At 37.2% G+C, this 71,648-nt stretch overlaps 6 protein-coding genes and 1 long non-coding RNA gene across 8 annotated transcripts; 3 read left to right on the forward strand and 4 right to left on the reverse strand.

The window, feature by feature from the left end:
• The first annotated feature begins 2,424 nt into the window (after window positions 1-2,424).
• LOC133525133 (uncharacterized) lies at window positions 2,425-6,112 on the forward strand. The gene is made up of 2 exons (XM_061861392.1): window positions 2,425-2,866; window positions 3,927-6,112. The coding sequence occupies exons 1-2, from the start codon at window positions 2,565-2,567 to the stop codon at window positions 4,807-4,809; spliced, it is 1,185 nt and encodes a 394-aa protein (XP_061717376.1). The 5' UTR covers window positions 2,425-2,564; the 3' UTR covers window positions 4,810-6,112.
• Window positions 6,113-8,739: 2,627 nt separating this feature from the next.
• On the reverse strand, window positions 8,740-9,854 carry LOC133525139 (uncharacterized). The gene is made up of 3 exons (XR_009800519.1): window positions 9,506-9,854; window positions 9,363-9,422; window positions 8,740-9,265 (listed from the first exon to the last, which is right to left on the reverse strand). It is a non-coding gene; the product is annotated as an uncharacterized LOC133525139 (long non-coding RNA).
• Window positions 9,855-19,890: 10,036 nt separating this feature from the next.
• On the forward strand, window positions 19,891-23,959 carry LOC133525134 (uncharacterized). The gene is made up of 3 exons (XM_061861393.1): window positions 19,891-21,222; window positions 21,324-21,636; window positions 22,758-23,959. The coding sequence occupies exons 1-3, from the start codon at window positions 21,083-21,085 to the stop codon at window positions 23,388-23,390; spliced, it is 1,086 nt and encodes a 361-aa protein (XP_061717377.1). The 5' UTR covers window positions 19,891-21,082; the 3' UTR covers window positions 23,391-23,959.
• LOC133525135 (uncharacterized) lies at window positions 21,514-25,979 on the reverse strand. The gene is made up of 2 exons (XM_061861394.1): window positions 23,958-25,979; window positions 21,514-22,564 (listed from the first exon to the last, which is right to left on the reverse strand). Exons 1-2 carry the CDS (start codon window positions 24,114-24,116, stop codon window positions 21,668-21,670), a joined length of 1,056 nt encoding a protein of 351 aa, XP_061717378.1. The 5' UTR covers window positions 24,117-25,979; the 3' UTR covers window positions 21,514-21,667.
• Window positions 25,980-26,021: 42 nt separating this feature from the next.
• Window positions 26,022-30,201, reverse strand: LOC133525136 (uncharacterized). Of its 2 annotated transcripts, XM_061861395.1 has the most exons (5): window positions 29,474-30,201; window positions 29,211-29,264; window positions 27,932-28,987; window positions 27,255-27,860; window positions 26,022-26,603 (listed from the first exon to the last, which is right to left on the reverse strand). In XM_061861395.1, exons 3-4 carry the CDS (start codon window positions 28,580-28,582, stop codon window positions 27,756-27,758), a joined length of 756 nt encoding a protein of 251 aa, XP_061717379.1. In that variant the 5' UTR covers window positions 28,583-28,987; window positions 29,211-29,264; window positions 29,474-30,201; the 3' UTR covers window positions 26,022-26,603; window positions 27,255-27,755. The 2 variants fall into 2 exon arrangements, with proteins under 2 accessions (XP_061717379.1, XP_061717380.1); XM_061861396.1 differs by lacking the exons at window positions 29,211-29,264; window positions 29,474-30,201 and having other exon boundaries at window positions 27,932-29,200.
• A 778-nt stretch (window positions 30,202-30,979) lies between these two features.
• LOC133525138 (NF-kappa-B inhibitor cactus-like) lies at window positions 30,980-34,476 on the forward strand. The gene has a single exon (XM_061861397.1). The coding sequence runs from the start codon at window positions 31,774-31,776 to the stop codon at window positions 32,299-32,301; it is 528 nt and encodes a 175-aa protein (XP_061717381.1). The 5' UTR covers window positions 30,980-31,773; the 3' UTR covers window positions 32,302-34,476.
• A 1,999-nt stretch (window positions 34,477-36,475) lies between these two features.
• Window positions 36,476-56,557, reverse strand: LOC133525224 (uncharacterized). The gene is made up of 7 exons (XM_061861513.1): window positions 55,873-56,557; window positions 53,207-55,767; window positions 47,338-47,717; window positions 38,356-38,601; window positions 37,423-37,629; window positions 36,837-37,017; window positions 36,476-36,495 (listed from the first exon to the last, which is right to left on the reverse strand). The coding sequence occupies exons 1-7, from the start codon at window positions 56,043-56,045 to the stop codon at window positions 36,476-36,478; spliced, it is 3,768 nt and encodes a 1,255-aa protein (XP_061717497.1). The 5' UTR covers window positions 56,046-56,557.
• Between the last annotated feature and the right edge of the window lie 15,091 nt (window positions 56,558-71,648).

Below are 71,648 nucleotides of genomic sequence, written 5' to 3' on the forward strand. Positions count from 1 at the left end.
CTTTTATGTCCCATGCAAATTCTATACTAATTATTACTAGAATAAGATTTAGTAAAACCTAAAGCAGGTATTATAATCCAAGGTTGTAACCCAAAATGAAAGCCAGCTTAAATATAATTTAACTGGATCATCACGACCCTTAATTTTTACACCTTTATATTCCAATAGACGGAACTGTTTCAAAAGTTCACGAGAGGTAATCCCTTTGCCAAATGAGTTAACAGAAATGTAGTGAAGCATTGCAAAAATTATATTGTCTAGCATAGCCGAGTACTGAAGTGGAAGACAGGCTAAAGGGTGTCCCGGAAGTAAAGAGACAGCTTTCAAGGTCTTACTGGCTGAAAATTTTATTAAAACAAAAGTAAAGTTTTGTTGTAATTGCTTCTATGGTTTCATTGTAATTGCTTCTATGGTTTCATTGTCTGTCATTTCAAGCGGGAATTTCGGTATTGCTTATTCGTTTTTTCAAATTTAAGCATCGGAATATGAAGCACTTGCTAATAGGGTTTTTCACAATTGCCTTTATTTTACGAGTCTCATATTAAAAAAGATATATTCAAACACTTTCTTCAAGGAAGAGCTAGACAAACTAGTATATATAGAATAAAAAGACATTATGAAGAAACGGTTGAGATTAGTTTTAAGAAGGTTCTGGGAAGAAATAGGACAATCACGCTACCTCGAATCATTAACCGAGCTAAATCGATTTTTAATAAGACTCCGTTAACGTCCGTCAGAGTGGCAGCGGATAAATTAAAAGTATCAAAGCTGTCTGTCGCCAGAATGAAAAAGGAACGATCTAGGTTTCAAAACAGATATGAACCAAATTACTTCCAGACATATAAAGGACCAAGAGAAACGTGCAAAGAGACAGACGAAAAGTTTATATAAGTTAACTGGAAAAAGTACTCGGCGTTTATTGACGTTTGTTGAACCAATATTCCGGCGAACCCCAATGATGTTCATGAAGGCAATATTTCCATACAAATATTCATTAATTTCCATTCAGTCATATAGATGTGACATAGAACCAGAAAATTGTATCAAAAGTCAATTTTTTGACAAAACTTTTTGTATGGCCAAAGGCGTGGCTGCAAAATCGTGAAAAGCGGTAAGGTGACGGGCCGCGAATAAGTTAAGAAAAAAATATTTTGAAGAGGTTGTGGGCGCAAAAGCGATATCAATCTAATAATTTAATTAATTTTCTTGCAACTTACAACCAAAATTATAACTTTTATCGTTTACCTGATATTACATTTTATGGAAATAAATTTGTCTCTTTACTTCTGGGACATCCCATATTTGGCAATATGTAGCAGCTAACGATCCGAAATTTCGTCTAAACCTGATTTTATGGATGTGTCACTAACATGAGGTGATTCTTGTTCTGATCTAAAATCTCCCTATTTGTTGAGTTACGTACTGTATTATTTGTTCAAGAATATTATTAGCTGTGTTCATATTCAAGTCACTATAACGTATAACCAAGTAGCTAAAATATTCTAAAGAAAGTTATCTAAAGTTTCTCTGTAACTGGCGTTTATTGTCCTAAACTGTTCTAGTTCGGGGCTACTCAATGTATTAAAGGGCGAAATGATGTCAGTGTCATGGTTGACATTACTTGGGTTTAAGTGTTTTCAAAAACTTTCAACATTGTCCTTTAGCAGTATCCAACTGCCTGACACAATTAGAAGGACGCCACATCGTGTCAATTTGTAGTCATATTCTTATTACTCCTTCAAAGCTTTTATAAAAGTGGCCACTTGGCTGAATTTTTTATCGGATGGGAGTTGAACTTCGTAAAAATATTACTAGATAAATAACCACAACTGTTCACACTGTCCCAGATGTATCATGTCACATTGACACCGGAGTTAGGTCAACTCGAGTGGCACCTAACCAGTCTCCAGTAAAAGTTGCACGGTTGTGGAGTTATTACCGAATTGAATAATTTTGAGAATCTTCCCCTTTGTTTTAACATTTTTAGCACCAGCGCTGATTTGGAAAGTTCTTATCAATAGTTTTTTTGTGTGTGTCAAATCATGAATAGTTAATTTAGAAGTGCGAAGGGCTACTTTTGTCAGGAACTTATGTAAACAAAAACATTAATTACAACTTTTACCATCTCCCCAAACCAACAAATAACGTCAATACTGGTTGACACTATTCTCCTTTAGAGCGTATTGGTTTCGCGTAAACTTTGTCCTTTAAACATCTCCAATAAGAAATTTTTTGTGGGTTTAGATCTGGAGAACGCGGTGGCCATAAAATTGGTTCCAATCGCCCAATCCATTTCTCGGGGAATGTGTCGCTTTCGTCGCCGAGGTGCTTACGGGCTGAAACACATAACCGCGTTGCGGCGTCGCGCCGCTAAAATTGGCAGTAACGTCAACGCTGATTTTAGTGGCGCGGTGCCGCGGCGGCGCATATTTCACCGCGTTGCGGCACCGCAACGCTAAAATCGGCAGTTTGCGTTGTGGCGTCGCGAAAAAGAGCGTTTTATTATCTGGTAGGGTAACCAGTTCCTCGTGGGTTTTGATTGTGGATAGACGTGTCTGTCTGCCATGGAGCGTCGTAAGAAACTTATTGCTTATTTGTTATTAAGAAGACATTACTCTGTTTTAAATAAACGACAACGAAGATACTGGATACATCCATTTAACAAGGCTATAAATCCCGATGGCGAGTACTTTTGTCGAAAATACGAAGCATTAAAGATAGACGAAAAAAAGTTTTTCGCCTACTTTAGAATGAGTGTATCATCATTTGAAGAGCTATTAAGCGGGTTATCAGAATATATACAGAATAAAAATATTAAAGGAAGAAAACCTGTTACTGCTTTGGAAATGCTGGGCTTGACAGTAAGGTAAAGTAAAACAAATAAGTTTTTTATTTTTTTTAATGATATTTATGGTACTAGGAATCAAATGAAGGATTTTGCATTATACTTACTTAACAACTTATACTTAGAATACTTAATTGGTCTTTCAAAAATACAATGATTAATTTAAGAAAAATCAAACTCATCGTCTTGTGTACCATAGGATTGTGTACCTGACGTTTCGTCCAGGGTAAATGGTGAATTTATTGGACGTTGTTGGTTTGATGGCTCGGAATGTATCTGTGAGGATGTGGCAGTCCTCGTTGCAGGATTCGAACCTCCAGAAGTAGAAGTGTGGTAGCCACTCTGAAAAGTGTTATCATCTCTCCGAGTTAAATATCCTTGATTATAGCCCTGATGCTGATAACCTTGAGAATAGCCGTGAGGTGTATATTGCTGAATTGAAGGCCGAAGAATGTCCGTTAGTATTTGAAGCACCCGACTTTGGAATATCAATGTTTGATGTTCATTCAATGTTTGAAGAGATGGTAAAATCCCTTTGAAAAAATGCAAATGTCTATTCTCCGGTGTTTTTAATATTTCAAAAATATTTTCTTCAAAGTCACCCCTCTCATTTGCCTTTCGTTTTCGTGATTGACTTTGGTAACGAGGCAATGCTGTTATTTCATTTTGGGTGTCACTATCTCCTTCCACTACATTTATACTGGAATCAGTTGCATTTTGTGAAACCTTTTTCAAAAACTGTAATTGTTTATATAAGTGATATTCTTTAAATTTTGCAGCTCCAGCTCCAGACCGATTGGCATTTTTAACTTTCTTTTGATATTTACTAAAATTATCCTGTAAGGCCTTCCACTTCTTAACTAGTTCGTTACCTGAAACAGAAAGCATCACAAATGAAAAATAGTAATGAAGATTAATAAACATAAATAATAGTTTAAAAAACAAAAAAAAAAGAAGCTTTTTTACCAAATAAATAAGTAGCTTTAAAAATGATGTAGGTAGGTACGCAAACTTTCACAGGTGAAACTGTTGTTGAAACTGAATAACTTTTACATGCCTACTAATTATTATTTCTATTCAGATTTCTAGCAACCGGCAGTGACTTCAAAATCATGCATAAAAATTACTACCGAGGAGCAAGTACAATATCGAAAATTGTGAGGACTGTTTGTCGCGCCATATGGAAACATCTATCCAGTCAAAATATACCTCCTATAACGAAACAGCTTCTAGAAGATGTCGCTATTGAGTTTGACAAGAAAGTGAATTTTCCTAACTGCATAGGAGCTCTCGATGGTAAACATGTCCGTATTTGGTGTCCTGCGCGCAGTGGATCACTATTTTACAATTACAAGGGCTATAATTCAATAGTTTTATTAGCTCTTGTCGATTCAAGATATAGATTCATTTTTGTCGATATAGGAGCATATGGGAAGGAATGTGACTCCACCGTTTTCCAGAACTCGAAACTTTATGATTTGATTATGACACATAAACTACCTATTCCAGCACCAAAGCCCTTACCAGGTAATCAAAATGCAACTCCATTTGTTTTTGTGGCAGATGAAGCATTCGCAATCTCGAATAACGTCATGCGCCCTTACTCAGGGAAGCATTTGTCGGTACAACAAAGAATATTCAATTATCGGTTGAGTCGTGCCCGAAGATATGTGGAGTGCGCTTTCGGCATCCTAGCCAATAAATGGCGCATATTACACCGAGCTATGAATATGCAATATGAATTTGCTACAGACATTATTAAGGCATGTTGTGTACTACACAACTTTGTTTTGAATCGAGATGGAGTACAAGCGGCTGATGAGATTATCATTAATGATTCTGATGTTCAAATGTTACATTCGCCGACAACTAATGAAAGTAGTATGAGCCCACATTTAATAAGAAATACATATTGTAATTACTTTTCTAGTGATGTGGGTACCCTTAGTTGGCAGACATTTTAAATTGCTTCTGGGTTGACGCGTGTTGTTTGTAAGAGTGACAGAAACAAACTGAATCATTGTCAACAAGTATAACGTCTAACGCTGGAATATGCGACGCGGCGCGGCGCCGCGCCGCTAATAAATAAAAAATAAAAATAAAAATAAAAATTGTTTATTTCAGACATGTGTCCATATAAGTATTAGTAAAACTTAAAAAATAAAAATAAAAATAAACTTAAAAAGACTAGGTTAGTTAATTTACATAAGTACTAAGTATAATGAGAACAAAAATTCGTGAAATAATTCCATTGGCAGAAGCAAGCAGTGAAAATAATTTATTCACTACTTGGTTCTACCAATGACCACATCAACCCAGTACTTTGTTAGCGGGCAGTCCAGGCGCTCCGCCAACACCCTCAGCATACAGTTGCTGCTGCCACGCACTCGCTTGAGCATCGAGGCAATTCTTTTCCGCCTTATGGCGAAAAAGTCATCCGCCCGTGCCTCGGCAAACATGCCTGATGCACTGCAGTGCTTTGGCAGCCTCAGCAGCATCCTGAGGATGTTGTTGTACTGCACCCTTAATGTGTTATAGGACCTCTGAGTAAAGCTTACCCACAGGCTGCACGTGTAAAAAGTTTGACAATATGCTTTAAAAAGTGTCAACTTGACTTGATTGTTACAACGTGCAAACCTGCGGGCAAGCATATTGCCCCTCACTGCCAACGCCCTTCTTTCCCTCTCCAGATCGCAATCGTCATTCAGTTCCTCAGTTAGCATGTGGCCCAAATACTTAAACTGTTTTGCTATTTTAAGAGGCTCGCCCCCCAGCATGATCTTTGGCAGGGTGTTTGGGTTATATTTTTTCGCCTTAAATATAAGTACCTCACTTTTACTCGCATTATATTTAAGACCATGCTGTAGAGCGTAGCCTTCACATACTCTGAGTAATATTCGGATGGAGTCGACCGACGGTCCCAACAGGACCATGTCGTCTGCATAACTTATGTTATTGAAACAGATATCACCTATATGACAGCCGACATGTGTCCTGCTGAGCCGTTCGATCAGCTCATTCACATATAGGCTAAATAGGCCGGGGGATGACAGCCCCCCCTGCCTTACACCACAATTCAGCCTATACATATCTGAGTCAACCCCTGCCCATCTGACGCGATTGACCTGGCTGTTGTACCAATATTTTAATAAAGCCACGCACTCCCTAGGAAGATTGGTTTTTTGCAGCTTGTCCCATAGTATATCGTACACAACCAGGTCAAACGCTTTGGACAAGTCCAGAAAACACGCATAAATTGGGGTGTTCCTGTCCCTGCTGATTCTAGCGTTGCGGTGCCGCAACGCGGTGAAATATGCGCCGCCGTGCGGCACCGCGCCACTAAAATCAGCGTTGACGTTACTGCCAATTTTAGCGGCGCGACGCCGCAACGCGGTTATGTGTTTCAGCCCTACGGGCTAGCCGAGCGTATACAGGGCGTCCCAAACTTATGGGACATGAAGGGGAAGTACCTTAAATATCGCAGATAGTGTATTTTGCTGAAAGAAGACTTTATGTTATTTTTAAAAGTTAGTAATTCTGCATTCATAGATTTTCTAAAAATTACTTGCTTCGTCTGGGAATCGAACCGACTTAAATATCAAAAAAAAAAACACCCTTCTTTAATGATGCCAATCGAAAGAATAGCTAAAAAATAATAACTCTGCTTAAGTTACATTGTATTTTAAAAGAAAGGAACAACGTAAAATTAATCATTTTAATCAAATTAAAAACATACATGAAACTGCCGTAGCCAATTAAGTGGGTATTTTTTTGAAAATTAATTAATTAAATGCTTGAAATGTGATCCCTCTTGTCTTACGCAAATCGCCAATCTTTTAATGAGTCCGCTGCCTGTTGATTTTCTTATCATTTTATGGTGAACACTCGATGTGATATGGCACAATTCTGTTTGCAACTCGCCCACGTTCTCGTATAGCTTTTTGTATAGCATATCTTTCAAGTATACCCAAAAGAAGCAATCTAATGGTGTAAGGTCCGGGGATCTGGCCGGCCATCTAATCGATCCATTTGTACCAATCCATGTAGGAAAACATTCATTTAGAAAATTGTTCACAAGCCTTTTCGAAACTTTACGAGACGGTATTTGTCCATCAGGATATTTTACGCTATACCACCGCAAACTTCTAGAGGTATCTTCATCGTTCGAAAAATATGCTTCCATTAGATCAAAACTTATTTGATATGCCATGTTCGCAATAAATTAACACAATAACACTTGTGTAAGTGAATTAAGACCAAACAGATCAATATCCGAAAAACAAACGCTCGCACGGACTGTTCCATTTTCAAATTTAACAACAACATTATTTTTGTTTTAAATTTGCCTTCTGTCTAGCTTACAGAGGACGTATTGAAATACTAAGTTTTATCATTTTATCTACACGTGCACTTATAATAAGGAAAACTATGCCAGTATTTTATGAAGTGGGTACTTATTTACGAATAATCAGTGCTATCTTTGGAATGATAATATCGCTACTTTTCGAACGTCGTCCACGGCAATAAATAACTTTCTTGAAATTTGACTCAAATCATTTTACGTTGTTCCTTTGTTTTAAAATACAATGTTACTTAAGCAGAGTTATTTTTTTTAGCTATTCTTTCGATTGGTATCATAAAAGTAGGGTGTTTTTTTTTTGAGATTTAAGTCGGTTCTATTCCCAGACGAAGCAAGTAATTTTTAGAAAATCTATGAATGCAAAATTACTAACTTTTAAAAATATATAAAGTCTTCTTTCAGCAAAATACACTATGTACGATATTTAAGGTACTTCCCCTTCATGTCCCACAAGTTTGGGACGCCCTGTATAGTGTGCCGTGCAACCATCATGTTGAAACCACATCCTTCGTCTCAGTGCCAACCGCTTCCAATAAACAAGGCAGGTCTTGTTGCAAAAATTCTAAATAACTTCTACCATTTTTAAGAATAGAAAGCAAATCGACCGGTTCCACCATTTGTTCTTTAAGAACTCTACAAATTAATTTTGAATTGGTATTGGGACCCATCTTGTCGTTCTTGATGTGGGGTTTCTGTGGATGTTATGTAAATTGAGATATCCATCCCTTTTGCAAGCCGATTGAACTCACGTTCACAATACTTTGTTTTTAGACTTGTACTCAGGCAAGATAAATAACTGTCTATTTTCGTAGGCGGCGTGAGTAGTGGTGTTACTTTGGGGGTATTAATAAACCCTTTGCAAATTGTAACTTTATCCACAGTCATCTTCTATGGGTTTTATAAATTTACCGTATTCTAGATTAAACTCAAAATCTCTACCTTGTACCATTCCAAATGCTTTATACGTGCCAAATGCGAGCTTCTCTATCTTTGTGAATGGTAATATTCGTCTACCAAATCGATGGCCCACTTCCAGCTTGTCAACAGCCGCTTGATACATCTTCGGCTTAACGTGATCACTAATTCGGTCGACGTATTGTTGTCGAGTGAGCTTGTTAAGTTGACAGAGAACTTGCTTGAGGTGCTTGTACAGTTAGTCTATCCAGGCTTGTATTTAGGCAAGATAATTGCGGTATGTCAATTTTCAAAGGCGGCGTGAATAGTGGTATTGCTTTGGGGGTAGTGTAACGTGCTTCTAAGGCAGTTGCATTGTAAATCCGACTAAGGCTCGGTGAGTGGCCACCACGCCATGTTTTCCATTAAAACTTAACCGTCTGTCCTTTCTGCCTAAAAAGACTTATAAAGAAATTAAATAATTGAAAAGGTAAATACCAAGAATTAAAATATTTAAGTAAACAAAAGTTCGGGCGTCTGGCAGAAAGCACAGAAAACAGTTTAAAGACCAGATAGCTAAAAGGAAAGAACAAAATAGAATTTTAATCTTAGAGCGGGCTAGGAGAAAAGGGAAACAAACTTATTGCCTTTAGACATCATATATATTGTTCTAAGCGTTCAGATACAGAATTTTTTATAAGTAAACCAAAGTCATAGTTCCACAGAAGGTGGAGGTTAATTACTAAATCTAGTTAAGTTATCTTACAAGTTTGAGACACTGCATAGGATATATCTAAAAAGGGAGGTTCACCGACCTGCGAGGGTACACATTTACCAAGGTGTTGAATGAGACCTTCGTCCGTGGGCGCACAGCGAGGTAACTTTAACGCGCCATTCAGATGTTGTGGACCCCACAGCGCATGTGCACGACGCTCAGAGGCGGGTGGTAGCCAGCGTGACTTTAGCTACTCGAAGTAGGTGGACCACATGGGGTCAGATTTAATGGAAAGTCGCTTTTGGAGGCAATTCTACACGCCCACCATTGAAGTTTTCTTGCTTTTGGATGTGGAGGTCCACATGGAGTAAAAAGCAAGCGGAAAAAATGGAAAGAAAGGAATAAAATAAAAGGAAAAGAAAGAAAAAGGAAAGGCTAACACGCCCCGTATCTGGAAAAAAACAATGGAACGAGTCAGAGAAAATCAAACCAGAGAATTTCGGTTATGCCACTCGATTCGAATGACGAAACTAATAATGAAAACTTACGTTAGCCTTCCATGGTATTAGGAATACGCCGGGAAGGCGTTGGACGCCGCTAGTTCACATCTAAAACAAAGCGACGGCAAAATGAATATCAGGAAAACCCTTGTTTATCGAAAAAATTGAAAAATAATTGAAAATCTTCATACCTGTGACTGCTCCAGAGACTCCGGGAACGAACAGTTAAAAGGATTCACTCAAAAGGACTCAAAATATCTTGATTCACGTGGATAAAAAAGATGAGAGGTTCTTTAGTCAGATGACAAGAGGGAAGTCATCCGAGCGGAATGACAATCGATCCACAGACGAAATCTAAAGGTGACCAGAGACAAAAAAGGAATAATTCCGTTCGATACTGACAAAAACGCTATGATATAATTTCGAATTAAACAATCTGAAAAATATATTATTAAATATATCACCAAATATTGTTTGATTAATTTTCCTAAACAATAAAGCTATACTTTAGAAATTCTATACGATTAATGTTCATATAGCAAAAGTGAGGATGTTTAAGACACTCCTAAAAACGACGAAACAAAAATTACTAAGGTTATGAAATATGAACTAGCTCGAACAAACTAGCTGTCAAACAGCAAAATTGACAAGAGTAAGGTTATGTAGATTTTTTATATACGATAAGTTCTGAATTAGGAAGGAAATCTAAACGAATGAAGCTTAAATTAGGACAATAATTTATTTATTATATGGCTTCGGTAGTTGTAATGTAGCCAACAGCAGTCTATGCTGTGATGTTTTGCCCTCTCCCAGTATGACTTTACAGTCCCTGTTAGTGTAGTTCTTCATTAATGACCCTGTCTAGATAATGTAGTCTATTTGTGTACTGTATTTAGCGGTTTTATATGTAATAATATGTTCTTCCTTTTTCCGAAAAAACGTGTTAATAATTTCGAACTTGTATTTTACAGCAGAATTTAAGATTTCCAGTCCTTCCTGGTTTCGTGTGCCATATCCGTAGCGTCCGTGCACCTCTGGGTACGCCTCCTTGCTTGCACCGACGTGCCCATTCAAGTCTGTACCTATGTGGATGAGTTCCTCGCATGGTATGCTTTGCAGCAATTCGTCAAAGTCCTCCCAGAAACTTCTTTTTCGAGTGTAGAACATCCTACTTGCGGCGCATATGCTGAGATGATGTTCAGGACCGACTGGTTATCAAGTGATATTTTGACTGAGATTAACCTATCGCTCTTCCTCTCAATATGCATCATTCTGTTTAAAGACCTTGTCCAGTACGATTGCTACTCCATTACGTTTTGTGTCTACTCCGTGGTACGAGTAGATGAGTTGATACCCATGGCCAATGTCACGGGATTTAGACCCTTTCCATCTCGTCTCCTGAATACAGCAGATGTTTATATTTCTATGGTAAAGTATGTCACTGAGTTCTGCACTGCGTCCAGTCATGGATCCGAGGTTCCATGTGCCTAGTCGTAGCTTATTAGTACTTTTAGTTTGCAAATGTTTGTTCTTGTCAGAATCGTCGCTTTGGGGGAACGCCCTAGCATTGGACTCGCATTTTCTCAGGTTCCTTCGATTCGTATTTGCATCCAGGCTCTTTTCGTCGCTTACGGGGGACGCCCTAGCCGTTACGCCTAGCCTATACTATACATCTCTATTGTATTGTAGTAATTATTTATTTTAAGATTATTATAATGTAATGTTTACCCAGGTATTGGCTGTTGTATTTATAAATGTTGTTATGTATTTTTCATGTCACTATATGATGTTACTATAAATGTTGTATTGACTTGTAAAAGAGCCCTTGAGGCCTACTTGCAGATTTTTTTTTTTAATTTTGTTATCGTTTTTTCATTTCGTTTTGCTGTCATATTGCACAAGGAGAAAAAGTTTTGACTGTGGTTTTACGGCCGGTTGTCACCTGACGCCAAGGCCTTCGTCTTCTCTTCTTAAGACGTGGGTGCCGCCGTGGACTCATTTTAGTAGAGTACATCCGCCGCCTTCCCTACTGGGTACTCCAGCCCAAGTACGCAGCATAACTGCAGCCTCTGCTCCGAATATGTCAGAGAAGCCCACAGCCAGGGTTTGATAACGAGTTTCCTTCTCCGGCCTGTTCGGTCCGCGGGAGGTATTTTATTTCCCTCCTGCCCATCGGGTATTGTATACCCTCCGAGCATCCCCCTATCCGCCACCTAGGGACGCGTCATCTAGGGTAAAAGGCTCCCCCGAGGAGACTAAAGGTAAGTTATACCTTTCAAATTGTTATGAAAGACAAATAGCTTTGTCGCTATCATATTTGTTTGACATTTCTGCCAAAAATTTGGCAGTTCATCCTGCTTCTATTGAGCAGACCGGTATGAACTTGGTTTTGGTTCCAGTCATAATAACCAATAAAATAATAATTTAAATTAGCTCTTAAGAACAAAAGAATCTGTCTCTGGCAATTAAGCTTTCAGTAAATCTAATGAAAAATACTGCAAACATGGAAAGTACATCCAGGTGGATGTGCATCAAAACATTCAATGTATTAGAGGAAAATATTTACAGATTGAACTTTTATTGAATGATTATAATATTGATATTTTATGTATTACTGAACATATCGATCGACACATCGATCATTCCTATCACCCAATGGCCTTCGATCTGCCGTCCACGATTATATTTTCTTTTTCTAAACTTAGTTTCGTCTATTTGCACCACTTTATTAGGGCCCCCTATCTTTCCTTCGACCCTTTGGTTTCGCAGTTAGTGGACGGCAATAGCTTCCCTGCAGTAATTAAACCAGTCGGCTACTGTCCTGCTTGATATCACCGGATTCAAATGCTAGCTCCGTTCTCGTCTGGTGGTATGATAGTCCCTCACTGAATGTATACATTATTTGAAATATGAGTGTGAGGGACAACCTAGCATCTGCAAACCATGTCCCACTAGCACGGGACACCGTTTTAGTCCGGCATCTGAATTTGCCGAGTCCTTCGTAAACGTCATTGGTTTCCGATGATAACAGCAGGTCTTTCCGTCGGGATCAGGCCCCTCTCCTCAGCAAATTGAACACACTGATCATGAGTGCCTAATTTCGAAAAGATCCTGCGCCAATTCAACATAGATCTGAAACAATTTAAAAAATGATTAAAATGAGATTGCAACTTCTAGGGGGGGGGGGGGGTATTGATTTCAAAATATACATCATTTCCATTTACTTCAAAATGTAATACCATATATCGGTCGGGGGTGTTACTAGACTAGATAAAATTAGAAACGAACATGTAAGAGGTAGTTTCAAGGCCCCAATATATTTTAAGGACCTTGTCCAGTACGATTGCTACTCCATTACGTTTTGTATCTACTCCGTGGTACGAGTAGATGAGTTGATACCCATGGCCAATGTCACAGGATTTAGACCCTTTCCATCTCGTCTTCTGAATATAGCAATGTTTATATTCCTATGGTAAAGTATGTCACTGACACTGAGTTCTGCACTGCGTCCAGTCATGGATCCGAGGTTCCATGTGCTTAGTCGTAGCTTATTAGTTAGGGTGGTCCACGTTTGTATGAAAAAAATTCAAACTTGACTTAAGGTTCGGGCCACTCCCTAATTTTGTTACACGTATTGACAATATCATGTGTGCAAAATTTCAGAAAGATATTATACTAACGGGAACAGGGTGCTCATCGCACATGAAGTATTGAAATAATTTACAAAACTTGTAATTTTTTGAGCAACTAGGAAAATGTTAATAATAGAAGAATACACAACTTTGTATAATTACATTTATTAAAATAAACACTACAAAAGTACAAATACGACAAAATAAGCATTACAAAGTACAACAGTTAGTTATTCGTATTTTTAATAGCATCTATTAGTGACGTTTTCTTCGGTTCCGTTGATACAATCTTCCGGTTGTGTTCCACTATATGAAAAATGATTTGCTTTTCCTCTTCATTCTTGGTAAGAAGCTTATTATATTCTTCAAATAATTTGACACCTCTTTCAGCAGTATCGTTTACAACACGTAAGTTGTGAATTTTCTGTTTGCCTTGCACATAGTCAGAAGTTTTGTGCCAAATTTCTATTGGCAAATGCAGAAAAGATTCCTTAATGTCCAGCATAGAGAGTGTTTTCAGTGTTCTTTTCGATGCAAAGGCTCCAAGAGAAGTTAGAGAGGTTTCGCTCCTTAAAATAGCAGTGTTTCCTTTTACCAAGCGAGGACCAGCTTCATTTTTCATGCCTTCTACTATTGCTGCTTTTTCGACAGAAGTCACTTTGTCGGAGAATAAAGCAAAGCCTACTAGTTCGTCGAATAAATACCACAAATGGCGTTCCAGGACCACTCTTGCAGCTTTTGCGATATCTAAATCGACTGATTCATAGGCTATGAGGTTTTTCCACAACTGTAGATCGTTGCCTGCTGCTTCGGCAGCCAGAGGGGCTTCAACCCATGCAGCAGTATAAATTAGTGCACCGAACTTGACAAACCGAAAAACTGCCTTTTCTTTTCTTTTGGTCAGCTTAAGCACTTTCTGATCTCTAAACAAGAAAATCTTGTAGGTATAATTTCGCCATCCAAAGTGCATGCTGTATCGGCCCGGGGGATCGCCAATGTATGTTATTGGGTACTTTATTAAGAACGATCATGGTGATTTCCATAAGTTCGAAGTAGTCGTCTCGAGCAGGTCTTTCTTTAGCTAGCGAATTCGCGAGAACTTTAAGGGTACTTTTAGCTAATGGTTCTAGATCTGAATCTGTATCAAGCCCTTTGTAACATTCCCGAGTGTAATTCTGCCAAACATCTCTAAACCTTTTAAACAAAGGAATCTCTGGAGAACTTGATGGGTTGAAACACAAAGTAAATACTTTCGCTAGTATAATTTCCAGAACGTGATGACGACAAGCAAGCCATATTAACTCTCGGCCAATACCTGCCTCTAAGAGAGCACATGCTCCTTTTCGGACTCCAGTATTAGCCGCAGTTGTGTCGAAAGTCATAGCTTGAACTTGGTCGCTGAGATTCCAGTTGTCTAGCAAAGTCAAGACTGCGTTGGCTGTGCTTTCACCGGATTCTGTGGTTAGTTTAGGTACTCCTAGCAATTTTTCAGTATCATTGCCGGACACAAGCACCGGAAGACGGTCTACTTTTTTGTTTTCCATGATGTCAGGTAGAATCTTGCCATCCCAATGAACTACAAGAGGATAATTTGGCGTAAAAGACTCTTTTATGTACCCACTAAATTCGGTTCTGGCTTTCTTTCTTGCGCGTCTAATAGTGCTTCGGGAAATAGATAGTGTAGCAGGATTTTGACCGAATGCGGCAGCAAGAGGGATCATTAGCCGCATCGCTTCGCGATCGGTTATTTTATTGCGATCTAAAGCGCTGGTAACGTGTGTTGTGAAAATCCCGCTCAACGTTGACGAATGGTCCACAGGTATTTTATTACTAGACAACCTATACTGCACTTCATCAGAATCAAGCTCGTCATTTGAGTCGTCAGAAGAGCTAGAGATAGGCTGAGGCTGACTCTGGGCTTTCGAAGTGGAGGCAAAACTTTCTATAGACATTTGTTTTAGCAACTCGGCACGTCTCTTACGCTCCCCAGCACGTTCAATTTTAGCTGATAACTCTTTGTCTAATGACGTCATTGCCATTTTGCGTTCACTGCGTTGATCAGCCAGAAAATTCCTGTCTTCTTCGATTTTTATTTGGTTTATGGCATCAACGATTGCAATATCAAAAACCTTATCCAGTTCGTTGATAAACAAGTTTTCTCGGTCCGTTTGTGATTGAGAATGAGAAGATCTAGACTTGTTTTTATTCAAAAGAAGCCATTTCTTATGAATTAATTCGAGTTTCTCAACGCAGTGTTTATGATGTTTAGTTGGAATTCCGGACTTTTGCCAAACCTCAATCAATTCTTTTAAAACTAAATGAGCAGAGCGTCGTACGTTTTTCTCATGTTTTAGGAATTGGTGAAAACGCCGGAGTACTTGTCGCAAGGTCGGAAGCTGATTAAGCTGAGTAATTGGTTCCAATTCTCGAAAACCAATTAAAAAAAAATCGTTTTTATGTCGGGAAGAAGAAGCCATTTTCAAGCAATGTGTATACACTTGAACTCAATTTTTTAACACATATACGGTCTTAAGACACCTCTAGGACCCGGAGGACCCCTTTTATTTAACTTTATAATATTAAAATTCACTCTAACACGTTCACATCACCAAAAAGCTTAAAATTTACACTTCGTGAGCACCCTCTTAAACTCAATCTACGAAGTTTTAATTTCTCATAAGTAATATTATTGCCATAGGTCACAAAATAAAAACATGGCCCATTCAAAAATCGCAAAATGAATTTTTTAGACCACCCTATTATTAGTACTTTTAGTTTGCAAATGTTTGTTCTTGTCAGAATCGTCGCTTTGGGGGAACGCCCTAGCATTGAACTCGCATTTTCTCAGGTTTCTTCGATTCGCATTTGCATCCAGGCTCTTTTCGTCGCTTACGGGGGACGCCCTAGCCTAAACTATACATCTCTATTGTATTGTAGTAATTATTTATTTTAAGATTATTATAATGTAATGTTTACCCAGGTATTGGCTGTTGTATTTATAAATGTTGTTATGTATTTTTCATGTCACTATGTGATGTTACTATAAATGTTGTATTGACTTGTAAAAGAGCCCTTGAAGCCTACTTGCAGAATAAATTTTTGAATTTTGAATTTTGTTATCGTTTTTTCATGTCGTTTTGCTGTCATATTGCACAAGGAGAAAAAGTTTTGACTGTGGTTTTACGGCCGGTTGTCACCTGACGCCAAGGCCTTCGTCTTCTCTTCTTAAGACGTGGGTGCCGCCGTGGACTCATTTTAGTAGAGTACATCCGCCGCCTTCCCTACTGGGTACTCCAGCCCAAGTACGCAGCATAACTGCAGCCTCTGCTCCGAATATGTCAGAGAATCCCACAGCCAGGGTTTGATAACGAGTTTCCTTCTCCGGCCTGTTCGGTCCGCGGGAGGTATTTTATTTCCCTCCTGCCCATCGGGTATTGTATACCCTCCGAGCATCCCCCTATCCGCCACCTAGGGACGCGTCCTCTAGGGTGAAAGGCTCCCCCGAGGAGACTAAAGGTAAGTTATACCTTTCAAATTGTTATGAAAGACAAATAGCTTTGTCGCTATCATATTTGTTTGACATTTCTGCCAAAAATTTGGCACTTCATCCTGCTTCTATTGAGCAGACCGGTATGAACTTGGTTTTGGTTCCAGTCATAACCAATAATTATTAAAATTAGCTCTTAAGACAAAATAATCTGTCTCTGGCAATTTAGCTTTCAATAAATCTAATGAAAAATACTGCAAACATGGAAAGTAGATCCACCTGGTGCATCAAAACATTCAATGTATTAGAGGAAAAGATTTACTCTGGGAGAGAGGAGAGAACCGAGGTATTGTGCCCGGTATTCTGCCAAACCTGGGCATTCAAGAATGACGTGGGCGGCTGTCTCCAGTTTGGAGATATATAAGATATATAAGAAGACAATCATATAACGGCTGACATCATCACAACCCACGGAGAGATTGAAACGGAAGAAAATGAGAAAATATCAGAGGTAGGGGAGGGAAGGGACGAAATATTAGAGATAGTAGTTGCCTTAGTCCGATTGTCAAGGGAAAGAGCGGAAGAGAAATATCTGTTGAGATCATTTAGAAAAATAGTATCATTACTAAAACCATTAGCGGCTTTTCCCAGGCCAAGTGATTTGACAAACTTCCAGACATCGGCCATAGACGAGGAGGACACATTGTCATGAAAATACCGTCGCTTCGCTGTACGCACCGCCTGGTTGCAACGATTTCGGTCTGTCTTAAAAAGATTCCAGTTCTCGTCAGTACGAGAACGTTTAAAAAGACTAAAAGCTCGGTTCCTCTTCCTCATAGCCAGACGAACACAGTCGGTGATCCAAGGGGCCGGCGGACGCTTGACTCGTACAGAGTGGACGGGTGCATGCTTATCAAAAGCAAGAAGGACAAGAATGGAAGCGTTAAACAAAGAAAAATTGGCATCAGTTGATGAAGCAGAGAGCACAGGTGACCAGTCAAGGGACGCGGCGTCTTTTAAAAGAGCAGCAGGGTCAACCTTAACAAAGCTTCGAATGTTTATCAATACAGGTTTACATTTAGGCGGCTTGATTTTATATGATGCGAATATGAGGTCATTGTGAGAAAAACCAGGTGCTAAGAGCTGACCCTGTATTGCAATAAGAGAAGGAGACGAAGTAAGAATTACATCCAGCCCTGGCTGGATCACCTGTGGCACACCTGTGTCGGTAGAGGCAATATGATGGGTAGGAGCAAGGGGTAGCAGAAAAAAACTAACTGAATGAAGAATTGATTCAAATGTACGAGATTGTAATGTATCTTTGCAAAGGTCAGTGTTGAAATCACTCATGATCACCTGATGCGTGTAATCTGCGCTCAGGGATTCGAGAATGTGCTCCAGATCGGAAAAATAATCGATGGTGGGGGGACAGTAAACTACGCCCAAAACGGCTTTAACCTCTTTGACATTTACCTCAAGAAATATCCATTCCGCTGTGCCAGAGTAGAGCGAACGAGTTATAGATAGAATTTTGTACGGTATGAAACTTCTGAGATAAATGGCAACACCTTCATGCGAACGCGGGGAAATATCAACAATGGGGGAATGTAGTTCCCAGAAGCAGAGACGCATAGAACGGTTGTGGTTAGTTGCCGCTTTCTGCAGAGCTAGCAAGACCGAGTTGTTTCTTACCTTTTAAAGCTATAATTCTGCTTGTTTGTTTGGGCACAGTCGTCAAACCAGTTTCATCGACGTTAAAGATTCTGGTAGCATTGTAGATTTAAGTATAATTGTAACTAACAAAATATGGATTGTGTCGTCCGAAATACTTGATTTTTATTTTTATTTATTTTTTTATTGTGGTACAAGATCCTCTAGCAAGTCAAAAAAATTATTTCCATTGACCATGCTCAATCCCATTGCCCTTGCTACAGATGTGGGCTCAGCCGCACGCAACGATAAATTCGAATGTTGTCTCATAAATGTAGCTAATCAAACCTTTTTTCCCAATCCTCCTTTTAATTACTGCCACCTTTGGAATGGACGTCTGCAGATGTTTAAACATCAAGCAGGGCGATAGTTCTGAATAAAAATATACTATCTTTGCCAGTTACCTTCAAAAAGACTGTGAAGGTTTCCAACCGGATTTACGTGATCGTTACGGTGCAGTTTAATATTTATTTATACTGATCGCACCGCCACACGCTGTAGCCGTTTTTATTACCCACTGCTTGTGGTACCGATGCCCTCGGCCAATAGCACCTTTCCTCTTTTACTGTTTATCAACATCCCGTCGTCTTCGTCGTCCATTTTTACCAAATCGCCACTCGGACGCTTGCCTGAATCAGCAATTTCTTATTAATTTTCGGCTAGAGAAAACGATTCACGAATTACTCTAACCAATTTCGAAATTTTATTCAACTATTTTTATTGAACCATAAAATCAAGTCTCAATGTGACATTCTATTTTCATTACAATTTAGTAATTTTTGCAGAGGTTAGAATAAAATAGACTGAATGACAACTGCTACATTCTTACTATGTGATGGGGATAAGGGGTTAGGATTTTTGGAGGCTCAGGCGCTGGTGCTGGAGCGTCTTCGATAGTTCCGTTGTTAGTTTCCACGTACAACTGGTCCGCTGCCCCATAGATCACGTCAGAGATGGAGGATAGAGGTTTGGGAGTGGTAAACCGTCCTACTGGCGATGTCGGGAACACCGGCGTTTGGCGACAGGACTTACAATCGCGACGTGGGGAGACCGAGCCTGTCGGAGACCGCTCGGCTGATACCGCCGGAGTGACTTGTAAAGTGATCGGGCGCTCCAGGCTGGGTGAAGCCGGCAATTCCGTTTCGGGCTCCGGAACCAGCTCCGGGGTTAGGATTTTTGGAGGCCCAGGCGCTAGTGCTGAAGTGTCTTCGATATTTCCGTTGTTAGTTTCCAGTTACAACATCGTGGTTTAATAACACCGTAATGGTTATTCCTGTGGTGTTTTACCGGTTTGTGCTACAATTTGACCAGACTTAACAACAAACTGAAACCTGGTTTCATCTAAGTTCCAGATACGGTTTGGTTTATTTAAAATACCCAGCTTTGTATACAAATGCTCCGACGTTTTATACAAATGCTAATTATTTATTTGCCATAGTACAGTGGGTATGAAGATGGTGTCGTAAAATTGGCAGTACAGTGTACTCTACTCACAATAGGGAGTATTACTGCAATGTTCTGCCGCCAGAGTGCAGCACTAGCATCTATCGTAAACCTTAGAGTAACTTATACATACTGTAGTTTTCACAGATAATAAAATATGACATTGATGCATCAAGGCTGCTGTATATTGTATAAACATGCAGCTGTACTTTGGTTTTCTGCCGCCAACCGGCAGATACAAATAAATGACAGTCTCGAATTACCCCTTAGGTCGCGTGGTCCGATCGATTAGTCCGATCAATCGGAATACGAAGTTTTTTTTTCCTGTTGGCTCGATTGATCGGACTATAAAGACTTAGAAAATCCTGTCAGTCCTACTATCGGTGTAATGGGATTTTAAAAGTTCGTCTAGTTCGATCGATCGAACCACGAGGACGTTTTTTTTCCTGTTGCATCGACTGATCGGACGTAACCGTAGACTTACTATTTCGTGGTAGTAAAATTCCGCGTCGAAAAGCTAGCCATACACGGACGGTTTTGCCCGTCGGATCAGCCCGCCAGATGTACCGCCAGCGGGCACATCCGTGCGTGTGTGTCGAGAAATATAGATACGGATCTGCCCGCCGGGCACCCGTCCGCAGGCAAATCCGTCGGTGTGTGGTGAGATATAGCCACGGATGTGCCCGATCCGACGGGCAAAACCGTTCGTGTATGGCTAATTAAAGTGAGAAAACACTTTTGAGATGTTGGTAGATTACAAAAGTAACCATGAAAGTACCGGTCGGACAAACAGGAAAAATAAAAATTGTGTGATCGGATTAAGAGGATTTTTCAAGGTCTCGTGGTTCGATCGATCGAACTAGACGAACTTTTAAAATCCCATTACACCGATAGTAGGACTGACAGGATTTTCTAAGTCTTTATAGTCCGATCAATCGAGCCAACAGGAAAAAAAAACTTCGTATTCCGATTGATCGGACTAGTCGATCGGACCACGCGACCTAAGGGCGAATTACGTGTGTTTCACTCGCCGTCCTTCTAAAGTATTTCCCAGTATATACCCAGTATTTTTTTTTTCATTGACAAATAATACATTATATTATTTCGTTATTGTAGATGCTCACTCGAAATGGATCGAAGCGTTTCGCGTCCCGGGCACCTCCGCCAAATCCAGAGATGTGACTTATTTGAAATACTTGTATTTAAAATGCAAATACAAAATGCAAAATACCTATTTTGTATTTAAATACCTTTTAAAGAAAACTATTTTGTATTTTATTTCAAATACTTTTTGGGACCTATTTTCAAAATACAAAATACTTTTTATTAGGTAAAGTCAGTAGGAGTTAAGGTGGGTTCCCACGACCCGTGTTATTACAGGCCAGGCCGGATCGCGCCACGTCTGTGGATGCCTGTGCGGCTGATTGCGTCTCGCGCCGAGCCATTCCAACGGCGCGAGTCGGCCTGTACCCGCCTGTCGTTAACGCCAGTCCAACATGTGTGATGATACGGAGCGTATGGCTGCGTGTGCAGCCGCTGTGGTTTTATTCAGTGGTCAACTTTTGATAAACCAAGCAAAAAGAAAGCAGAAGAAACGACGCTGGTGGGTGTCGTCATTCAACAAGAGCCGATCAAGGTTGGGAATTTTAACTAACTCAACCCGATTATGTATATTCTATAATCTCCTTATTACTTATATTATAGCAGTAGAATCATATTTTCTTTTATTACTTACAGATATAATGCAACTGATATGCTGAGTGATTTTGTACGGGAACCTAGCAAAACATTTGAAAATTTCTGCAGAATGTCTCAAGATGATTTCACATTCCTTCTAAATAAGATTGGTCCTCATATCTCAAAGATTGATACGAACATGAGACAGTGTATACCGACTCAAGCCCGATTTGCTATTGCACTCAGATTTCTGGCTACTGGAGATAGTTACAAAAGCCTCTCATACTTATTTAAGGTTTCAATACAAACAGTCTCAAGATGCGTTGACGACGTCTGCAAAGCCATAATGCAAGAATTAAGGGAAGAAATAAAAGTAAGTTGTTACGTTCTTAATAATATTTATTTCAAGAAAAATCTACATTTTGAGACTCATAAAAATCTTTTAGTGATATATTATCTGAAGTCTGATTGGTACTTGGCGATTTTTGTGGATTAGGTATGGTTTGAGTGTATGGTGCTTGTGAGGGAGTATGTGGATTGGGACTCTGGTAGGCCGGAGACTGCGATGCTGACGATGGTTGGGAATGGAATGGAGGTGGAAAACTTGGCGAACCCTGTGGAGACTGGATACTTAGCGATTGTTGTGGATTAGGAATGGTTTGAATGTATGGTGCTTGTGAGGGAATATGTGGATTGGGGCTCTGGTAGACCGGAGACTGCGATGCAGACGATGGTTGGGAATGAAATGGAGGTGGAAAACTTGGCGAACCCTGTGGAGACTGGATACTTAGCGATTGTTGTGGATTAGGAATGGTTTGAATGTATGGTGCTTGTGAGGGAGTATGTGGATTGCTCTGGTAGGCCGGCGAGTACGATGAAGACGATGGTGAATCCTGTGGCGAATGATAGGGGCTCAAGGGTCGCAGAGGTATGATGGCAGTCGCTCCAGAGTAATAACTTGGTTGATGAAATTGTTGTTCTTTTTCTCGTCGTTTCAGATTAAACACCAAATTGTCTATTTCTAACATGGCTACTTCTCGTGTGTCATCCTGTAGACCCCTCAATTTTTCTGCTAATAAATCACAATACAATGAAGATACATCTTTTCGTGACGTTTGGCCTAATTGTTTGAGATAAGTGTATGCTTCATCCATACGATTTTGAGTCTCATCTAGTTTCCTTTTTTTCTTTGGGATTATTTTTGGAGTTTTGAATGCAATGTCCTGTTCTTCACTACTTTCTAAATTTTGGATTGATTCGTCACGTTCATCCTTACTGTCATCTTCACTCTCATCTGTTATCTGAAAGTAATCGAGAACGAAATATGAGACTTTTTTTGTGGTACTTGTTGTCTAACTTTTTACCTTTTGCTATAGCTTTCTAATTAGTCACTTGAAATATAAACTGTCTGAAAGCGAATCCGGAAGATAAAAAATTAGACATATATTAGACGTATATGGCCTTATTTACAATAAACATATTATTTTGTTACAGCTGCCACGGTCATCACACGAATGGTTGGAGATTGCAGAAGAATTTAATGGCAAGTGGAACTTCCCTCATTGTATAGGGGCACTAGATGGAAAGCATTGCGTGATGCAAAGTCCTATTCACAGTGGATCAGAATATATCAACTATAAAGGAACATTCAGCATTGTACTTTTAGCTTTGGTTGACGCTGACTACAACTTTATTTTTGTGGATTGTGGTTGCCAGGGAAGAATAAGCGACGGTGGTGTGTACAGAAACACGGAGTTCTACAAAAAACTATGTCGTTCTGAACTGGATATACCACAGCCGGATTTTTTACCATCAAAAGAAGAAAAGATGCCCTACGTTTTCGTAGCTGATAGTGCATTTGCCCTAACTGTTAACATGATGAAGCCATATGCTGGGAATCATAACAAAGGAACAAAAGAAAGAGTCTTCAACTATCGCTTGTCAAGAGCTCGACGAATAGTCGAAAACGCTTTCGGAATCATGTCTTCTGTTTTCAGAGTACTAAGGAAACCTATTCTCTTACAACCCGACAAGGTAACGGACATAGTTATGACTTGTGTCTTATTACACAACTTTCTAAGGAGATCTAAAAAATCAAGGCAAATATACACACCAGTGGGCATCTGACACTGATCATGAAGGGGTTATTCAACCCGGCTCTTGGCGAAATGACCAAGAAGGAATGAGTTCCCTACTACCACTGAGATCTTTACCAAGAAGAGCTGCTGTTACTGCCAAGAGCGTAAGAGATAAATTTGCTGAATACTTTGTAACTAATGGCGCAGTTTCGTGGCAGAATAACTATTCATAGGTTAACCAAGGCATACGGGAATCGGCCTTTGTACAGTCAGCCACAGGTCAACCTACCCATTTCCGGTCGTCCTGTCATGTAAAAAAGGGTCACCTAGTTAATTACAAATACCTTGGAGAGTATGTACTCAGCTTATGTAAGCTAGCTCTTTGAATTAAAAAGTATCTGAGAACTATCTCAAGTAGTTAAATTTTCTTTCACATACTCTTTAATTAAAAGAGCTAGCTTACATAAGCTGAGTACATACTCTCCAAGGTATTTGTAGTTAACTAGGTGACCCTTTTTTATTCTTATAAAATATAAAGAATAAATACGTAATAAGTAATAAATTCATAATTATATAAGTGTAATGGGAAGATTAGACACAAATAAAAGTTACTCACCATTATTGTAGTTTTAGTCATTTTTGGTTTATATACGTCATCCAAAAATTTTGCCATTATGTCGTAGAATGGCCATTCCGGTTTATAAATATCATCGGTGCCACTACCCGTTTTCGTAGACTCCTTGATTTTAGCTTTCAGCTTTCTGTAGGTAGACATCAAATTTTCTTTTTTAACTCCTTGATAGGGATAGTTCCACTTTTTAAATTAGTTTTTATCCGTGACCACGCATCATGGACATCGTTCTTGTTTTTATGCTGTGGTGACGAGCTATTCCAAAGCGCTGGTTCATTTTCGTAGAGAGTTAAAAATTCGAATATTAGTTCGTTCGTCCACTCGATCATGTGTGCGTGTACGCGCACTCGCTGTCCCAGGTGAAATGAACCGACGCAGACGCGCCCCTACAGGTCGCGACAGGCACCGTCGCGCCGCGCCGCGCCGCGCCTTTGAACTTACCGACTCCCGGCGGATCGAACGGGTGACGACAGGCGACCACAGGCCACATCGGATGCGACCATTCCTACTATCTGTCGGCCTGTAAAGGCGCGGTCAGATCTGTGAAACAACGGGCCGTGGGAACCCGGCTTTACAATCTCTTCTGACGTTACAATCCTTGCAACTCTCTCATTCTTTTATGGCGAGCGGTCTGGCCTAGTGGGTAGTGGCCCTGCCTATGAAGCCGATGGTCCCGGGTTCAAATCCTGGTATGGGCATTTATTTGTGCGATGAACATGTTTTCTATGTTTTTTTTTAGTTTATTTATTCACTATGATTTTTTTGAAACAGGGTTTAACACAATAAGCCACTATTGAAAACCTCTAAACTGGAAACTGGAATTCAAGACCAAAAAATCTACGACAGATATGTCACTGTCAAATTTGTCAATGTCACTTTTGTCACTGTCAAATAAACTTTTCAGGTTTCGCAAACCTTTTTTAATATGATTCTTTGTATACTGACTACATACGATTCAATAGAATTTCAACCTTACTTACTCAAATTTAAGGTTTAAATGTGATCGCATTTTCGGGAAATGAGACTCTGCTTTAAATGGATCACCAAAACGCAACAATTTGGAATATATTCGATTTTTTTGGGAAAACCTTACAGTTACTTACGGCCTGGAAAAGGGTTAAATAAGTATTTTGTAAAAAAAAATTACAAATTTATTTTCAAGTCTCAACTAACATTGAGACAATTTTATTCTAAGGAACATAAACAGGATAAGGTTGCGTTGTTCTACCACAGTGCAGTGCTGAATATTTATTGTATTCTGTTTTTTAGTATTTCTTGTTATGGCTGCAACAGAATACATCATCTGTGAAAATTTCAACTGCCATGGTTTATGAGATACAGCCTAAAGACAGACAGATGGACAACTGAGTCTTGCCCTAAGCCAAAGCCCTGTTACATTTTACTTTTTTCAGCATGCTAACTAGCATCCTAATTATGATTCTAACTTTTCTCCATAATAAATAAACTTCCTAAGTGCGGTTACATTTGACTAAATTCAGTTTCCAACTCATTTAGGAAGCTAGTTAGGACAAATGTAACAGAGCCTTTAGTAATAGATTTTACCTATTGGGTACGGAACCCTAAAAACACCGCTCTAATTAGTCTAGCACTTACATACATACTTTACAATACGAGACAAAAAGTGCAAGACATACGAGACCTCATATTAAATCACAGGAAAGGAATTTGAAAAGGTTAAGTAAATGAAATATTTTTTCAACAATTTTTCTTTATTCCAACATTTCCAACTCCTCATCTCCATCACTAATGTCCGAATTACTATCAATCTCTGAATGTGATTCCGTTACATGAATAACAAATTTATCCACAACTCCAGTAATTAATCCGTCCAGTTTGCACATCTCATCTTCTACTTTTACGACATGGTCTATACAAGACTGCCACCTTTGTGGTGTCACTTCCCGGAGGCCTTCATTAAACAACTCTCTGACCTCTGCCATTTTAAAAGTCTTATTATTTCTGGCTACATGCCCCTTCACCTGAGCCCATACCAGCTCTATGGGATTCAGTTCGGAATGGTAAGGGGGCAATCTTAATATTGTTATATTGTGTGCAGCTGCCAATTCCTCCACTGCATATTTTACATGAGCAGGCTTTACCTTGGCAACAATTCCCATCAATTTTTCTTTCGTCAATTTCTCTTCATGAACAATGTTTTTTTTCTTCAGCCAATCTATAATTTCAGCTTTCTTCCATTTATTGATAGGCCCTGATTCTATTTTCCGGGAGTGATAAGGGGCATTGTCTATGACTAACACTGCATTTGTTTTTAATTTGGGCAGTATACCCCTAAGCCATTTTCTATTTTCCGGGAGTGATAAGGGGCATTGTCTATGACTAACACTGCATTTGTTTTTAATTTGGGCAGTATACCCCTAAGCCATTCTTCAAAGTGTTCAGAGTTCATTTCTTGGTGATAATCTTCTGTATTTTTTTTTGACTCAAACAGTAGGAGTCCTTCCAAGAAGCCGTCCTCACTGCCAATATGACTTATTATTAGTCTTCTACCCTTTCTGCTTGGTGCCCGTAGCCCTGTTGAAAGACCCTCCATGAATGCTTGTCGCGATGACTGGATCTGAGTATCTTGCCAAACCTTTGATTGCGTATGCCCTGAAATGACAACAATTAAGACTTTAAAAACATTATAATAAAAATTAATAATTAAGACACAGCAAGTAGATTTTTTTCAAATAACATCTATTTAAGTATGAGACTGCTATATTTTTACGCATTATTTGCTGTATCTTGTCAAAAACCCTAATTAACCTACTACTTTCTGTGAACATACATATGTATTTATTTGTAGTAGTATATACTATGTAATTTTTTTTCTTGTTCTTTTCACTAAACAACATTTTACAACTAATTTACAAAGAAAAATATTTACAATTCTAAAACTAATGTAATGAAAATATTTGAACTTAGTAGGCAGCATTGCAACCACCAGTCAGGTCATTAAAAATACAAAAACCAGCCAAGTGCCAGTCGGACTCGAACATGAAGGGTTCCGTAACATTATAAAAACAAGCAAAAAAATCACATTTGTTGTATGGGACCCCATTAAATATTTATGTTTTTCTGATTTTAGTATTTCTAGTTAAAGCGGCAACAGAAATACTTCATTTGAGAAAATTTCGACTGTCTAACTCCCACAGTTTATGAGACAGCCTGGTGACCGATGGACAGACAGCGGAGTATTGGTAATAGGGTCCGTTTTACCCTTTAGGTATGGAACCCTAAAAAATAAATATAATAACTCACCTTCGTTAACCCAGGTCTCATCTTGATAATATATGGGTCTTTCTTCCAGCCGATACTGCTTTATCTTCTGCAAGTAACGTTATAGAAGGTTCTTGGCGAAGAGAAGTTGCTCCTCATGGCATGTTGAATTTACAACCTATTGCAAGACACCCACCACTAGCTGCAGCGGTCGTAAGAGATCACTTCGCTGAACATTTTAGTAGTCCAGAAGGCAGTGTGCCATGGCAAAATTCTCACGCAGAAAGATAGTACCCACTGAATACAAGGAAAGTATTCCATGTAGAAATTTAAAAACCGCAGACGATTTTTTAAAATAAATATTTTGCATTCAAAATAGATGGTCTCATATTCAGTCAATCGTATGCTAATCTTATGTCTATCAAACATCCGCTTTTTTCTTAAATAATGTAGACAATATACAACAGACGTCGTGGAGCCAATTTGTCTACATAACATGTGATAAGAAGCTATACGTCACTTTGTTTGCAAGTAGATTAAAACTTATTCAAAATAATTGTCCAAGAACCGTAGGATTTTCACAGTTATACTCAGCGGAGCTCTGGTTGTCTCCAGGAATTGGTGGATGTTGCCAATCCCGACGATCCACTGGAACAAAAGATGCAAATTAGCATCTAGATATAACTAGAAGTGTCTTGATCAGTCATCTAGGTACTTACATGAAGAATACTTCGACCGGTTCTGATGTGGCGGTCTACTACCCTCCAGGGCAGGATATTCAGCATCCAGTGGACGTCATCGATGTCAAAATCCCAGAGGACAACCAGGAAAGGGTCCAAGAACGGGAAGTCCTTCATGGTTTCTCCTGTGACCATTTCGCGAGGAATAAACGGCAGGTTTACTAGTTCTTGAGGACTCAGCTGGTGCGCGTTCAGGTAAAGTCTGACTCCATGGAGAATTAGATCTTCTTCCGTCAGTTGGTTGGCGTCTGCAGCTGAGATAAACGGTTCTCTAAAGCTCAGGTCGTCCAGGATTACTGTTGTCATTAGAAACCGGTAGAAGTTTGTGTACCGTTCAGGAGCTTCGTTTCCATTTGCTTGGACCTGATTCAACGCAGGAGAGACGACTCTAGATGGCGCCACATCTCTGGTAGATTCCGAGTCTATTTCTTCTGTAACCTGGTTGTCAGTCTGCGACGTCACTGGAGTACTTCTGCTGCTCGGCAGTAACTCAACAAGACGTCGCTTTAGTCTTCTTCTTTTCGGCTGCGAGGTTCCTGCTTCATATTCAGAGCTCATTAGCTCTATCACATTACTCTGGTACATTTCAGAACGCTCGAACCACTTCTCAATATGACGACTGTCAGCCATTGTGACAGAATAAAAACTGAATCAGTTTAGTGATGATCTGATCGTATTTATCCTTTTTGCCAGAGGTGACTCGAGAATATCAGTATGTGTAAATAATATAGCACCGCTAAATATAAAGTGCAGCCGAACAATCGTCGAGCGTCGAACCGAGATACTGACGTGGGTTGTGGGTTTTATTATTTAATATAACTGCATTGTAAAAATATGATAATAATGCATGTGTTTGCGTGGTGATTATTTATTATCACTACTGAAGGTCATTGAAGTTTATTATGAGTTAACACATGTCCTTGGCTCGCACGAAGATACAAAGAAACATAATTTATATTGTTTGTACAGAACTACTATTGAAAAGTCATTTGAATTGTAAATTATTGACTACATTAACATTTGCTCGACTTCTACCTGAAACAAAGAAGACAACAGTTAAGTAACGTCGCAAATATTTGCCTAACTGAACCCTAAAAAGCTTCTACGTCGCATTATAACTTAGGAATGCATTGAAGAAGTTAATAGTCTAAACAAAGTTATATCCTTTATTTACAAACACGAAACCGGTTCAAGGAAAACGAACTCAAGTCATAGAGCTACGAAAAATGGATATGGTTTTCGTCTATGGTAAACTTACCGGCAGGTTCCTTAGGGTTCAAAAAATTTGCATTTCGTGAGGTTCAGGGACAACCTGCAAAAAAATATATATAAAAAACTGTGCTCAGATTTGCCACATCCAAAATACGTCGCTCATCGTTCTTAACAAATGTTATCATCAATCTTCCACGTGTTATCATTGTTATAAATGCTAAAATATTCACAGTGTAAATTGAAAAGTTTGGGATGAGTAACTGGGGTCATTGAAACATTTGATAAGCTAATAAGCGAATAATTACTTACTTGATTAGACGAGATCGTAGCAGGCAGACAGGCTCCCTGATTCTGGTCCAGCAAGTATCCAAGGTTCCAGGATTGCTTCCGCTCGAAACTTCAATTACATTGTTGTTTTCATCAATGCGGGAAACTATTTCATAGACGTTATCTTCAACGATTTGTCTGCAATCGAGACCAAAGGATTTACATATAAAGAAGCTAAATTTTTAGTTTGGATAGATTTGAAATAGTACTTACGCTTCAGGGACTAGTTCAAACACAAATGGAAATCCGATAGGGTGGTTCCTTATCAACTGGACCGAAATGTTGTTTATTTGAATAACAGGACTCTCCTGTTGGCTGGTTTCTATTATCCTTCTTATTGCTTTCAAAACAAAGCTTTCCATTCCGTAAATTTGCCAGGATAGCGGCACTAAAACGTCGGGTGCGAGCTGAATGTACTCAACACAAGCAAACTGTTCTTCCATAGCAAACACAAAAAAACAAACGTCCTGCTTCTACGAGCTTTAAATACTAAATAAAATCTGGGAACGATATCTACTTTAGGTCATGAATAGATGTAAGAGGTGAGATACTTAATTCATGTAGTTGTGATATGTTAAGAGGCAGTTATACATTCAGATCACAACAAAGAAGATGATATGAGACTTCTTTACTTCTTTGTGTAGAAAATAAATTTAACTATCGTATTTTTTGTCAAATAGAATATACTATTCTATACTTTAAGTAAGAGACTATTCTTTTCTTACCTGAAGAAATAGATATCCTTACATTTTTGTAGAAAATAAAATAGAAAAAAAATAATTTTAATAACAATAAATTTATTACTTCAAACAATGTTACATACAATGTTAATACTTATGATTTCTTATATTTTTTGGTTTCGCATGCGTATCTATACATTTCTTAAGCCAAAATATTGGTTAGATTTCATAAATAAAATATCCATTTGATTGACATTTCCTTCGTTGTGTGACGTCCAAACAAGATTTTTTATTTTCTATACATGGTATTAAACCCATTAATTAGATATCTCAAAAACTACGCCTTGTATCAGTCTGTACCTTGCTCCGTCCGTTTACCTCATCACAGAACAAAGACCCAGGACTTAGGTCATCAGCCAAGAAATTGTTTTAAGTCACTAACCTACCAAGTAAACACGCAATTAAGCCTATCACTTACTTATCCATAAAAACATGGACCTTAAGCTGACTGTCAATGTCATCAGGTTGATGCCTGTGGCATTAGATTACCGCGTGCGGCAATAAATCGAGCGACGCACACAATCTAAATGTAAAACAGGTTACATCGGTATTAGTTAACCGAGATCAGTTCAAGGTTTTTGTAGCGATGACTCGTTGGGTAAATAGAATAAGTAGGTAAGACAAGACTGGTACGTCCTAAACATATCGTTATCATATGTAAACAAAGAGTTATGAATGGATTTTTCGGTGCATGACTAACAACATCGTAACCTTGGTAGTAGACGTTTGTATTTTTGTATGGTAATTAACTTGCATATTATTCAATCTTATGCAATCTTCTCAAGTACAATACGGTCGACGTCTACATTAAGATAAAACAGTTATCGTTTGCTCCCGGATTTCAATTACCGATTAATAACGTTACACCTCCCCATCTACAGGGTGATTTATAAGCTACTATTACTTAGACAGCTACGTACATGTTTTTATTGAATGAAAGCGAGTGTTGACGCACTAACGCATCGTAAAAGATATTAACCTGTCAGTTGCAAATATTATTATAATGTTTTTGCTTGTACATGTTACAAAAACGAGCTTGTTTATTGGACAAAATAATAATTTGTTCAGTTGCATTTTATTTATATTTATTCGGTGCGCGACGTAACCATGAAAGAAAATGGTTTTACAAATGGCGATGAGTATATAGAATCTACTGAAACTGAGGGAAATATTTTCCAATATATTTGCCGAGAGATGGTAGAGAGCTTTTGAAGATTGTGCAATCTATGCGATACAGAGATGTATTGTTTCAGTACGACGTCTATGGTAGACAAGTTACTCATGCTGCGTACCACGTGGCCTGCAAGGTTGAAGATTTGAGGATGATGGAGCTTTTGAGGAGCAATGGCGTGGAGTGCGACGAACCTGAAGAAATTCTTGACCTGACTTTGGGGTAATCAGTGACATTCTGCGGGGGAGTGTAACGTCATTTTGAATGATAACTCATGACCTATTAATAAATCTGTTATCATACACCCGCTCATATTTCACGAGCTAGCATGAAAGTCAGTCGTGTTCTAGCAGTTTAATTATAAACTCGAAATGTATCGACGAGGGATAGCCATGACCGGGTCCAGAAACGAAGAAGGAGAAAATTTGGCGCATTATTTATGTCGTATTGGAGACGCAAGCCATCTAATGTTTCTTCATGACCTAATAAATGATGGCAATAGACACTGCCTGTTGGAATACAATGAAAAGCAGCAACAATGTGTTCATATTGTTGCTATGGAACCTCTAGACGCTGTGGAGAAGATGAAGCTTTTGGCGCTTTGGGGTGCGGACCTAAATGCGAAAGAACTAAACAATGGCGACACTCCTTTGCATATTGCAGTGAAGATAAGGAATTATGAGCTGGTGGAATGGTTGTGCCAGCAGCCTAATATTAACCGGGAAGCTATGAACAAAGAATGTATGACACCATATCATTTTGCATTTGTAAACAAAGACCAGAAAATGATGGACCTGCTGAAGAAAAATGGAGCAAAGTGCAAAATCCCTTTGCAATCAGAGTCTAATTCTGCGGATGAAGACTATGAGCCGCAGAACAAGAGTGTGAAGCATATGTGACATTTTTAAAGTATAGTGTTATTTGATTTAAGTTTATATGTAAGTATTTCATAATCTAATTGATAAGAATATTTATTTGCTATGTGAACAAACTTTAACTGTTAGATAATTTATCAAATTTTTTACTGAGTCACTAGAGCACTTTGGCAATGATTTATAACCGTTGGAATGTAAACACTGATTGACGTCAGCACACGCACCGAAATTTGAAAGACGTGTTTATTTTTGCCAGCGGTCATCGTACTTGTCACTTTCCAAAGAAAAAATAGTCTTCTTTTTCAAATTTATAAGTACGAATTAGTTCTAATGGTTTTGAAAAGCTAATATGTTAAAAAAAATACAGACTAATTATGCAAATTTAAAATATGCAAATTTTAAATAATTTGAAACTATTGTCAAGTCTATATAGTTCATTATCATGTATAAAGATATACATATAACTGGTTTATTGACTTTAATGCGTTATGTAAGAAGAAATAGGTCATGGACATAGTTATAAAATAACTAAGATTTCTTCTTAATGTATTTATGTTGTTATTATCTCAAGTTTTAAAAGCATGTCTTTGTTTAAAAAACTTTGTAAGTGTAATTACATGTTATCTTTATTTATTTTTTATATACTACATATACTTTCTTTGTAAAATTTGTTGTGTATTTTTGTTCATACTTCTAAAAGCTATAAGAATGTACCATCTGTTCAAATATAATTCATCTTTAAAACTCTCCTTTGCTGACATTCATGCACGATTAAAATTCACCTTATACAAAGTAACAAAAGCGGTTCGTAGCTCGGTTTACTGGCTAATTTATAGCTTGGATACTATACTGAGGCCTAACCTTGTAGAGGACGAAAACTGAACGAAAGTCATGCGGTCGTTGATTCCTTTTGCCTGGAATATAAACAAACGTTGCACCAGAGTGACTTCATTCTATAAACATTCGCCGTGGAATACATTCGGGAGAAGCATAGTAACAATGGACTACTTCAATTGCATCGTGCCAAGGGCCTGGGACTCTGTTCCTGAGTTTTTCGTCGACCTGCTTGTCCATTTCTTCCTGGAAGACCATTGGAAACGCTATCACACTCTCTTCGGGCTATCATTGACCTACCAAGGTATCTCGGCGGTTTCTACGGACTACCAGGAAGATTTCGTATGGTTCAAGATTATTGATGACAATGAAGATCATCCAAACCATGAGAAGTACATGACTATTGAAGTTGCCAAGATCCAGTGATCTCACATGTGAAGTGTCCAGTGCTAGTGTTAGAGTTAAGAATTTCTCCAATTGTAAAAGTCCTAGTCCTAAGTAAGTTAAGTTTAATTTTAAGTGGTGATGGTCTTACTTAAATTTTCTTATAAGAATTTTCCTGTTGTTTTCCTTCAATCTTTTGATGCGCACCTTCAGAAAATCTCTAAAAAAATTAACTTTGCTAAGTCTCTAACTTTTGAGTTCGAAACACTTCCTTGATACGTGTTTTTTTAATAAAGTTCTGATAACATGAGTTGTATTTTGTATACAGTGCGGAAAAATCGAATGCCACATGGATGGCAACTACCTTAAATATTGTAAATAGCACATTTTGTGTAAGGGAGACTTTCCTTTGTTTTTAAAAACAATAAATACTGCATTTAAGGATTTATGAAAAATCGCTTGCCTCAGTCGGGACTCGAACCGGTCAAATGTGACAAAAAATAATGTGCTGTATTTTATGATGCAGATTGAAAGGGTTACTGATAAAGTTCATTTTTCTCTAAATAACAAATACAATCAGAATAACGGAAAGCCATGAAAATTGTAAACGAAAAATTAAAACACACAATATAAAACAATATTCATTTAATAACCTTACTAAAACCTTGCTAACTAAAGTAGTTGTTCAAAATGAGCCCCGTTTCGGCGTCTGCATACATTTAATCTTTTGAGGAATTGACTTTTCGTAGCTCGTTGCAGTGAATTGTGGTGAATATTAGTAATAGCTGCATGGACTTCGGTTTTCAATTCGCATACGTTTTCGTAAGTTCTTTTATAAATAACATCCTTCACGTATCCTCACAAAAAGTAGTCCAATGGTGTTAGATCCGGAGATCTGGCCGGCCATTTAATATTCCCTTTTGTACCGATCCATGTCTGGAAATGGTTATTTAGATATGTAGTCGATAACCTGCTGTTATGTGGTGGTGATGCTGGTGCACCGTCTTGTTGGAAAATAAAAGTGTCGTATTCTTCGGGTAGATAATTTAATGCATTTCGCAATAGGTCCAGGATTTCGAGGTATTTTACTGTATTCAGGTGTCCTTCAAATATGTGAACCATAACAACCCTGTTTTTCATTATCCCGCACCAAACGTTAAAAGAGAATCTCACCTGATTATTAGTTTCATGTGTACGCATCGGGTTTATACGGGACCAATAATGGTTATTGTGACGATTGTACATACCATTATTACTAAAGTTACTTTCATCTGACCATATTATGTAATCCAAAAAATTTTCGTCTTGAGCCAATTTTGCGTCTTGACAGAATTGAAGCCTTCGGTCAGTGTCTCCCGGAAGCAATTTTTGCACCAAACGACCTTCACGGTAACATTTATACTTGTATTTTTTGAGCACGCTTAGCACACGAGTATGATTAGTACCAAGTATTTCAGCGGCTTCTCTGCTCGATGCTTTCGGGTAGGCTTCAAAATAAGTTAAGACACTTAAGTCAAAATCGGAATAACCTATCGGCTGTTGTAGTCGCCGAAGGCGGCTCTCAAGTCTTCCATGGCGTTTTAAGTTTTTAACCATTCGTTGCAAGACGAACCTGGATGGTATTTGCCTGTCTGGATATTGTTCCGCGTACCACTGGAGTGCTCGTGTTACATTTTTTGCATTAACAAAGTACGCTTCTAATAAATCGAACTGTTCTTGATAATCGTCAGCCATTTATAATGTAAAAGCACTTGCAAGTCACAATTTCAATTTATCTACGTAAAATAGTAGCTCTAATATTTGAAAATGGAATAAACACAATTCGAAAAAAAAGAAAAGAATGCGTTCAACAAGTCGGGCATTATTTGTTTTAAATTAAAAAGATTGCACTTAAAAAACAAAAACGGTTCGTTAAAATGTTCCATTTTTAAAAATTTACCTATCCTAGCTACTATGATGACTAGAGAATAATTGATGCAATTTTCCTATCAAAGGAAGTAGGTAGGTTACTAGATAGATAGATAGATAGATAGCATTTATTGGTAAAAAATAATATTTTACATGTCAAGTAGCAAAAAAAATACATTAGTTTTATTTAAAAGTAATTACATTACTAAAAATTTCATTTTATAAGTTATTAAGTTTTCAGGTAAACCCATTTCACATATAATAATAATATATTTAAGGAAGTACCTACTTTAATCAAAAAAAAAGTCATATACTTGTAGACATGGATAAAATTAACAAGAAAGTATGTCATATTATATAATTGTGGTACAGTATTAATTTATATCGTTACAAATAGGTACAAATGCAATTACAATTGAAAAAATCAGTCTACATGTTGGTTGTTCCCTGTGAGGAATTCGTCAATAGTGTAATAAGCTTTTTCTATGAGTAGCTTTTTTAAATTACGCGTAAATATTTGGTCACTGGCAGAATCAACTATTGGTTTGGGTAGTGAATTATATAATTTAGGTCCCATGACACCGAGCGACACCTTGGAACAAGTAACAGGTTTTGTCGGCGAGTACTTCTAACAGAAGCTCGATTGAGAATTATATGATTCAGCATATTTTCCCTTACATGTGTGCAAGCAGTTTGTATATAAATACTTGGTAACGTGAGTATTTTATGTTTTTTGAATAATTCTTGTGCCGGGTAATCTAAGGGTTTGTTATCAATTAGGCGTACTGCGCGTTTTTGTAATTTAAAAAGTTTGTTACGGTCGGCTGCTGTTCCCCATAGGTCCACGCCTTGAATAAGTATGGAATGAAAATAGCCATAGTAAGCCTTTTTCAGGTTTTCAGTTGAAAGGCTGTTCACAAGCCTGGAGAGTGCGTAATTGGCCGAGGCCAGTTTGTCGCAGCGCGCGTCAATGTGCGCACTCCACGTCAGGCCAGCGTCAATAATGAAGCCTAGGTACTTCACTTGACTTACTTGAGGGACCATTACATCATTTACTTGTATATTTAACCCATCAGTAGAAGTAGTGCGTAGCTGGAAGTGAATTAAATTGGTTTTTTCGATGTTCAAAAGCATGCCGTTGGCTGTAAACCATTTGGTTACTTCGAGCATTGCTTTGTTCACATTATGTTCCAAATTTGTTACATTTTCGGCATTAACAATGACACAAGTGTCGTCTGCAAACATGACATACTCAAGCTCGGGGCAGGCTATTGTAATATCGTTTACTAGAATTAAAAAAAGATTATTCCCCATTGTGGACCCCTGAGGAACAGAACAACCGCCGATAGTTTCAGGTTTAGATTTTGAATTTAAAACGTAGGTTGTTTGTTTTCGATTTGTTAAAAACGAATCAATTGTGTCATATATTTTGCCTTTAAAACCGTAGCGTTCGAGCTTCCTAAGTAGCAGCGAGTGGTCAATCATCTCGAAGGCGCGCGAGAGGTCACAGAATATTGCTGCGACTTGCCGCCCCCCCTCGAGGTGCGTGAGCACCCGCTCCACCAGGTCACGCGCCGCGTGCGTTGTTGAGCGCCCCGCTTGGTATGCAAATTGCTGTTTGTTCAATAAATTGTTTGAAACGAAGTGTTTCATTATCTGGAGACTTAACATGTATTCAAAAACTTTAGAAATTATAGGTATTAACGATATGGGTCGAAAACATTTAGGTAGATGCATTTCACCTTTACCTTTGTAGATTGGTTGAATCTTTACTAATTTTAGGACATCGGGATACACACCTACATTAATGCATTTATTAAACATATTAAGTAATATCGAAATAACAACAGGCGGAAGATAATCAAGAACATGTGTCGACATTTCATTGATATCTTTTGATTGTTTTCGTTTGATGTTTTTAAGTGCGCTTATTATATCTGACAATGTGAAGTTTTCGAAATGAAACGTTGGGGATAGCGATATAAGGTGTCGTTCTAAGTACGCGAGGGCGGTGTTTACACAGGGCTTTGTATTGTTATCGCTCGTGTGCGCGTAGTACCGGTTTAGCTGGTCGGCCGCAGAGGATGCGCGCGCGCCTTCGCATTCGCCAGCCGACACGCTCACGAGAACATCAATCGCACTACTTTTATCTTTTTTAGATTTACACGTCTCGGACGAAATGACACGCCAGACGCGGCGGCTCATGTCCTCTTGGCTGTTGGATATCTGATTGTTTATATATTCGCTTCGCGCATCTTTTAACGCAGTCCAAAATTTTGATTCTAACAATAGTAGGTTATTACAAAGTTGCTCGGTGGCATTAGGGGTTTGTGTTAATTTGGTTTTTATTCTACCAATGTCGTAGCGTAACTGACGAATATTGTCATTGACCCATACATTTACATTGTGTCTTATTTGAGTTTTTTTTAATGGAAAATAAATGTTAAAGTAATGTTTTATTACATTTACTAAAAGTTCAATTGTTTTTGCAGGACATTGACATTTGTTTAAAAAAGAGTCCCAGTCATAAGAGTCTAAGCCGAGATAGAAATTTTTGATATTTTGTTGGGAAAATATACGTTTAAATGTATGCGTGCAAGTTGTTATTTTAGGAATTTTTAATGTCACACATGTACTTAAATGATCGGAAACATGGAAATCCTCACAGGTCATATTACATATATCTACTTTAGGTACATTTGTGTAGACATGGTCAATACATGTTTTAGACAATTTAGATATTCTAGTTGGAGTAGTTACTAATTGTATGTAACCAAACTGTTTAATTGTATACAACAAATTTTTGGAATTATTGCATGTAGTTAACAAATCGATATTTATATCACCCACAACGATCACTTTATAATTTTGAAGGGCAGGTAGGCTTAATAGTTGGGATAATTTAGTAAAGAAAATGGGTACGTCACCGTTTGGAGGTCTGTACACACACACCACAATCAGGTTCAGGCCAACGCATTCAACTGCACAGGTTTCGAATTGGGACTCTTCGGACAGGCTGCAGACTTCATTTCGCACGATGGTCACTAGTCCCGACTTGACGTAGATGCAGGCACCTCCTCCCAGCTTGGTGGTTCTGCAGTACTGGGCGCGTAGCTCGTAGTTCAGGATGTTGACGGATGTTATCTGTGTCGTCTGGAGCCAGTGCTCTGTCAGGCACAGTACGTCGATCTGGTCTTGCTGGAGTTGCAATTCGCATTCCAATTTAGATGTTTTATTTCCGAGGCGGTTAATGTTCTGGTGCACTACACGTATGTAAGTGGGTATGTCCGCGATTTTTATTGTTGATTTTTTATTAGGGAGATTTCTTCTCCCTCGGGCGGAGAAAGGGCTGCCATTCTGAAATGCTTGTATTAAGAGGCCATACATCTGTATTTAAGAAGTCTTCATACACGGCTATTGGAATGCCAATTTTGAACGAATTATACGTGTCGTGCTTTGATTTTATTAATTCGACTGTGAATTGAACATCATCACGAATTGTTTTTAAGTGTTTGATAACACTGTCAGGGGATGTGTCTTTTTCAAAGTAACATCCGTGAAAATACTTCAATACCTGAACTCCGCCTATTTCTGTGTTCTTAGCTGTGCCTTTAATAGTTAGAGATGGCTTATAGTTGCGTCGGCGGTGATGACGGGTTTGAAATGTGTGCCAGTCATTTTCGTTGTTATCAAATTTATTTACTGTAGTTAAGTCTATGTTCTCGTCATTTGACTGGGGTAGGTCATATATTATGTCTTGAGTCAAGGAATGTGGTTCATTTTGGTCAATTTTGATATAATTGTCTTGTTTAGTCTCAAGTTTCGTGTTGGCGGAGGGTGGTTGGGCGAGCTCCGTCTTGGCTGTGCGCCTGTTTGTCTCTCGCTTCGGCGGTGGCTTTCGTTGAGCTGCGAGTCGTTCCTTAGAACGGGTTGCAGCGCTGCGTACAGGCCGGGTGGGAGCGTGCGTAAGAGCGGGACGGCTAGTAGGCGTTGAGGCATTGCTCGATGCACCGGGAGTCGATGTTACACTGGTCTGGTTCTTCGGGCCAGCGGGCTTTGTTGGTTTAATTTGTTGATTTGTAGGTCCTTCACTTTTTGTCACAGTTGAAACGGTTTTTAGATCACTTATTTCGTTTGATATATCGTCTAGTTTCTTAAATATAGATGTGATTTTTTGTTCAATAGGTTGTAAAACACTTTGAAGAATGTTTTTTATTAGTTCACTGTCAATTTTCGACATTTTAAATATTTTTTGCAATAATCGTTTGAGTTAAAGTAACTGTGACGCGCCGCCTACCGCGCAAGACTGAAGTGGCATTAGTAATCGCAACTAAAGTGATAAGTAAACATAAGTGTAGCTCATCATTATCATGTCATTTAAACGTCTTTATTTTCCTTGTATTCCAAGGATTACGTCTTAATTCACGTGACGGGTGAAATCAAATTTCAAAGGTAATTGTTAATTTTCATGGCCTTCCGTTATTCTGATTGTATTTGTTATTTAGAGAAAAATGAACCTTATCAGTAACCCTTTCAATCTGCATCATAAAATACAGCACATTATTTTTTGTCACATTTGACCGGTTCGAGTCCCGACTGAGGCAAGCGATTTTTCATAAATCCTTAAATGCAGTATTTATTGTTTTTAAAAACAAAGGAAAGTCTCCCTTACACAAAATGTGCTATTTACAATATTTAAGGTAGTTGCCATCCATGTGGCATTCGATTTTTCCGCACTGTATATAACCTAAATCATACCACTGCCACTTGCTTTTAATCACAGTAGTAGGGATGTGTGCGTTCTGGCTCAGCTTTGGAGGGTCAAACAGTCCTGGTTTTGGTTGATGACCTTTTTTTTAGCAGCCACACTGAGAACCTCAGGTGTTACTTGGTGTCAACAAGTGGGCGGGGTGTTGGTTCAAGATGTCGCTCTCCTATTGGTCGTTGCGGTCATTAGTGGTTCTAATTAGCTAATGACATTCCATTCATTAGGCCACACCTCCTAGTTGAAGTTATCAAGTGGGCGGGGTCTTGGTTCTGGATGGCGCTCTCCTATTGGTCGTTGCTGTCATTTATGATGCTCATTCCTTATTACATCGTAATTACATAATTCTCGATGGGACTCTGCTATTGGGTAGGTAATTAATGATTCCCTAACTGCATCCATTAATTAGGCGACATTGCTCATTTACGAGTAAACTGTTATGAGCCTTTCATATATTCTTAGACCAACCAACAGACGTTTCTCAGGGGTCACGGTTCTAACCTAACCTAACCTATCAACAGCGCATCACGGTTTAAACCTAACCTAACCTACCAACAGACGTTTCTGTCTGCTCAGGGGTCACGGTTCTAACCTAACCTAACCTATCAACAGCGCATCACGGTTTAAACCTAACCAACCTGTCTCTAATGCCATCGAAGTTCCAATCAAACCTAACCTAATTTTATTATTTTTAGAATACTTCAAATATCTAGTTTTATAAATATTCTCGTTCATTACAAAGTTGAATGTTAAAATCTCTATTTCACACAATGGAATTTTAATGTGACTTTAATGTATGTATAATCTACTTAGTAATTGAGCTTATCATAATTGTTAGCCAAATTCCAATAACACGTATTTAGAAGCAAAACAAGTTATCAATTATCAAACAAGACTTTGTATTGAAACAAGATTTTTAATGATCAAGAGTTGTATATATAAAGACCTACGACGATTTCTTTTTTATACTACTATCGATTGACCCACGCTGTACTCCTACACCAGAAGGCATCAATATGTCGGTAAGTCTTCAATTATTAACTACAAATATTGCACATGTTTTTCTAATGTTAAGATTTTAAGAACTGTGGTAATCACGAAATTATGTAAATTTACAATTGTGTAACACATGTTTTGTTTTTAAATACAGAACTCCCCATCAAATGTCTTCGACGGCCAAGACTATACATTTAAGCAGTACTATTATCCAGTGTCAGATGCAGAGGACAGCCTAACTTGTGTACCAGACGAGCCGGTGAAGCGAAAATTAAACACACACTCAAATATCGATGCATTCTTTGACCAGCCAAAGATAAAGAGGAAGAAAAACGTGTCTTCCACTATAGGAAAAGGCTGTAAAGGGGGTGGTATATCATATATATCTACAAACAAAGACGATGGTACGAATTCGACACATCTAATCAAAATAGAAATATTTGATATGAAAAAACTATCCAAAGTTTCTGATACAACTAAACACAAATAAGCACTTACAGCAAGCTAAAGATCTCATTTACGGAATCACGAAGGAGATTTCCGAATCCGACGAGTGTAAAAAGTACCATTTTAATTCAAAAGTCTAATCACTGTTGTCTAATTGTGAATAAAAATATATAGTTTATACATGTTGATGTTTTATTTCTTTATTATATTGTGTGTAGTTATAAATAAAACCAAATCACATTTTTTTATCATATTATATTTATTCAAATAATATTCTAAACATATGACATATAGTAACATCATTACTTATTCTGTTTACAGCGGAAAAAACATTAATAAAATCATGCATTTTAACATTTTTTGTTTTTAAATAAAGATAAACTAAACAATATTTTCCACAAACCGATGTTAAATAACTTTGCAGTTCTTGGTGATTATAGAACCACTTCTTAGCATTTCTTTTCAAGAACATTTTATGATAACCTTCTGGTTTTCGACCGAATGAATCAAAATATTCACCAACACTATTGACATCAATGTAAATGGCTATCCAATGTGAGCCAGGTTTAAAATCTGGATCTAAGTTGCTTATTATGAAAACAGGTAGTTGAACAAACATTGGCATTCTGTTGGCTGCAAATACATTCGATTCCAAGGCTATATTCATTTTATTCATATAGTGTTGAATCTCATGTGTATCCATCTTGAGCTATGTTACATATATGATAAAATAAGTTATTGTCTGATTTATTTATTCAGTAATTAACTATTATAATCGACATTTACATCTCGGTTTTTATTTATTTCTATAACATTATCAAACTCAGCATAAATTATACAATTAATTGTTGTTGTTAATGCTGTATCAAAACGAACTTCTAGTCTCACACTACCATGTCTGACTAAATTCCAATGTGAGCTTGAGCTGGCTGAAAGATCTGGAGTTAAGTCAAAAGCTAGTAAACAGTAGCCTCCTTCATAGTCCTGTCTACCTATCGAGTTACCTTCATTGAAAAAGTGAATACCCGTTCCAGAAAACAAAGTATGATAAGTTGATGCAAATAAACCTTCTCTGAATGAGGGCTGCAATGTCTTTGATGGTACCTGCTGACCATCAACATATAAACTAAATAGGTTTATTCCATTATTATCGAAATTAAATGGATTTTGTGTGAAACTACCATTAAATGCTGAATTTTTTACAAACCCTATAATACATCTTTTAGGTACTTGTCCTAGAAATATGTTATCTAACGTTTTACCTTGAATTCCAGTTGGAATTGTTAAAACTTTAACTTCTGCTCTAGTGATAGGATATTTAGCAGTAGTCGAGGCTAAAACTTTTTGATGTGCTAGTAAAACAGATGGATTGATACGAGCCTTTCGAATAAAAAGGCTTGCGTCTAAAATTGACACTTTAAATTTTTCATCCTCACTGTTACACATGAGATTAAACACTTCCTTACTTCGTACTAACTTTATACGCGTTTCTACACCATTAATTAAAAATTTGTCTTGATTAAATATATCACCATGTAAATGGCCAATCATGTCAATCGCTTCATTCACTTTAACTAACTCTTGTCTTTTAGAAAAACCCTTATTTGTACTGTCTGTAGCATCCATTTTATGAGGAGTGTCTTGATACCACAGTCCACATGTAAGATGAGAGGTTTTAGCTGCAGGTCCATAGTTAAGTAATGTTTCTATATATGCACGATATGCATAAGTGTTATTTGGTGGAGACACAAGTTTTTGATTTAAATACACATCTAACTGATTGAAGAGCGAGTGTAACCAATTATTAATAGGTGAAATTTGAGTTGTAGCTTTAATGGAATTCGATTCAGAGCATACTATTTTAGCTTTTATATAGAGCATAGTATGAGATAAGTCGATATAGTCATCTCCCGTACCAGGTACTTGGAATTCAATTGGTCCATCATCACTCAATGATGAAATCGGTTTGTAATGAATCCATTGACCACTTTCAATGCTTGTTTGTGTTGATGGTAGAGCAAACAAGTCCAACTCGGACTTAGCACATTCACATGAATGATTATGTATGAAGGCCAAAGATGAAAAAATATCTTCAAATTTAGGTTTAGTTGATTTATGAGATCGTCTTCCTTGTAGTGCTTTACGTGCAATGACCGAATGTCTTGCTTTCCTTATTCTTTTATACCCTGAACCACTCATTAGAGAATCAATCTTATCATCGGCCTTTCTTTTTAAATTAGAACTGGCATCTTTAAAACGTGATTTTAATGAGTCCTCCAAAGGATGAGAGTTCATCATATCAGAGAGTAATCCAACACCGGCATTTAATGCGTCTTTACCTACAGTTCGAAATCCACTTGACAATAGAGGCAAAACGGATCTAAATAATCCCCCCAAAAAACTTCCAATTCCATGTCCACGCTGATGAGAGACACCTTTATATATTATTCCAACGCCAGACCCTGCCTGATGTGAGTAATAATGTTGATATGGACAAATGTTATTTACGTTTTTTTGATTCATTTTATACGCTTAAAGTGTAGTTTCACACAGGATGTACCAAACTGGAATGGTACTCGATTGCCAATGCTTGTTCTTATATCTATTTCTATAGTATCAAACTCTCTGCGCATAACGGATAAGTAGTGAGCTGGTGAAAATGCATGCATTTTGTAAGCTCCATAAGTGTACTTAGTTGGATCAAGTGGTATAATGCGTATTAAAGATGACATAACATCCCCTACTATCTGTGGCTGAATAATATCCGAATAAATGAAAATCTGTGATGGTAATCCTAAATATAAATTGATAGGATATTTACCAATTGGCTTTGATACTATATTTGTTCCTGGTTCAAACCCTAATTGAAGACTTAATTGCGGTGAGACAATTAAAGATAATAAATCTGTATTAGTACGCGTGGCTGTTACAAGTTTCGATATATCATCATATCTTATTTTCATTTGATTTTTCAGCAAGGGATTCTCATTAAAAGCTTTTAAAAAGTTGTTAACATTATCATATGTTGTTGCTGGTATGTGAGATTTATATTCTACAATTATATCACTTCCTGCGTTAGGGCTTTGATTTGCATCATTACTATCTTGCAAGCGCGCTTTCTTTTTTATGTAAAGAATATTTTCATGTTCTTGAACGTTAAACATTGTACATGGATAATGAAACTCTACTAATCCAACAGTCCATTCACCCTCCAACTTGATAGTTTTTGGTAACTTAGTTAAAAAGTTTGCAGTCGTATTTTCTGGATAGTATGAAATTGAACTATTGCTCAACAGTGTTAAATAAAAACTGTCATCAGTCATATTCTTTCAATATCTGATGCGGGGATCCAACTATTAAATTTGTTGGGATAACCTTTCCACTTGACTAACACTTCCTTTCTGCCACCAATGCGACGGGATTGTATTATTTTATCTATTTTATGCATGGTGGTGGGATCATAAAAAACTTTTTGCAGCTCCTTTGAATAGAATGTACCAGTAATTGGTTCATTCTCTAAGTCTTTTAAAGTATAAACAATCCAGGGAGATCTCCTTATAAAAGTATCAATCACAAATATTTCGTCACTCCAGTTAGTTTCATAGCCTTTTTGAAAGATATGTTTATGCTTAGTTATCCTAACATGATCCCCAACTTGAAGCAAAGGATGTTCAGTAACATGTATTTTATTTTCTTTTTTGCCATATAAATTCCGCCAAACTGTCATAATATTATCATGATTGACTTCATTTGGACACATTTTAATGCTTGAATGAAAACTATGATTGTACGAATGTAACAAATCTTGTAAGATGTCAATATATCTGTTGGTATTTTTAAAGGTAAAATAACGCCACATTTTCATCTTTAAAGTTCTTTGAAACCTCTCTACAATGCTAGCCTTAATATCAGGATTATTTGTTGTATAATAATTAATACTTTTTGTCTTAAAATATTCCTTAGTAACTTTTGAAACAAACTCAGTACCTTTGTCTGACTGAATATGTCTTGGGGTAACTTTAGCTTCTGCGAATATGTTATCGAAACAGGTTTTTACTGTTTCAGGTTTTTTATCCTTCATCGCTCTTGCAAAGGCATATTTACTAAATACATCAATAACACACAGAATATACTTGTACCCGTCATTATATTTACTATAACTACGCATATCACTTAAGTCAGCTTGCCAAAGTTCATTAAAATTAGACAGAATATATTTATTTCTTTGAAACCGTTTCTGCAGAGGCTTGTGAAGTGTGTAAGTTTCTTGAGACTGCAACCAATTTTTTACTTCATTTCGCTTCATCTTTCCACGCATGGCTTCTGCTAATTTGTTGACACTACTAAAACCGGCAGGATGAGAAACATCGTAGTATATTCTAGCTATGTCTTGTATGGGTTCCATCTTTCCCAGTTCAATTGTTTTTTGGATATATCTTTAGATCTAATTGATTTTGGCGTTGAAGCATTGAATTCTTCCTTCTTATGATTTTCTGCTGATTTATGCACGGATAGCTGATTTATATAATCTAAAGAGCTTGGATTACCAACATAGGTTAAGGGAATATTTAATTCTCTTAAAGTAGAAGCAAATCTTTCCCACCCCAATGGTTTGATGCGCTTGAGTGGTCTTACCGTATCACTTATAAGATCAAATATGTTACTGCCTGATATAACTTCATTATCTATAACCACTTCTCCCCCCTCTTTCCACCAAATTTTAGGCTTACTTTTTATAATAAAATCAATCAAGGCTTCACCTCTTTTTTTATTTATTTTATTTAAAACTTTATTGCACAAAAGACAAACTTAATGTACAAAAGGCGAACTTAATGCCATGAGGCATTCTCTACCAGTCAACCTTAGGGCAAAGCAGAAAAGATTGTAGGCGGCGCGTTTAAAACTAAAAGAAATTGTAATTGAAAGAATTAGAGTCCTAATACACATAAATTAATTATAAACTACTTAAATACATAAAGACACATACATACATTACATAAATAAATAAATATATATATACATATATATACATAATATACATAACCGATTCGTGAGACTGATACTTAATTGATCTTTAAACTGCCAGCAAATAAATCACGCAAAGATTTTTTGAAAGCAAACTTGTTGGGAGCTTTTCTAATGTTAGGGGGAAGACCGTTCCAGAGACGTGCTGCCTGAATGGCGTAAGAGTTAGACATGAAGCTTGTTCTATGAGTGGGGATAGAAAGAGAGAGATTGCCAGTAGAGCGAAATTGACGGTCACGAGAAGCACCATAAAAGTGAAAGAAGTACTTAAGGTATTCAGGGGAGTGTGGATCATTGAGAATGGAATAGAGAGTGCAGAGCATACGAATATTACGCCGTTGACGAATAGGGAGCCAGCCCAACTGGGAACGAAACGAGGACACATGATCATATTTCCGGAGACAGAAGATAAAGCGGATACAATTATTAAGAAGACGGTCCAACTTGTCAAGTAGCTCTTCATTTAAGTCAGGATAGCATACATCACCATAGTCGATAATGGGTAGGATTAAGGTGTTAACTAATAAAGTTTTAGTTTTGACTGGCAAAAAGTGTCTAAGTTTGTTAAGAGCGTGAAGGGTGCCCGTAACCTTCCGACTGATTTCGGCAACCTGCGGTCTCCAGCTCAAAGTACAATCCAAGTGCACACCTAAATCCTTTACAGACGGGCTAAAAGGTATAGGAGTGCCATTGAAACACACCGGCCCAATCGTATCCAGATCCAACTTGGCCAGCTGACGAGAGCTACCGATAATAACGGCCTGACATTTGGCGGGATTTACAAATAGGCCAAACTTTTCTGACCACTGCTGAATATGAGCGAGGTCCCTGCTTAGCTTTTCCGTAGCGGCTAACATATCCGTTACTTTACACTGGTCGTAGAGCTGTAAATCATCGGCGTAAAGATGGTATGCGCAGCAAAGTTCGGCGGTGATGAAGTTAATAAAAGTGGAGAAGAGAAGCGGGGAGAGAATACCACCTTGAGGTACGCCAGTAGCCAGATCGCACCAGTCCGACAAAGCCCGATCAACTCGGACTGCTTGCTTGCGGCCCCCAAGGTAAGCAGAAAACCATCTAAGGGCTGTAGATGAGACATTTAGATGGTTAAGAAGAGCAAGGAGAATGTCATGATCAACAGTGTTAAAAGCGTTTGAGAAATCAATCAAAATGAGTACTGTGACCAATTGATCCTCCATGCCACGTCTGATGTCATCAGTTACCTTAATGAGAGCAGTACAAGTACTGTGGCCAGGTCGAAAACCAGACTGAAACGGGCTCAACAGTTTGTTAGAGTGTATAAAGTCAGAGAGTTGTCTGTGAGCCGTGTTTTTTTATAAGTCTTAGGAATTAATTTAAGCATGTAAGATGGTGAGTACTGCGTAGTGAATGTACTTAACCTCCGAGGAGTTTCACCTACATCTGGTAGAGGAGGATTTAAAACTATCGTAGGATCTTCATGTTTTTCTTCTTTATATGGTACAACGGGCTCATTCAACTTTAATGACTCATCTTCAGTATCAGCTAATATAGATAATTTGAGTGGTCTCCTATTTTCCTCGGTAGCATGTAGATATCTTTGTAAAGCTTGAGAATATAGTGCCCATTTTTCGCGATCATTCAAATTACTATTTATAATGTTTTGCATTTCACCATCTAATCTTGATGCAGCATTTTCCGAGATATAGCCATTGTTTGATTTAAGTCGATCAATTAACTCTGGTTCAACTAGTATCATTTTTTTTGTGTGCTGCATATTTATTTAATTAGCGAGCTTAACAGACCATTAATAACCGCTCCTAAAATTATGGGAAGGAATGCCCCACCTTTTTGTACAATTATATTTTTACGTATTTTATTTTTACCCTTTGATATTAGTTTTCGTAAAAGGTTTTTGTATTTACTCAAGTGGGTCCTCTCTTTTTCAGGAAGGGATATTTTACCTTTTAAAATGTTATAAATACATTCACAAATAACATTTATTTCTTCATCACTACAGGCTTTTAATATAACTTTTCGATATTTTGGCTTTAAAGTGTGTAGTGCTTTGAGTAAATTTTGATGTGTTATAACTCTCCTATGCATAGTTATAGAATGACTAAAACCATTGATGTAAGTCCTATTTAAAGCCCTTTTTTGGAACATAGACTGTACAGTATGATGTAATAGGTAATATATTTGTTTTAAATCGATATTTATCATCTGTTGTTTGCTTAAGATCAATCATTAAGTAACCATGAGCATCTTTAGTTGCATCTTTATAAGCTTCTTCAACAAAAAGCGAGTTTTCTGGATAAACTTGTCTCGCTAAATATCTTATTTGAGTTTTGTCTCTCGGATTCTTAAAGTAAATAATGTAGTTAGCATTCAATGATATATCACGTTGCCCTTTTCCCTGATGAAATAGGTTCTGTGTTATGTAAAAAACACTTATATTTCGATGATGACTCCCTTTAGTAAAAATATCAACTATCCGTCCATCGGATTCTCTCATTAAATCATCTATAATAAGCAGTTGTGGTTGTTTACCATCAAACATACCCAAGTCTGGAATACCTTGATTATAATTCACATTCTTTAAATTGTACAATGGCTGCATTTCATCATAACACCACACAATTTTTTGGAATGATTGATTACAAACTGCTTTGATACTATCTAAAAAACTTGTTACAAAATGTGATTTCCCACAACTACTGGGGCCAGCAACAATGGCTGTAAATGGATGCAAAAAATGAATCATTATTTTTTTATTTTCCCGAGGAGGGTAAAAAACACGTCTTATAATGAAGAAGGTAAGGGAAGAAATAAATATGTATCATTTTTTTTTTTTTTTATAAAAAATAAATAAACTGGTATATTCTATAGTATTTGTTTATTATATTATAAATCGATATTCTAATTACCAGGCCTCGGAGTTTTTTTAGCACGGTAAGACTAAGGAGAGCTATGGAGTCTTTGTTAACATTAAAATTAAGTTCATACTCATACTCATCCTCATTAATTTAGTTCATAAAATAAATAATAGCTATAAAAAATACACCACCATCTTCATTGACGAGTAACAAATAATATGAAGGTAAACAACCCCATAGAATTAACAATCAATATCCATAGAACACGTAGCTATAGGAATGAGTTCTTCAAAATCTTCACATGGTACGTGTACGTTGTTTATTTCATCAGTCCAGTTGTAAAATGTGTAAATAATTGAGACTTTTTCCATGTTCTCTGGAGTGAAACATGTTCTATGTTGGTCAAAAATCCACTTATGACACGAAAAAGATCTTTCCACATCGACTGAAGTTAAAGTAGCATGTTTTAGAACTTCCTCAAATTGTTGTGAGCTTGCCATCGTTCGTATTTCATTAATATCTGGGTTCCTTTGGAGAACTTTTACAAATTTATCTCTAATCGTGTCAGGGCCGAAACATGTAAAAAATTGTGTAATGTCGTCTATTACTTGAAACGCTTGCTTTAATGGAATATTTGTACACTGTAATTTTGTAATAGATTCAACAATAACCTGATAATTGTCTTTAATAAAACTAAGCTCATTTGGCATGTTCATATCCATCAATGCGGTTTGGGCGTTTGCTATAGAGATGGCTTCTTTTCTTGAAAATTCAAAAATAATACTTTTTATTTGCTCATAATGATCCGCGTAGTAAAATGCAGCATTCAACCATGTCCCCCATCTGGTTATTACAGGCCGCGGCGGTAGGGGCACATCAGGGGCCATCGTCTTAAATATTCGTGTTCTCTGTGGCGATTTCAGAAATATCTTTTTTACATTTGATATTAAGGCGTTGACTCCTTCATGTTCTGATCTTATTTGTTCAGCAACACGATTTAGGGCATGCGCTAAACAAGTAACATGTTTCATGTTGATAAATTTCCGTTTTAAAATTTTGCCTGCGAGAAGCATATATGCAGCGCTGTCCGTGCAAAATATTAAAAATTTGCCAATGTTACCTTCGAAATTACCTTGCCACAAAAACATAAGACTATTTTCTACCACTTCAGCGATCGAGTTTCCATTGACTTTTTCTAATACCTTACATGATAGTAAGAAGGGTCGACACGAGGATCCTTGTAATGACTTTACTATAACATTGACAACGCAATTACCAATAACATCTACTGTTTCGTCCACGGAAAGCCACAGGTAACAATCTTTAAATGAGTTCCTTATTTTGTCCATAACTGGGTTGTAAATTTTTTGGAGATAAAATTTTCTCAAAGTTGATTCGTGTGGAAGTCTTTTATTCGTTATTGGGCAGCAATATTTTTCCATGAATTTTCGGAATTCGGGATGATTAAGTCTGTTCCAAGGAATGTTGCAGGTAACCAGGAACAAGCAGAGATCAATATAGAAGTCGCTTATAGCTCCACATTTCTTTTGGTGCTTGTCAGAATTAACATGTTTCAGAACGTTGTCCTTTTTCAATCTAGTTATAGAACTTTCACACACAGTGCAGTATATAACTGCTTGATCGGTATTATACTCTAACTCTTCATAGGGTTCTATCCAGCGCTGTATAAACGAAGAACGTTGGCGAGATTTTGTATTGTGTAGAATGCTGTTGACATGCTTTAATATAAAAGTGTGTCTTAATTGCGTGAGATGTACGTCACAAGACACACACATTACTACACATTTTTCGTGATCGTATATAAGATCTTTGTACGGTTCAATCCAGTGCAAAATTTCAGATATTTGTGGATCCGTCATAATGAAATCAGCAATTTATTCCGAAATTTGCCTTAAATGAATATATTGAAGTAACAAATCATACGTCTTAATATGTTGATACATGACATATGATGTCATTAAGTGCATTATCTAAAGCGGCCAGTGACAACGTATAGTTCCTTATCTTAACAGTAATTATAGTATGTAGGTACGTTAAGTACTTAAATAAAATATTGGAGCGATGACACTGCAATATGGGTAATATAATAATATTAACATACACATATACATATTATTACTTTTTTATAATATAACATTTAATTAAATATATGTAAACAGAATTAATTACATATAAGTAGTCTAAGTATTTATAAAACGATTCGGACGAACTTAATTAATGAGGATGAGTATGAGTATGAATTTAATTTTAATGTTAACAAAGACTCCATAGCTCTCCTTAGTCTTACCGTGCTAAAAATACTCCGAGGCCTGCTAATTACAAAAAATACAATTAAAACTATAACTATGTTATATTATAACTAAGAGATCACTACAACGATTATTATTACTAATACTATTATATATATATATATATTTTTTAAATTAAATTAAAGTAACACATTTAAACACTTGCATCAAATTAATTACTACAATAAAGTGTACATAAACATTTTATTTTATTTTATTTACAGTTGCTTCATTATAATTACAAATGCTAATAACTAAACAATTTACAATACATAATATTATTATTAAACACTATTTTCTTAAGCTATAATGACCCCATGCTAAAGTGTTAGTAGAATTCGGTATAATGTAGCGTTTACTATCATCATAAGATAGACTAATTTTATTGATATTTTGTGTGAAAATTACGTGTTTTATGGATCTAAATCTATACATTTTTGAATATTTTTTTGTTTCGTCAAAAAGACAAGTTTTGTAGTCATCCATTTTCATCTTTTTTGTTACAGCTTTGTTAACACCCTTAGCTTTTGCTTTAAATTTATCCGTATCTTTTACAGCATCAACACTTATAGCATACATTTTTGATCTTAATCCTACGAACTCCTTTAATATTTTTCCTTTGATTTCATCTTTGAAAAATCCTAGTTTCTTTTTGTTTAATTGTGGGAAACCAAAAATGTTGTTTTCTTCATACTCCGACGTATCAAAAAACTGAGGTATGTCTGGTTTTATGGCTAAATAAAAGTCATCTATAAAGTATTGATAGATAAAACTATCTGTGTCCGTATACAGTAATTTAACATTATTTTCAAATTTTATTTTCATATAATTATAGTGAAAATCATACATCAATGTTTTTGATATGTCTAAAATACAAAAACCTAAATAAATTGGTTTATTGTAATACAACTTAGTCTTATTCAACTGAATAGCAATTAGATTTTCTGAAAATATACACACGCTGTGTAGTTCAGGTCTTGCTACTAACGACTGAGCACCTTGCACTTTACCTTTATTTTCCCAATGTGTAATTAATTTAACATTTACTTTTTTTTCGATATTTTCCATTGTCTTTCCGAACACAGCATTATTCATAAGTTTATAAAAGACCTTTTCGAAATCCGATTTTGCTTGGGTACGATGGTGAGTATTCAGATCAATGTATTTTTTTAACCACGGACTTTGTTTAAATTTTAGCACTCTATGAATTTTTGTTAGTTTTAATCCTAAATTTATACACTGTTTGAGATTTCTGTAATGAATAATGTACTTTGTTTTTTTGTTTAAATTTGGAACTAATTTCCTTTCTTTACAATGACCAATAACAACATTTTCTGGACAAAGTGGAAAATCAGAGTGCAAATTATGCAGGATATCCGGGTAATCAAGGTCAACTTGAAGGATGTAACCGTAATCACATGAATCTGATATGTTAAAATCCACATTTTCATTGACCCACTCAAACTCTCCAATAGGCAAATATTGTGACATAGCCCATCCGTATAAATTATTCGCATCAAAATAAGCTAGATAAGATTTTGGTTCATTAGGTTTAAATTCATCTTTTAAGTACTCGTTGTTGGCTTTGGCATATCGATTGCTGCACTGAGATATTCCCCCTCTAATACCTGATTTGACCAAAGAGACTTTTTCAAAGTCAGTTAGTAATTCTAGTTCAACGTTAGTATGCTTAAGCATTGCATCCCAACTCAGACCAGGTGCTGTATAGTAATGTGAGGGGTCCAAGTCATATGTTTCCAAACAAAGTTTTCGAAAATTTTCAAATACGTCTGCCAGTAACATTACATCGGTTTTCAAATATAAGTTAGAATAATCTAACATTGTTTTGCATTTAAAATGATCCCAGACATCTTGAGCATGAGCGTAGTCTATATCGGAAATGGGGCTATCACTTAAACAATTGTAAAATTCAGGTTTGGTTGGGAGTGATGTAGCATTTAATGAGTCATAAGATTTAATCATTTCATACGGGAAAACACCCTTCCTTATTAGTCTTTTAAAGTCATCTTGGAGCGGGAATTGCTTTCGTAACTCTATAAATTGGTTTATTTCTAGATTATGAGCGAGTTTGTCCAAGCTTTCGGACATAAACTTGAAAGAATCTAAAAACCGTAAACTAATTTCTTGTCCATTTATACGTATTTTTTTTGAAAAGGAAATGTATTTTTCTTTGTTTTGAGGAATAATTGAAATCTCACCTTCATCAAAATTTAATGCATGTACAATAAAATGAGCATCATAATTACTTAAATTATGTAAAAATATGGGTACAAAGCGGGGTGTCTTATACTTGGAACTGCAAAATGAATGTGCTAGTCCTTCGAAGTGACCAGTACTCCATTCATAATGTTCAACGCAGTCTAATAGTAACTCATTATTACAAATAAAACAATGTTTTGTTCTGTTAATAGTTTCTTCATCCGCTGAAGTTAGGGGAACTGGAGCTTTTTGAAAACAAATCTTACGTTGGATTTGAGCAACATCTTTGCTTACGCTTAGCATGAAATTCTTAGCACAATCAGGTCCAGTATAAGTGCAATATTTTGAAAGGTTATCGTCATATGAACATTTTATGTAATAGCCGTAGCTGTAAACTTCGTGCTGTTGAACATTATTTGTAAACGGTTTTGATGAATCTAAATTTGCGTTAGAGTTCGATATAGGTTTCAGAAACGATTCGAAGTCCGCATAAATTACAAATGGTAACTTGTGTTTTCGTATAAATGCATCAAACAAAATTTTATTACTAGGCTTCATTTCCTCAAACCAATTTTTTTTGTTCGTCTTTTCAATGTCAGGTAGCTCTGTTACAACATGAGCACAATCATTTTTCTGGTGATTTTTCAACTTTTGTTCGGTAAAAAAATATAAGAGACAACCATCACAAATATGAATTGCATCATGACGACCAGTTATTTGCCTATTAACTAATCGCGATAAATTCTTAATAAAGCAGTAATGGCCCGTATTACCATTGCTTAAATACAAAAGATTAATGTGTCTTTCTTTCCTTGATTTGGTAAAATGCAAGGGCCCAACTATGTTGTTTCTTTTCGAAATGCTATCATATTCAAGCCCAAATACATTAATGCTTATGTCATTTAACTTTTCAACTTTTTTTATATCACTTAATTTTACGGGAAAACGTATGCCGTCAAACTTTAACTTATTTTGATGCTGCATGTATGAGGTAGTTCTGTTAGCGTTTTTTACAACAGGAAAGATACCAGACAACAAAGCCCATTTAAGACATTGGTGATCATTATTTTGTACATTTATCACTGCCTTTTTACTTTTGATATCCTTTGGTAAATCCAAATAAGATGATCCTCTCAAAGGATTAAATTTGTTGACATTCATGTCTACAAACAAAATCTTCTTTAAGGACCATCCACTGTCTTTTTTCTCAAATTCACTCATGTGTGTACATAACCTGTCCTTTACTTTTTTAATGAGCGGGTCATAATCGTCTCCAATACAAAAGTTATAATTAAAACTTTGAAAATCAAAAACGTTTTTTAGATCTTTGGTTTCCTGCACAAACTCCGCATGCACTATAAAATTAATATTAATTATCGTAAGCTCATCTAAACATTCCTTTATTAAGGCCTGAATTTTATTTTTTATGGATTCAAAAAATATTTCAGGAGTTTCGAATTCAGTCTCTTGATTATCTGATCCTATTCTGTAAGTGCGGATTCGACATCCAAACGCAGAATTGATTAAACTAACATTACTTAATTCATGGATGTTGTGTTCTATAACTTTGTTCTTGTGAATATTACTTTTCAAATGATTTGAAAAATATCGTTGTCTTACCCATATATTACAAGCTTCGCATAATTTCTTTTCTTCATAATTTTCCGAAATTTCAACTGCACTAGATGGTCCTGCATCTGCAATATCCACAGCTTTCCTTTTGATCCCTCCTCCGGATTGGCGAATAACGCTAAAATAAAAAATAAACATAATTTAATAAACATGACAAAAAAAAAACGACTAAAACATTTAAAAATAACTTTTTTCAAGAAAAGTAAAAATTATCTGAGCTTACCTATTTTCGTTTTTGGAGTCGTTTCCTGCAAAGGTACATAATTCCCAGAATCGTTGTGAAGTATCTGCTATAAATTCGACGTCTTCTATTTCAAGACACTTGTTAACCATATGGCAATCCATACTGTCTTCACACTCAAAGAAATTACTTTTTGCGTCTTCGATTTCATCCATGATAGAAAATGAATTGTATAACCAACGCACTGCGAAGTCTCAAGGGTTAGTGATGTACATTAATTTGTAGGAAGCCCTATTTATACGAACTATTTGTGGTTGTGAACATATTTAGCTAATATGATATCAATCATTAACTAACTAGCTTCAAATATAGTTCTAAAGTATTTTATTAATAGTTTTCTCATACATCTAATTAAGTTATTACACTTCAGTTATTACAACAGTGATTAGACTTTTGAATTAAAATGGTACTTTTTACACTCGTCGGATTCGGAAATCTCCTTCGTGATTCCGTAAATGAGATCTTTAGCTTGCTGTAAGTGCTTATTTGTTTCATTTTCCATCACGAAATATTTTGCACGCACATCCGCAAACATCCAGTGTTTAGTTGTATCAGAAACTTTGGATAGTTTTTTCATATCAAATATTTCTATTTTGATTAGATGTGTCGAATTCGTACCATCGTCTTTGTTTGTAGATATATATGATATACCACCCCCTTTACAGCCTTTTCCTATAGTGGAAGACACGTTTTTCTTCCTCTTTATCTTTGGCTGGTCAAAGAATGCATCGATATTTGAGTGTGTGTTTAATTTTCGCTTCACCGGCTCGTCTGGTACACAAGTTAGGCTGTCCTCTGCATCTGACACTGGATAATAGTACTGCTTAAATGTATAGTCTTGGCCGTCGAAGACATTTGATGGGGAGTTCTGTATTTAAAAACAAAACATGTGTTACACAATTGTAAATTTACATAATTTCGTGATTACCACAGTTCTTAAAATCTTAACATTAGAAAAACATGTGCAATATTTGTAGTTAATAATTGAAGACTTACCGACATATTGATGCCTTCTGGTGTAGGAGTACAGCGTGGGTCAATCGATAGTAGTATAAAAAAGAAATCGTCGTAGGTCTTTATATATACAACTCTTGATCATTAAAAATCTTGTTTCAATACAAAGTCTTGTTTGATAATTGATAACTTGTTTTGCTTCTAAATACGTGTTATTGGAATTTGGCTAACAATTATGATAAGCTCAATTACTAAGTAGATTATACATACATTAAAGTCACATTAAAATTCCATTGTGTGAAATAGAGATTTTAACATTCAACTTTGTAATGAACGAGAATATTTATAAAACTAGATATTTGAAGTATTCTAAAAATAATAAAATTAGGTTAGGTTTGATTGGAACTTCGATGGCATTAGAGACAGGTTGGTTAGGTTTAAACCGTGATGCGCTGTTGATAGGTTAGGTTAGGTTAGAACCGTGACCCCTGAGCAGACAGAAACGTCTGTTGGTAGGTTAGGTTAGGTTTAAACCGTGATGCGCTGTTGATAGGTTAGGTTAGGTTAGAACCGTGACCCCTGAGAAACGTCTGTTGGTTGGTCTAAGAATATATGAAAGGCTCATAACAGTTTACTCGTAAATGAGCAATGTCGCCTAATTAATGGATGCAGTTAGGGAATCATTAATTACCTACCCAATAGCAGAGTCCCATCGAGAATTATGTAATTACGATGTAATAAGGAATGAGCATCATAAATGACAGCAACGACCAATAGGAGAGCGCCATCCAGAACCAAGACCCCGCCCACTTGATAACTTCAACTAGGAGGTGTGGCCTAATGAATGGAATGTCATTAGCTAATTAGAACCACTAATGACCGCAACGACCAATAGGAGAGCGACATCTTGAACCAACACCCCGCCCACTTGTTGACACCAAGTAACACCTGAGGTTCTCAGTGTGGCTGCTAAAAAAAAGGTCATCAACCAAAACCAGGACTGTTTGACCCTCCAAAGCTGAGACATCCCTACTACTAATCACTTGCTCGGCTCCGCATCCCGTTTGTTTTGATGACTTGAGTTTTCTCTTTTCACGACAAAATTGGGATCGTAGAGTATGCATTTTATTTTCCACCTCCTTTTGGGGCACATTTAATTTAGCGGCAATGTCGGCCCAAGCATCATTTTTTTTCAATTTATCTTTGTAATCTTTATTAGACGCGTCCCACAATATAGTATGTTGTTGAAAAAGCTCGATGAGCATTGTAATTTGGTTGTTAGAATACTTCTAAAAATAATAAAATTAGGTTAGGTTTGATTGGAACTTCGATGGCATTAGAGACAGGTTGGTTAGGTTTAAACCGTGATGCGCTGTTGATAGGTTAGGTTAGGTTAGAACCGTGACCCCTGAGCAGACAGAAACGTCTGTTGGTAGGTTAGGTTAGGTTTAAACCGTGATGCGCTGTTGATAGGTTAGGTTAGGTTAGAACCGTGACCCCTGAGAAACGTCTGTTGGTTGGTCTAAGAATATATGAAAGGCTCATAACAGTTTACTCGTAAATGAGCAATGTCGCCTAATTAATGGATGCAGTTAGGGAATCATTAATTACCTACCCAATAGCAGAGTCCCATCGAGAATTATGTAATTACGATGTAATAAGGAATGAGCATCATAAATGACAGCAACGACCAATAGGAGAGCGCCATCCAGAACCAAGACCCCGCCCACTTGATAACTTCAACTAGGAGGTGTGGCCTAATGAATGGAATGTCATTAGCTAATTAGAACCACTAATGACCGCAACGACCAATAGGAGAGCGACATCTTGAACCAACACCCCGCCCACTTGTTGACACCAAGTAACACCTGAGGTTCTCAGTGTGGCTGCTAAAAAAAAGGTCATCAACCAAAACCAGGACTGTTTGACCCTCCAAAGCTGAGACATCCCTACTACTAATCACTTGCTCGGCTCCGCATCCCGTTTGTTTTGATGACTTGAGTTTTCTCTTTTCACGACAAAATTGGGATCGTAGAGTATGCATTTTATTTTCCACCTCCTTTTGGGGCACATTTAATTTAGCGGCAATGTCGGCCCAAGCATCATTTTTTTTCAATTTATCTTTGTAATCTTTATTAGACGCGTCCCACAATATAGTATGTTGTTGAAAAAGCTCGATGAGCATTGTAATTTGGTTGTTAGACCACACCACTATTTCCATGTTTATGAACTTGCGTCTGACACGTCCACACTCGTTGACACTTGTTTATAAACTGAATATTTCGTCATGTTCTCCATCTAGAGTGGGAAACACAGCAACATGTTTATGCAACAATGTTTCATCACTTTTGTTTATAAACATGTTTACAGAGATGATGCAACATAGAAAAGTCGTCGTTATGGCCTTTCGATTAGGAGAGACACGCTGAGCTGGCTCGAGGGAGATGTCGCTTCGGAGTTGATGATTAAAACAGCGTAATTTAGTTTCAAAGATTATATTGACTGTATTACAAGTCACAAGATTAGTACTGTACTGTGAGAGGAGCTGACCCGGAATGATGCTGGAGCGTCGCAGCACCCCTTTTATACGCATCTTTACAATGTGTAGTTAGGAAATCGCCATGCATATGAGTAACACTCTCAAGTTCACTTGAAGTCGTAAAATATCGATTTTATTACTAGAACGTGACAAAAAGAATAGAGATGTTCTTGACCGAGGATTAGTCAAGTAACTAGAACTCATTTAAATAATATGTGTTAATACAAGATTCGCATCGTGGATTTTTAGGGTTCGTTACTATATGCGTGGTGGTTCCTTAACTACATCGTGCAACACTGTTTATAAACAGTGTTTATTGACAAATGTTGCCTAATGAATACCCGGCTTAACCTTAGCACGAATCTCATATCAGTAAGCAAGTTAGTTGAGAATGGCAATAAAGTGGAGTTTAAGAAAAGAAACTGTGGCGGACTTAATCGACGGTGTATACAAATTGATTATGGATGAAAGTAAACTTTGCCTACTTACGTCAAGCTCGGCGGCAAGTAGTGAAGTTTGGCATCGTAGAACTGGACATTTGAATATGAAGTCATTAAACTTGATGAGAGAAGGGGCAGTTACGGGTATATCATACAGTGATAAATCAGATATCAACAAAAATACGTGCACCGTATGTTGTGAGGGGAAGCAGGCTCGCTTGCCATTTAGTCACACAGGAACACGGAGCAGCCAGATACTGGAGTTAGTGCATGGAGATGTATGTGGACCAATGGAGACTACTTCAATTGGCGGATCAAGGTATTTCCTGATTCTTGTTGACGATTATAGTCGTATGGTATTTGTTTAATTTCTCAAAGCAAAAAGTGAGTCATTTAAATGTTTTAAAGAATTTAGAGCCATGGTTGAAAACCAGAAAGGTAGGAAAATCCAGTTTTTTAGGACAGATAATGGACTTGAGTTCTGTAGCCATGAGTTTGAGACTTATTTGAAGGAAGCAGGAATAGTGCATCAAAAGTCTAATCCCTACACGGCCGAACAGAATGGATTGGCAGAACGGACTATACGTACGGTAGTTGAACGAGCTCGCTGTTTGTTATTTGATGCAAATTTAGATAAAAGATTTTGGGCAGAGGCCACTAGTACTGCAGATTATCTTAAAAATAGATCAGTCGCATCAGGATTAAATAACAAGACACCGTTTGAGCTCTGGACTAATACAAAGCCAGATTTAAGCCATGTCCGGATTTTTGGCAGCCAGGTTATGGTTCATGTTCCTAAGGAAAAGCGACTTAAGTGGGACACTAAGTCAAGGAAAAACATTTTAGTTGGTTTTCCAGAAAATGTCAAGGGATATAGAATTTATGATCCCATTAAAAAATGTATAAGCACAAGTAGGGATGTGTATATACATGAGGATACTGAAAGGAAGTGTTCAAATGACAGAGTATCAGTTTCAGTTGGGGATACTTGTCAGGATTGTTCAGATGGCAGAGTATCAGTTTCAGTTGGGGATACTTGTCAGGAACAGGAAACTGCCTGTGAAGAAAAGCAGGAGACAGTCATGAGTAAGAGTGAACCTGATCACTCAGATCTGACATTTCTGTAGAGTCTGATTATGACAATGCAATATCTGATTTGGACAATACATTACAGCAGGAGGAGTCAGAAGAGGAGCCTGCAACAGCAGAAGTAGTAACTAAACGAGTCCGGAGGCAACCAGAGCGCTATGGATTTACTAACATGTGCACCTCATCAAACCCTGACTACATCAGCGATCCTGTGTCTGTTCAGGATGCCCTGTCTAGGCCAGATAAGGATAAATGGATTGAGGCTAGGCAGGACGAGTTGCAAGCATTCGAAGAAAATCAAGCTTGGGTGCCGGTGGAAGAGTTACCTTCAGGTAAAACCTTACTGCAGTGTAAGTGGGTTTTTAAAATCAAAGTTAACAGTGATAAAAGTGTGCGTTACAGAGCGCGTTTAGTGGCTAAAGGCTTCACCCAGAAGCCAGGAATAGACTATGAGGACACCTTCTCACCTGTGGTCAGACATTCCACTTTAAGACTGCTATTTGCCTTGTCTGTGCAATTGAACCTTGATGTAACACATCTAGATGTTAAAACTGCATTTTAAAATGGTTACCTCAAAGAGGACATTTACATGTATCAACCAGATATTTCTTGTGATGTTAACAGGAAAAAGGTGATTGTTAAACTTAACAAAGCTATCTATGGCTTGAAACAGTCATCTCGGTCTTGGTACGAAAGAGTTGAAAAATGTTTGTGTGGATTAGGATTTAAAAAATGTAAATTAGAACCTTGTGAGTTTACAAAAATTGATGATAATGTGAAAATTATTATAGCATTATATGTGCATGATTTCTTTGTTTATTCAAACAGTAAAGAAGAGACAGACAAATTAGTTTCTGTTTTGAGTTCTAATTTTAATATTAAAAACTTAGGACAAGTTCAGCAATGCCTGGGTATGCGTGTTAAAATCGATAAAAATGCAAATGTTATTACATTAGACCAGGAAGAATATATAAACAATTTGTTAGAAAAATTTAATATGTCTAAATGTTAAGAGGCTAGTACTCCAATGGAATGTAAATTAAGTATAGAGAAATCAGAAATTTGTGATAAAGAAATTCCATATCAAAACCTTATTGGAGGCCTTATGTATTTGTCAGTGATGACTGATGACTAGGCCTGATATATCTTTCAGTGTTAGTTTTCTTAGTCAATTTAACAAATGTTATACTAAAGTTCATTGGAATTATGCCAAGAGAATACTTAGGTATTTAAGCAAAACTAAAAACTTTTCAAATGTCAGGCTCAGCTGTTTCCTGGCTTAGCAAGAAACGGAGGACAGTCGCTTTGTCTAGTATGGAATCGGAGCTAATGTCGATAGCAGAAGCTTGCAAAGAAGCTTTGTATCTCAGAGCTTTGCTAAATGAAATTAATGGTGATTGTTATACTGTACCATTGTTCAATGATAGTCAGAGTGCACAGAAGTTGGTGGCAAATTATGGTTGTCATAGAAAAAGTAAACATATTGATATTCGGTATCATTTTGTGAAGGATGCAGTAAATGATAAAATAATTAATTTAAATTATTTGCCAACTACTGCTATGCCTGCTGATGTGTTAACAAAAGCTTTATGTGCAATCAAACATTATAAATGTATAGAAGCTATGGGAGTTAGTCAATATTAATAAAATAAGTTTTTTTACTCCTAAATAAAAGCTTTGTTTATTTGCTGTAGTTGGGGTGTTAAGATGTGTATATTTTAAGTATAGTAACATCAAATGGACTGTGTATGTTGGTATTATACAACGTGTCCCAAAACTCAACGATAAGCCGGCACCAGAGGATGGAGCTGCTTATGATTAGTCGAGAAAAAATAAGGAAAAAAATATATCTCAATTATTTTAGAAATTACAGAAAAAAAATGAAATTCATCGAAAATCGACATCCCTAATGGTATTTTTAACGACCATGTCACAAATATTCAAATATTACTGTTTTTTTTTTGTTTTTGGAAACTTAAGTAGCCCTGCTATCTAACACAGTTCTTAAAAATACCATAATACATGTAGTTTTTACACAAAAAATAATCAAAATTCATTTTGTCCCTACAATTTTGAAAGATTTTTTCTTACAGTCCACTCAATCATCATGGTGTAAAAAAATAGTATCGACACCACTATGGCAATTATTTTCAAAAGTTGACGCAACTAACCAAGATTCCAAAATGGTATAATACTTTAGGAAACCTAGTCACAAAAAAAAACAACGAATTTTTAAACAAGAATCGACATTATTTAATGTTGGCGGTAATCACTTTTACTGTACCCAAAAAAGGATTTTTGTTGTTGAAAAATGTTGAATAAATGCAAAGAAATTGTACAATTTTTTTTTCCTTTTTTTTAAATTCATTTACTACATTATTAATACTACAGTAAATGTTCAAATTGCCTGCCACCGGCATTAATACAGACATGACATCGCCTTAGAAATGATCGTTTTATCCGTCGTGCATATCTTCTACCATTGATATGATCCGCAGCTTGTGTGATTTTTTGGCGAAGCTCGTCCAATGTTGCTATGGGTTTTGAGTAGATTTTGTCTTTAAGACAGCCCCAGTAGAAGAAGTCCAGGGGGTTCAGGTCGGGCGAACGGGGTGGCCACAAGATAGGACCAAGTCGCCCGATCCAACGCCCTGGATACTCTTGGTTTAAGTATTCTCGCACTGCACGGGCATAGTGAGCTGGGCAACCATCATTTTGAAACCACATGTTTTGTAAATCACGTAAAGGCACGTCTTCTAATAATTCAGGCAAGTCGTTTTGTAAAAAGGTCAAATAGCCATCACCATTAAGGTTTCCTTGTAACTCAAAGGGTCCAATTACATTTCCATTTAAGATGCCCGTCCATAAGTTAACCTTGAATTGATACTGAGATTTGTCTTCTCTCATCAAGTGCGGATTTTCATTGCTCCAAAGTTGTGTAGATTTGAATAGCCATCTTTCTTGCAGGTTGATTCATCCGACCATAGAACTTTGTCTAAGAATTGGGGATCTTCCCTGTGCTTTTGCAGCATCGCACGGCAAAATGCGACCCGATGTGGATAGTCCCGCGGTAGTAACGTCTGCACACGCCTGTAGTGATATGGGTGAAGTCTGTGACGTTTTAGAATTCGATGTGCAGAACTTTTTGGTATTCCCGTAGCTAGTTCTATGGCACGTACCGAGGTAGTTGAATCGTTTTCTATTTCATTGAGAACTTCTTCATCGCGTTCCAATCTAGGTCTTCCAGTGTGTCTCCTGTCAAATGGTAAACGACCTTCCGCAAAGGCTTGATGTACATTAATAAACACTCGATAATCCGGATGTCTTTGAACATTTGGGTACCTTTCTCGATACAATCTGCTAGCAGCGTTAGCATTGCATCGGCATTCTCCATAAATGAGATGCATATTAGCGTATTCCAACGGTGTGTACGGTAGCGGCATGATAAACGCTAAACAATCCAGAATACGGAAAAAGTCCAATACACAAAACACAATCACAGTCCAAAATAATGCCAGGTCAGTACAGTTTGCAGATCACCAGTCCAAAAAGCAAAGCCAAGAGTTGTTAGTATGAGAGCCACATCAATTAATACGGAACGGTGCACAGCGAACAAAGGATCAGAGTGTACTGACTTGAAAATTGTATTAACTACCCACATTTTCCATTGAAATTTTAAAACTTGCAACAACAACCCTTTTCAAAAGTGATTAATATCAACATTTAAAAATGTCGGTTCTTGTTTAAAAATTCGTTGTTTTTTGTTGTGACTACGTTTCCCAAAGTATTATACCATTTTGGAATCTTGGTTAGTTGCGTCAACTTTTGAAAATAATTGCCATAGTGGTGTCGATACTATTTTTTTACACCATGATGATTGAAAGTGGACTGTAAGAAACAATCTTTCAAAATTGTAGGGACAAAATGAATTTTGAATATTTTTTGTGTAAAAACTACATGTATTTTGGTATTTTTAAGAACTGTGTTAGATAGCAGGGCTACTGAAGTTTCCAAAAACAAAATAAAAAACAGTAATATTTGAATATTTGTAGACATGGTCGTTAAAAATACCATTAGGGATGTCGATTTTCAATGAATTTCATTTTTTTTCTGTAATTTCTAAAATAATTGAGATATATTTTTTTCCTTATTTTTTCTCGACTAATCATAAGCAGCTCCACCTCTGGTGCCGGCTTATCGTTGAGTTTTGGGACACGTTGTATATGGTTAATTGTCTTTGACATGTATGTCACTTCCGTCTAACCGTTACAAGAATAAACGTGATCGTTCATAGCTCTCCGCTACATAAAACCGTTGTTTCATTTATAATAGTTTTGTTAAATGCAAAATTTCTAGCTGCAGTTGTATTATCTTTTCCTCAAACTATTCCTTCCGTTTCTCTTTCTAAATCCCAACACCCAGTCTTTACTAGCTTGTGGAATTCGTTTTCGAGGAAGTGTAATATGTAATGTTCTGCAAATGTTCAGCATATTCATAGGCCAAAACCATCGTCTGCTTTAATGTTAGACCGTAATGCACATAGATGTCTATTAGATACGTTCTCATCGTCGGTATCGATACCTTCTGTAAGTAAATTCGAGACAAATGTCGCCGCAGTTAAAAATGTGTGCATTTCAACTACATTTACAATATTGTACGCATAAAGGATGACTCAAAATTCAAATTTACATGTGCAATTTTGATAAAGATAGTTTATTATTCAAGTAGGCATATTACAATGCGCTTATGAACGTCAAATAAGGTTACACCGGCTCTAACCCTACACCTCTTGGAGGAGGGTATCTGATGGTGGAAAGCAGTGACGAAATAATAGGAATATATTGATGCAATATTGATTAGGTTTATTCAGAGAGAAAATCAACACATGTTACACGATCGATATAATGACATCAAAATAGAAAACCATGTCAAGAAAACAAATTCAAATATTCCCGCGATCATAGACAATATGAACAGCCAGCACTTTCCAACACCTTCTCCTGGTGGATGCTCATGTGGCTGCAGTATGGCACTATCCACACATTAACGTCTCACAGTGTCCAGCAAACTTCACTTTACCCAATGGCTTTGTCATTATGTCTGCTAACTGTACTTCGGTTGGGCAGTAGCTTATGTTGATCAGCCCTTGCACAAAGTGTTCGTGTATGAAATGGTATCGCACGTCTATATGCTTAGATCTTTTGTTGCAGGAACCAGATTTTACTAGCTGTATCGAGCTTTGGTTGTCGACATGAAGATTTATTTTTGCTTCTATATCTGTTATTTCCTTTAAAAACGATTTTAAGTATAACGCTTCTTTACAGCATTCTGCTGCAGCAATAAATTCAGCTTCTGTAGATGAAAGGGACACTATGGGTTGTCTCTTGGATGCCCATGAAACAGGTCCATTTGCTATCATAAGTACTGAGCCAGATGTGCTTCGTCTCGTCTTCGGATCTCCCGCATAGTCAGAATCCGAGTAGGCATTTATAATTTCTAACGGGCTATTTCTTTTAAACAGTATGCCCTTCTCTTTCGTTCCAACTAGATATCTGAATATTCTCTTCACTTTTACGACATCTTGTTTAGTCGGATTTTCAACATTTCTGCTAACTAAATTTACAGCCTGTGCAATGTCAGGTCTCGTTCTGGTCGATAGATACAGTAGACTCCCCACTGCCTCTCTATAGGGGTATTCCTTCTCCTGAGGAGTTTCCTGTGTCGACTTGGCATCGTTGCTTCCAGGTGTGTCACAAGATTTAGCATTTTTCATATTATATTTTGCCAGAGTATCGTTAATATAAGTCTTCTGAGTCAACCTTATTCCTTCTTTGGAGTTATGAATTTCCATACCCAGGTAAGTATTTGGATTTTCATTTCTTTTCATCTCGAATTTTGTTTCAAGTTTTTTTAATAAGCAGTCTATCTTTTTTCGGTCTTTTCCTATGACCAGTCCATCGTCAACAAACAATCCAATTATTATTGACTTGTCTTCGTTTACGAATACGCATCTTTCGGTTTTTATTGTCTTGAACCCTAAATCAAACATCGCTCGGGTAAAGGTTTTATTCCATGTGAACGGAGCTTGTTTTAATCCGTATAGTGATTTTCGTAATCGACAAACTTTTTCCGTTCCATTTTGGCCAATGTCATAGCCAACAGGTAGTTTCATGTAAACTTCATCTGTCAGTTCGCCATATAAGAAAGCGGTCTTGACATCAAAAGTCATGAAGTAGTAATTTTTAGATGCGGCAACGGCTAATAATGTCTTTAGAGCAGATTGACTTACAACTGGGCTATAAATTTCTTCAAAATCCAGGTTACCCTTCTGCTCGCAGCCACGTACGACTAATCTCGCCTTGTACGTACCGTCATCTTTTATTCTAAATACCCATTTGTTGGACAGAATCTTGTGTCCTTTGGCTTCTGACTTGTCAACTATTACCCACGTGTTGTTCTTTTCGAGTGAATCCTTCTCAGATTGAATTGCCTTCTCCCAATTTCGCTTGTCCGTGCTTGTCACAGCTTCTTCATAAGTAAGTAGCGAGCAGTCAGTTTTATTTTCAGACGCAGACATAGTAACACAACTACTTAGCTCGTAATCTCGTGTCCATTTTGGCGGCCTCACTACTCTCTGTGGTCTTGCACTTGGAGCAGGGTCAGGTATCTCAAATGGCTCTGAAATTTCTGGATCAGCAACAACAGGTTGGAAAAAAGACTCTGAATCAGAAGAAAATTGATTAGGTTCCTGAAAAGGTAAGTAATTATTAGTTTTACAAGGTTCTAATTCAATTTCAATTTCTTCTTTTTTAGATTCTGAACGTGCTCGTTGAATATTTTCATATTGTTCATCAGTATTAATTTTGAAATGCATCTTCTCCATTATTCGTACATCTCTGCTGATAACAATGTCATTTTTCGCCGGTATGTATATTCTGAAACCTTTTGCGTTTCTCGCATATCCTATAAACACTCCTTCAATAGCTTTCGCAGTCAATTTTCCTCTGCGATTTTTATTCAAAACAAACGCTCTGTTTCCGAATACATGTAGGTGATTTCCTGATGGTATTCTTCCTGTCCACTTCTCGTAGGGCGAACTTCCTTTCAGAGCTCTTGCTGGGCTTCTGTTTATCAGGTAATTAGCAGTGTTCACTGCCTCTGCCCATAAATATGGAGGGACATTGGAGTCAAGCATTAGACATCTTGTTTTTTCCATCAGAGATCTGTTTTTTCTCTCGCTACACCCGTTCGATTGAGGTGTGTAAGGAGTAGTCAGTCTTCTGTTTATACCATACTCTTTGAGGAGGTTGTCGAAAGGTTTTGATCGGTACTCACCACCATTGTCTGTATGGAGGTTCTGTATCTTGGTTTTATGGAATAGTTCGACGTTCTTCTTATACTCCTTGAATTTTTCGATAACTTCACTTTTTTCTGACATGAAGTATACACAGCAGTATCTTGTGAAGTCGTCTATGAACGTGACGTAATACTTCGAACCGCCCAATGATTGATGCTCGAAAGGACCGCATACATCACTGTATATTATCTGTAGAGGCTCAGTAGAGAATATTTCACCATAGCTTTGAAATGGTAGAGTTGACATTTTACCTTTGATACAGGTTTCACATGGTTCAAGAGATTTTTCTTTGAAATCAAGTCCTCTTATCATCTCATTTCTTTGCATTAGTTTCAGGTCTCTCTCATTAGCATGACCTAATTTTTTATGCCACTTCATAATTTCGCTTTCTACTACAGGCGTGAAATTTGCTGTCTCCGTCGACTCTTCAAGTTCAAGGTAGTATAACCCATCTCTTCTCTTTGCTTTTAAGATTACACTTTCGTCTTCTAGTACACTAGCTTGATTCTTTTCAAATAAGACTTTAAAGCCATTATCTGTTATTTTGCTTACTGACATTAGATTATTTGTCAAGTCCGGAACGTAAAGCGTATTTTTTAAAATATATTCGTACTCATCAGCATGTAGTACCACTTTTCCTTTACCTTCTACATTTGCAGTATGCTTCTCTGACGCCAATCGTAATTTATCAGACACAGGGATTAGGTTTGTCAACAAATCTTCTTCTCCTGTCATGTGCGACGTACAGCCGCTGTCTAGACACCACGATCCATTTTTGAATTTTGACGTATCAGTACTTTCAGTTGTCAGACATACATTGAAGCTCTTTTGTTGATTTTTGTTTACGTTTTTCTTTTGTTTTATCTTCGACCAACAATCTTCCGTTGAATGCCCTTTTTTATTACAATTGCTGCACATTAAACTCTTTTTCTTTGCTTTCACGTAGAATGCCTCTGAAGTTTGGGACTTAGATTGCCTCCTTGCTTCATGTTCTTCGATTATTTTTACCTTGAGAGTTTCAGGGCTAGGCAAAGTATCTCTCGACTCAATCGCCGTTCTAAAGCTGTCGAAATTTGTAGGCAGACTGTACAACATCATTATGCTTAACAGCTCTGAGTTGATAGTGACTTTCATGTCTTCTAGTTTACCTACGACATCCATGAAGTTGTTGAGATGGTCTCTCACATCTTCTTGAGGTGACATTTTCTTCAAAACTAATTGTTTTAATAGGGTAGCTTTTCTGGCTGGTCCCGAGCTTTGATAGATGGATACTAATTTATCCCATACCTCTTTTGACGTGTTGCAACCTTTAATTTGCTTAAGTTCTGCTGGAGATATTAGCAGTAATAACTCAGACCTTGCTTTTCTATCTTCTTTTTCAAAAGCACTTTTTTCATCAGTAGTCGCGGTCTCCAATAACTTTTTTTCGCCGCTCGCGTATTCCCACAAGTCACTTCTTATTAAGATTGCTTGTGCTTGTAGGCACCATGTGTCGTAATTAGATTTCGTTAATGTTTCGATGTTACGAAAATTCGAACCCATTTTTCTTTTCTCACTTTTACACTTTTTTATTCTTCCATTTTATTTATCACTTTTATTTTACTAACCACGCTCTGCTACCACTGATGGTGGAAAGCAGTGACGAAATAATAGGAATATATTGATGCAATATTGATTAGGTTTATTCAGAGAGAAAATCAACACATGTTACACGATCGATATAATGACATCAAAATAGAAAACCATGTCAAGAAAACAAATTCAAATATTCCCGCGATCATAGACAATATGAACAGCCAGCACTTTCCAACAGTATCCCAATATGGACCGGCAAGAAACTCGGCGGGACACATCTTTTCAAAACATTACATCTTATAATTAACATGCATTAAATAAGAAAAAAACTATAGAAATTATGCAATTACATACAGTAGCTACTTTTCATTATAGAATTTGATTTAAAAAATATATCATATCAAATCATACAAATCTGAAAACATATCGAATTCTTACAAAGGGAAAAGAAAAATAAAATTAAGAAAGAAATGAGAATATACATTATATAAATCTGACAGATTGCTATCTTCTTCCACCTAGCCTAGCGCCAGGGTCCGCTTTCCTACTTAATCTTCTCCACTTTGCCCGGTCTTCGGCATCCTCAGATGTGAGATTGTTCTCTTCCATGTCCGCTCTCACGACCTCCAGCCAGCGCTTCTTAGGCCTACCGCGGCCGCGTGATCTAGGGCCTTGGACAGTGAGGTTGAGGCATCTATTTCCGACGTAGACTGCGGCTTACTGACAGATTGCTATACCTACAAAAAATATTTGATGTAAATACTTGCGTTCTCGTTGGTACACACACTGAAAACGCGCTAAATTAATTGTAATTACACAGTTTTCTTTATCTACGCCTTATGGATTCTGAAGAATCTCCGAGAGTAACTTAAAGTGAGCTGCGTTGTCAGACGTTATCAAGATAGGCACTCCTCTTGCTGAAATCATCCTGCGTAAGGCCAGTAAACCTTCCGCTGTTAGGTCCTTTACAACTTCTAGATGAATGGCTCTTACAGCAAAACATGTATAAAGACTAATCCACCTTTTGCAATTGCCATTCCCATTGTTAACTAGAAGTGGTCCTAGGTAGTCGGTACCAACGTATGTAAATGGAGAACTATAGTTGACCCTCTTATTCGGTAAAGCATGAGTTTCCGGTAGTCTATATGGCCCTCCGTCATGTTTCATACATTCAGGGCATTTCTTCATGATCCTTTGAACTTGGCTTCTTCCTTGTGGAATTTTTTTTTTTGTTGACGCAGGGGTGAATGCCTTTACGCATCATCGCCCCCCGGGCGAGGGAAGCCCATTGGGGGGGCGGTATGTGGGACTCGCTCCTTCCGTAACCCCCTCTGCTATTCAGAGGGAGAGGAGGAGAATACCCACTAACCTCCCCTGCGGCGTTTCCGTCCATGCCGTTAAGGGGGGTGCTGGGGGCTCGCAAGCACGTCACCTCAGCACCCCCCCGGCGGTCCCGACCCGGATGAACCGGGACTTCACACCAGTTTGGGGAGAGTCAGCAAACGCATAACTGACTCTCCCCCCATACGACCTTTACACCTCAGTAACTCATCTATATCTTTAAATATGCCTAAATTCAAACTTAAACTCAGTTACTTTTCCCTCTACTTTTAGAGGAAAGTACTCGGCTTGAATTTCTTTCAATTTTTGAAACTTATTGTCTGGCATCTGACCATTCTCTTGATTTATTATCTATTTTGCAGTTGTGCCATCTTCCGTTTCCACCGGGTTCACATTAGGTATATCTGGATCATCTATTTCCATCAGTTCTTCGTCTTCTTGGATCCCAAGACCCTCCCCAGTC

Source organism: Cydia pomonella, chromosome 14, assembly GCF_033807575.1.
Source record: "Cydia pomonella isolate Wapato2018A chromosome 14, ilCydPomo1, whole genome shotgun sequence".
NCBI classification, from domain to species: Eukaryota; Metazoa; Arthropoda; class Insecta; order Lepidoptera; family Tortricidae; genus Cydia; species Cydia pomonella.

Excerpts from the sequence above, each read along its gene's own strand:
- LOC133525133 (XM_061861392.1), top strand. The coding sequence starts at position 2,565 with ATGGAGCGTCGTAAGAAACTTATTGCTTATTTGTTATTAAGAAGACAT. Across the intron at positions 2,867-3,926 it reads ATGCTGGGCTTGACAGTAAG|ATTTCTAGCAACCGGCAGTG; the intron begins GTAAAGTAAAAC and ends ATTTCTATTCAG.
- LOC133525134 (XM_061861393.1), top strand. The coding sequence starts at position 21,083 with ATGTGTGATGATACGGAGCGTATGGCTGCGTGTGCAGCCGCTGTGGTT. Across the intron at positions 21,223-21,323 it reads TTCAACAAGAGCCGATCAAG|ATATAATGCAACTGATATGC; the intron begins GTTGGGAATTTT and ends TATTACTTACAG. Across the intron at positions 21,637-22,757 it reads AATTAAGGGAAGAAATAAAA|CTGCCACGGTCATCACACGA; the intron begins GTAAGTTGTTAC and ends ATTTTGTTACAG.
- LOC133525135 (XM_061861394.1), bottom strand. The coding sequence starts at position 24,116 with ATGTCTACCTACAGAAAGCTGAAAGCTAAAATCAAGGAGTCTACGAAA. Across the intron at positions 22,565-23,957 it reads TGACTAAAACTACAATAATG|ATAACAGATGAGAGTGAAGA; the intron begins GTGAGTAACTTT and ends GATTACTTTCAG.
- LOC133525136 (XM_061861395.1), bottom strand. The coding sequence starts at position 28,582 with ATGGCTGACAGTCGTCATATTGAGAAGTGGTTCGAGCGTTCTGAAATG. Across the intron at positions 27,861-27,931 it reads CCGGTCGAAGTATTCTTCAT|TGGATCGTCGGGATTGGCAA; the intron begins GTAAGTACCTAG and ends CTTTTGTTCCAG.
- LOC133525138 (XM_061861397.1), top strand. The coding sequence starts at position 31,774 with ATGTATCGACGAGGGATAGCCATGACCGGGTCCAGAAACGAAGAAGGA.
- LOC133525224 (XM_061861513.1), bottom strand. The coding sequence starts at position 56,045 with ATGGATGAAATCGAAGACGCAAAAAGTAATTTCTTTGAGTGTGAAGAC. Across the intron at positions 55,768-55,872 it reads GACTCCAAAAACGAAAATAG|CGTTATTCGCCAATCCGGAG; the intron begins GTAAGCTCAGAT and ends TTTTTATTTTAG. Across the intron at positions 37,018-37,422 it reads ATAACAATACAAAGCCCTGT|CAATTTGCATACCAAGCGGG; the intron begins GTAAACACCGCC and ends TTGAACAAACAG.